Genomic DNA, 71,488 nt, shown 5'->3' on the forward strand with positions numbered 1-71,488 from the left:
ACCATTCCTCCTCCAACGGGCCCGAGACCGATCCGGGCCGACTTCTCTGCACCTCGCCGGGGAAACGCGAACAAGTGACACAGTATAGGAGTGGGAAAAAAAGAAGTCTGGAAATTGGTGTCACAACCTGCACCTGGCCCACTATTTGCTGGTGCCCACACTGGTCCGCGGCTCGCCATCTAACATCCCCGCATGAATATTCATGTGGGCGGATTTCTCTCTTTTGTTGCCTGCCTAGTCAGCAGTCACAGAACACATGGTGAGTGTTGGCAGAGCCAGGCCTAGGTAGAGGGGCCGCGGACGGAGGCAGTGGCAGGAACCAGGACCTGTGAGGCTGACTGACATTTCCATCTGTGGCGAGGCCTGGTAATTATCGGGGAGAGGAGCGCCCGCAGCAGCGCGCCATCTGCTAGGGGAGATGGCTCAATGAGGTATGAGCACGAGCGGCACTCCGTCGGGCCACTGCCTGCCTCTGACATGAGGGCTCGCATCTGCTACCGAGGAGCCGGGCCGCCCAACACAGCCTGCCTGCCTGGCCGAGAGAGGGGGCTGACAGGAGGGAGGAGAGCAGCCAAGAGCCCCCCCCCCTCCCCCCCCCCCTCCCCTTCTCCCTCCCCCTGCCCCCCCCCCCCTCCCCCTGACCCTCTCCACCCCCCACCACCCACCCACCACCATCACTACCACCACTGCCCTGCCAAAGGCACACTTGACAAACAGCAGAGCCCACTCACAAGTTTCCATGTGCAGATCTCATCAAGTCGCCGTGTGGTTGTAAAGGACGCTTCTCAGTTCCAGTCCTTGCCGAGGAATCCATCACTGTCATGTCGGCGTCAATGAATGTTGGAATAGTGAGGTGAGATCGGGCGGACAAATGTATTATACAATATGCATTTTGGCAGTGGATGGCTGGGCTCAGTGGAGATATTTTCCACTAGTGTTCTTGTTACAGGATTTGCTTCTGACTCATTTGTGAAGCACAGCTTTCTGAGACCCGGTCGGTTGTGGGAGCCCCGCACCATATCACACAGCCTCCTCAAACACCTGCCAGGTGTGTGTGTGTGTGTGTGCGTGTGTGTGCGTCTGTTCCCCTCGTCTCCTCATTTTGTGCTCAGCGTGGTTAGTCCAACTGTGGTTCTGTTATTACACTCTGCCCACAGACACAGGCACACATACTAACGTCCCATTAACAATGAGCACAGAGCGCAGGCCCACTGCTCACTGCGCAGTCAAGATGGCTGAAAGAGACAGCCGGGTGCTGTATTGTGTGCTTGTAAGGTGTGAATCCAAGAGAGTTTTTCGTTGGGTGTGTTATATTTGTTCTGCTTAAGAGTGGCCTTTATTTAAACTGATTTTGCAGATACAAATTGTTGTTTAAAAGGCAATCAAAATAGCAGTTTTAAAAGAGATTTTTGGAAATTGTTTAATTTCCAAGGAGTCACCGGGATTTTTTGGACTCTGAGTAAAATATTTGTGAGATGCTTTGGTATAACATTGGTAAAGAAATTTGTCTCAAGTGAAGAACAAATAGACCCACTTCCAGTCTGTGGCACTTTCTGTAACTTTCTGAGCTCTTGCTTTAGTTCTTTAACATCCGTCGAGTTATTGTGAAAGTTGTTCTTACGTCTGTGGATGGTTCCTCGTGCATCACTTATTACCACTTGAGATTTACTCTAAAGGAGAGACGGGGCGAAGGATTCATGAGCGCTGTGGAAGGAGCGAGCATGAGGGGGAGGAGACGGGAGGTGGGGTGGGGGGGTGGGGGGGGGGGGGGGGGGGGGGGGAGAGAGAAGCGCATCTCTTCATCGCAGGATTTTATCTCTGACTGTTTGACAGATTGCTAGAATTCAAAATGCAGCAGGGGCCTGTGATGTGGCAATAAAGCGCTTGCCTTTGATCCCGCCTCACTATTTTTTCTCCCCTGCACATGTGCACGTCAAAATCAATTAGATCAACTCTGAGGAGGCGAGGCAGCTGCGCATCCGCACAACAAACCTTTGCATCACCTTAGTTTACCAACAATCTGGTTTTATTCTCATTGTCAACTCACTGCAACCAACTCCAGCGCCGCCATCGCCTGCATACAACAAACTTCAAGGTGGGTAAAAGATGAAAAAGTACACAAATAGAATATCCATCTTAGCAGACCGAAAGGCGTGCTTACACCCTCGCCGCAGCTGTCAATTACCTACAAAAAAAACCCCTCTTTGATAAGAAAAATTTGAATTCCCCTCCCTCCCCACACTTGGAGTGGCTTTTTCAGATGTCGTAGCACTTATGAAAATTTTGTGACAGCATCAACAGCGTCTATTCCCCATTCAGCAGCATTAACTCTGTGCCATGTGTCTAACAAACGGAGGCCATTCTGGAGCCCTTAATGACAAGGCTGCTCCGCTCCTCTCCTCTCCCCCTCGCTCTTTTCAAATTGCTCTCTAAATGAAGTACAGCTGTGTGGACCAGGTGCTGCCATCCCCCTTTCAGAAAGAACAGGAAATTATGAAATCCCCAAATCCTTCACAAACGGCGGGGCAGGAGGGAAGGTTGGAGAACGTCAGAGCTCGGCTCGCCTGGTCTGTAGCTACATGTCTCTTGTCGGTGGATGATCTTTCACTTTGAGTTCTCTCCGTCCAACGCTCCGACCCACAACCCGCCACTGGTGGCTGTACCTTATCTACGCAGACCTTTTGGAGCAGCCCCATATGTGAGGTTGTTGGCAATTACTGAGTATTCCTTTTGTCCGAATTTTTGTCATCAAATGAACTGTGCTGACGGGTTTACGACTATAGTCTGATAAAGGGTTTTCAACAAAAACAAAACAAAAAACTGTCATCTTACCTCTTCCTTTTAATTTAAGGTTTTACTTTAAACACGTAATGAGAGAGAAGGCGGCTAACGCTCAGAGCTTTGTGTTTGTTCTCTGTGTTCTCCACAACAGAGAGCGCACAACTGCTGAAGTAGGCCTCCTTCTCAGGAGACTGTCAATGTGCAGCTGTCAATGTCTCCATAAAGCCCCATATCCATAATAGACAAAGCACTCATCAAGCCTCGGCTTCATCTGGCCTCCCAGATGCCCCATCACCAGGGGCAAATCCCATCCAGGACTGAGCGCGGCACCATGCAGCCAGATGTGAGCTGGCAACATGGCCGTGGGGTCAACACATGGCAAAGGTAGACCCAATAAATGAATTATACTCTGATTATCATAAATGTGGCATCTGAGCACGGCTCTTGTGTTGGAAGGGAAACGCTGGTACGTGCATCAGCTGTACTGCTGCCTCTCTAACAATCACGTGCACACATACACACACACACACACACACACGGTGTCATCATGCCGATGTGCAAATGAAAAGAAGGAACTCAAGAGTGTGTACGTTTTGTTGGTACCCATTTACATATTACTCAAACTTTGTGGAAGAAAAATGACATGGGGTAACATGATGAAGCCAAAACATATTTAGGATTCTCAGAATGATTCCATGCCATATGCCCTGTATTTGAACATAATTCCACAATGTTCTAGGTCGCTCCCCCAAAAATATTCTGTTTCGTCACATGCCAAAAAGACCTTTCCACCCCCGCCCCCCCCCCCCCCCCCCTCCCAACCCTCCCTTCCTCGGTTCGACACGTTTGCATGCGGTAGCCGGCTGCCCTGGCTCCCGGTCTTCCCCTTTAAAATGCCATGCCAACTTCAGAGGACCCAGGTGTATGGGTCCGTTATCAATTCCACTAACAAGCGTGCTTACTGGGATCACAGGACGCGTTGTGGCTTGCTTTTAAGTCCCCGTCTGTAGCCAAGGCTGACCTGAATTGGAGACATGCAGCCCCCTGCTGATAGCAGCCAACCTCTGATGGGCAGTCCCTCTCCCAGACTTGGCCAGCACTCCGCCTGGGAAGGAGGAGGGGAGAGAAGAAGAACTCTTTGAAATGCTGGAGTTCCATGAAGAATTGAGAAGCGGGACAGAATCAAAGGCTTCTGATATTGGAAAGGAAGAAAAAAATGAATCAAGACTTGGAGATGAGGAGAACGGGAAGATCGAACCCCCCCACCCCCACCCGAAACACGCCTGAATGCACAGGCTAGGTCACATGCACTGCGAACAAAAGAGGAAGGAATACTTATCCATCCCTTTTCTACAGAGGCCTTCACATGAAACCGCAGCTATACGGAGGACAGTTACGTCCAAACCAACAGTATTAACATCAATCGCCCTGGATTAACACTGTACCTTTTGAAAATGTCATCATTTTAAAAGCTTTAAAGCTTTTAAAGTATAATCATGTTCTCAGAAGGTAAAGTGTTGCGATTGTGTGTTTGCGTGCATTGTCTATATTGCTCTCGCCATATAACAGCTGTGTGAGAAATACTGTAGGTGTGTGTACTAAACGGGTGGATGTGGTAGAGAAGCGTCTCTAACTCAGCTGCCGCTTGTGTTGGTGGTGATGGTGGCAGCTGAAGGCCATTATGTCCAGGTGGCCTAGAGGATGCCGGGGCTTTACTGAGAGCCACACACACACACACACACACGCATCTAAACACGTGCATGCAGAGAAAGCTTCACAGCTGCTAGGGCCCACTACATGTCAATTAGGACAGCGGAGGATGCACGGGGACACGTGGACATTCACACAGCGCATGTATAATGGATGGTAGGTTGGATGGACTGTGTTCAGCTCTACCAGTAGACTGCATCCAGCAGTAGCGGTGTATAATAAAAAGATCACACACCCAGGGCTGGTGCTGGCAGGTGGATTTGACTTCATTTGATGTTTGAACACTATTTGTATGTATGTGTGCTCACAGGTACATTTTTACATGTGTATGATGTATATGTGGCTATTTCTGTTACGCTCACGCATACTCAAAACAAAGCAGGGAAAGGTGTGCATGGAAAGGTTGCCTGAGGAATAGAAGAAGTTAAATTGTTTTGGCAGCCAGTAATTCCCCAATTTCTACACTCATTTTCATACTTACCCGGCAAATACAAAAGCTAAATCACGCACCAATACAACAATTTCCAAGAGAAAAAAGTTCTTTGATGATGATAAGTTATGAAACCTTATGCGACTTTGGTATTTCTGAACATCCGAATTGTCCACCGTCATTTGTTGTTCTAATGCAACGTGAAGGTTCGTCCCCTCACAGAAACATTCCTTTTAAGGTCAAAGCAACTCAGAAGTTGCAAAAGCCAGCGCATTATGCTGAATACTCTCATGAAAATTACATGTAGTGGGGTGAGGGGTCACTCGAGCTTAATTCCGTTTTTCATGTTTTGTTTCACACTAGCCAAGCTGTGGGTGTTTGTGTGTGAGGCGATGTTTTCCATTGGCCTTGACAGCGCACGGTGTAATTGGCTCAGTAAGGTGATTCAGTAATCGCCTGAGTGACACCTTCCCCGCTACATTTTGACATTGGAGGTGGAGGAGGATGCCGTGGGCTTCAAGTGCCAAGAGAGCTAACCTTGTGGGAAAAAACCAAATTTAAAGAAGGGAGCTGGGGAGGAGACCTGCATCGATCAGTGTGTTTGCATCGTGTAATAATAAAGTTACAAAGGACGGGCTATCCGCTCTGACCTCAAAGGCTTGAATCGTGGGCTGCGTTTATAAGGTCATCTAATTTCATTATCTGTCCTCGTATTTTCTTTGTCGGCCTACTTTTTTCTCCTTCACGTCCCTCAGACTCTAAACTTTCACGCCTATGGATCATCAGTTCTCCTGTCCTTCTCTTCTTCACCCCTCCATCCTCATCATCCCCTCCCCTTCACTCATCCACTTAACTTCTCTTCTCCCCTTTCTTCCGCCTCCTCCGCTTCCTTCTCCTCCCTCTTGCTCCTGGCGTCGCTCATGGAGAGGAGGAGCAGCCAGCGCTGTTCTGTTCCTCAGGACTGTCCTCCTCCTGCAGAACACAGATGGTTATTATGGAGCTGCACATAAATTGATTATGTTGGAAATTAACTGTTGCTGTCAAAGGCAGCCGCCAACCTGTCCCAGTGTGTCCCTGTGCCCGCTGATGCATAGGATCCAGCTGATGGACCAGATGTTTGCACAGTGCGCCGCTCCTTTTAAGGTCAGCACAAAAGTGGTATGGGGGCTCTCTGATCTCCATCTCTTTGTACTTTCAGCCTGTGCCGTCTTTCCTCTTGACATTTTCAGCAAGTTAAAATGTGGGTTTTCAAACGGGGGACTGGACGGTTGTGAGGCTGCAGTGGTCGGTGCGCTTTTGCCACAATTGACAAAATTGTCTGAATTAATTGAAAATCACTTGCAAGGTGACAATCTTTATCTTTTCCTCACGAGAAGGTCTCGCGATTCTGTTTTGTTGACCGACTCTGTGTGTGCAGGAATGGTGTGACCTAAGGTCGGAGGCTCCCGCTACGAAACATTCAATCAAATGGGTGGTTGAAGTGGGCCTTATGCTTGCGCCAAAACGCCATGTAGTCTCTTCAAAAAAAAAGAAAGCAGCATGCCAAGAGTCTCTAAATGCCATCCCTAAGTAGGACTGTCTTCCAGCAGCAGCTGATTACAGGTTGGTCTAGATGAGCATGATGGGTGACTCCTGGCTGGGGCCTCGGGGGGACGGGCAGCACAATGCCCAACTCAGCACAACGTCAGGTCTTAGGAGTGTTCCTACATTGTTTTCCAGGCCTGACCTTGATTCCAGGCCCACTCCTGCATGTTTCCGTATGCATGGCAGAGTACGCGGGGCTGCCAAAATCTGAGCCAAACAGTGAAGAGACACACGCGCGCGCACACACACACACACACACAGACACAGACACATGAGTGAACACACACACAGACGTTGAGCCAAATCCCATCAGGAAGGTTAACTGAATAAGTTGTGTCATACGTATAATGGATTAGAAACACATTAGAAATTAATTATGTGGACAATTATCAAGATATTTAAATATGCCGTACAGCATATTATGCACATAATACCATTATTCTAGGATTTCTTTTTTCCTGCCTGTGTCACTACATTGCAAACACATCCCTATTTTTAAAAAGAAAAGTTTGGTTTTGTTTCATGTAGAGTTTTGGTTTGATTTTTTTTTTTCTCGACACCAAACTTCTTCTCTGATGCACCTCCACTTTGGCATCAGATGTGGTGAGACATCTCCAGTGAAAAAGGCTCTTTCAGCATTAAATTAGTGCCGCTCAGAAGACGAGATCACTTCGAGAACCTTTCTGGTAAAAGCTGTCGGATGCTGTCAACAGCTTTTAGGCAGAATAATCCTTGGTGGTCAGCTAACCAACAGAATCCCATAACAGGCCAGGCATAGTGACATGAATATGAATGTCAGCAGGTGATAAACAGAGTGGATTTCTGGGACGTGTGACTGTTTGCGACACATACCCCTCACACCCCAGATGCAGGCGAACTGGAGAGGCTGCCACTCAATCTGAGGACATCTGAGCAGCTAGCAGCAGCAGTCTGACTGATAGAAAAACGGACTCATGGGGAAACTTGCAGGACGTACGGGCAGAAAATGACTGTGACCCTAACCCTGCAAATGGAATGATGTTAACTGACTCAAAGCCACCCGAGCATCAGCACCACACAGCGCTGCGTGGTTCCTCTACATCGCCAGTCTGTGCTGTGTCTTTGAGTACTGTTCATTCTTGCTGATCAAGCAGAACAAGCGTAGCTGAGGCTGTGCTACATTTCTGCACGGCATATTAATTATGGTTTTTGGTATGGACATATTTGAAGAATTGTGTGTTCTTTTACAACATATTCGAGCATAATATCTTTCAACAACCAGAGTGAAAAAACATAACAAAGAAAAAAAGAACTCAGGATTTCAGAGCAATGTGCGTCCATTGTTACCCAACTTAGATTATAAGAAAGAGGAGACAGCAGTATTTCTGGTGATTTACAATCCTCTGTGTGAATAAAACGTAGGAATCTCCTTTTCTTCTCATCTCTATCAGACTGGAACACCTTGGGTTGATTGGAGCCCAGAGGTAGCCACAAGCTCAATCAAAATGTTCCACGTTAAAGTCTGTGTGTGTGTGTGTGTGTGTGTGCGCAGGCATGCGTGTGCATATTCTAGTGCACTGAGTGTGTGTGTGCGTACTGCGTATCTTCATGCATGTCTGTGTGGGTGCGTGTCCGGTAGTGGTGGGAGATATTTTCCAATCACCGCTCTGCCGGTTTCTCATTGTTCTGGGAAGCTGTTTGCCACTCTGCACAATTAACAGTATTATCTGTACCTAGCCCAGTCAGCCAGCCAGTCCTCGGGTCATTGTGTTCCCGTCAGGGGTGAGTGCTCCTGGCGCTGCGTGTGACGCCTGCTCTCCCCCCCGACCCCCCCCCCCCCCCCCCCCCCCCCGACAGTAAGGACAGGCTTGGCTAGGCCCAGGTGGGACGTGCTGGCATTTGGGCAATGTCCGCTGCGGGTGGGAAGGGGTTGACGGGGAGGGGAGGAAAGTGGCCTCGGCAGCAGAGACCTGGTGCCTTTGCCCATCCAGAACTCCAGGAAAGGGGTGAGGAGGGGTGAAAGGGTGAGGATCGGAGGCCCCTGGGGGCCACCTTTGTGTGCCCCGAGCATCAAACTCCATCTGGTCACTCAGCAGAGAGGACAGCGCCTGTGACAAGCATGCGTTTAGAAAACAGAGCCTCCTCAAAGCTTTTTGGTTTTCCCTGTTCCTCTCCCTTCAAATTCAGTTATATTTCTCCTCCTCTGACAAACATTTGAAAAATGTGAAGGAGAGAACGGACATTGATAAAAAATGTGTATTCATGTTCAATGTGGAGGTACTTGGAGTACCATTTTTTTCTCTACTACAAAACCTTATATCTGTCTTATCTATTGTATGTAGTCTTTATAGAAATTAAACACCCATACGTATGATGTAAGATATGAGCAATTTTCAGAGAAACACCAAATTCAAAAATGTACAGAAGAAGAGAGAAAATCTTAGTGAGCACAACAAATCAAGAACAGTAGACAGAAAGGGTAACATCTAACTGCTGTGGTTTTGTTTATTATCTGTTCACTACATTCAATTTGAAACAACCCTATTCATTTCCAGTACAGTGAAGGATAGTAAATCAAAAGGCAAACACTCACATTGAGCCTTTTAACCAAATTTGTGCGTTATTTGATTTGATGATGTAGTCTCCTCTCATGCAAATGTCATATTAGCATACCACTGGCAATCTAAAGGACTAAAGCCCTCTATCTCGGTCCCTCTTTCTCTTGCTTCCTCCCGGCCTCTCTCACCGCTGACCTCTCTGGCCTCCCCTTTGATGAACTCATGAATTCATTGCCCTGGTTCTCGGGCCCTCCTCTTCCCCTCCTGCTCTTTACCCCTCTTCCCTATGCTGTATAATTGACTCAGCTGCAGCCTTTGTGATATAATAGCTAGCTTACCTGGCAGAATGACATTTCACAGGCTCTAAGCCACCATAAAGCTAATTGTTCTACAGCGAGAGGGAGAGAGCAGTGTGTATGTGTGTGCAGCTGATGATAAGAGGAGAGCTGTCGCTCCATTTGTGCTGTATAGGCCAACGGAGGGTTAGAAGTGACATTTATCTCCACAGCGCGCCTCAGACAGAGCCGTGGCCTGATGCACTCTCTCCGTGTCCCCAGCCTGCCCTTCCTCACTCCTATTTGGTCTCTTTTACCGTTATAGCTTAGTTTCTGTTGCTTTATTCCTTTTTAATAATTGTTGCGCATGGGTGTGAATGTAAGTAGTTAAATACCAGCTCTAAACATATACGTCATCCTGTGGCTGGAGTTGGCGTTCAAAGCATTTAGCATAATGTAGAGGGAAAAGCATAAATATACATGTTTATGGATGGGGAAGGCAGGTGGTGCTGTTTGCCCTCTCCATCTGTGTTCTTTTAAATTAATATATGGTATTAGTCAATTTGTTCCAAACAAATATCACTTACCAAATAAGGCACTGCTGTTTTAGGGAAATAGAGAACACAGCACCGAGGAAATTGAGCCCTCAGTCATCTTTGATGTTAAATTTAAATGTCTTCCAGAGATTTTGTTGAGGGTAAATTGGACTGACTTGAATCATCAACATGAATTATCCTCCAATTTCGGTGTTTTCCAGACTCTGTGAAAGGAACAAGAAGTATTGCCGCACATTGGTGTTACGGTTTGCATTAGGTTGATAGTAGCTTTGTCATTTGCTTAGCGACTGGGCTTTGATCTTCTGGTTTCTAATTACCTGAGCATTTATTCATTCCATTATAAAACATTGCTGGCCGCTTAGATTTTTATAAATTTGAGTTGGCAATCTGGATTGGTCTTTAATATGAAGCTTTCTGGTAACAACTTAACAGGAGGTAAATATATATATATATATATTTTTTTTTTTTTGCAGGGATTTTACTTCTCACCTTGTTGCAATGATGTATACGTCTACTCCAACGTGTGTTAGTACACTGTGACATCAATGTTGGGTGTGAAATTGAGTGTTAATGAGACTCATTTTCAATACTGGGTAATGGCCAGAGGTTCCTTGTGCATGGCTCTGCACTAACGGGAGAAAGATGAGAATTAGTATATAAAATCCCATACAGGTTGTAGCTTTGGTTGTCATGGGATACCAGAAATCCAAAATCAAAATGTGTCCTTACCTTTTGATCAGTGCTTGGTTACAGTTTCGGTGGTTGACGTCCTTCCCTTGTGTTTTTGTGCATTCTAAAATGTGTTACTCGTACTCCTCTGTGGCTCTGACTTAGGTTAATGTCCTGATAATAAGAATAAGACATTCTCGTTCATTGTTACCCAGTGTATCTCGCTCATTGTTACCCAGTGTATCTCGCTCATTGTTACCCAGTGTATCTCGTTCATTGTTACCCAGTGTATCGCGTTCATTGTTACCCAGTGTATCTCGCTCATTGTTACCCAGTGTATCTCGCTCATTGTTACCCAGTGTATCTCGTTCATTGTTACCCAGTGTATCGCGTTCATTGTTACCCAGTGTATCTCGCTCATTGTTACCCAGTGTATCTCGTTCATTGTTACCCAGTGTATCGCGTTCATTGTTACCCAGTGTATCTCGCTCATTGTTACCCAGTGTATCTCGTTCATTGTTACCCAGTGTATCTCGTTCATTGTTACCCAGTGTATCTCGTTCATTGTTACCCAGTGTATCTCGTTCATTGTTACCCAGTGTATCTCGCTCATTGTTACCCAGTGTATCTCGTTCATTGTTACCCAGTGTATCTCGTTCATTGTTACCCAGTGTATCTCGCTCATTGTTACCCAGTGTATCTCCCTCATTGTTACCCAGTGTATCTCGTTCATTGTTACCCAGTGTATCTCGCTCATTGTTACCCAGTGTATCTCGCTCATTGTTACCCAGTGTATCTCGCTCATTGTTACCCAGTGTATCTCCCTCATTGTTACCCAGTGTATCTCGTTCATTGTTACCCAGTGTATCTCCCTCATTGTTACCCAGTGTATCTCGCTCATTGTTACCCAGTGTATCTCGCTCATTGTTACCCAGTGTATCTCCCTCATTGTTACCCAGTGTATCTCGTTCATTGTTACCCAGTGTATCTCGCTCATTGTTACCCAGTGTATCTCGCTCATTGTTACCCAGTGTATCTCGCTCATTGTTACCCAGTGTATCTCCCTCATTGTTACCCAGTGTATCTCGTTCATTGTTACCCAGTGTATCTCGCTCATTGTTACCCAGTGTATCTCGTTCATTGTTACCCAGTGTATCTCGCTCATTGTTACCCAGTGTATCTCGTTCATTGTTACCCAGTGTATCTCGCTCATTGTTACCCAGTGTATCTCGCTCATTGTTACCCAGTGTATCTCGCTCATTGTTACCCAGTGTATCTCGCTCATTGTTACCCAGTGTATCTCGTTCATTGTTACCCAGTGTATCTCGTTCACTGTTACCCAGTGTATCTCGTTCATTGTTACCCAGTGTATCTCGTTCATTGTTACCCAGTGTATCTCCCTCATTGTTACCCAGTGTATCTCGTTCATTGTTACCCAGTGTATCTCCCTCATTGTTACCCAGTGTATCTCGTTCATTGTTACCCAGTGTATCTCGTTCATTGTTACCCAGTGTATCTCGTTCATTGTTACCCAGTGTATCTCGTTCATTGTTACCCAGTGTATCTCCCTCATTGTTACCCAGTGTATCTCGTTCATTGTTACCCAGTGTATCTCGTTCATTGTTACCCAGTGTATCTCGTTCATTGTTACCCAGTGTATCTCGTTCATTCGTTACAGAGTCTGACAACACACTCAGAGAGCAGGGACCTGCCGCTGACACGTTTTGTATCGATTGGTCTCTCTGACGTACAGATAGCCCTGTCTAGAGTTTCATCGGGCCGAGCGAGCGACGGAACGAGATGGAGGGATGAATATAGAGAAGTGAGGGGGGAGCGCAGCTGCTCAGCAGTACAGGAAGATACATTTCCTAATGGGAACACATTGTTATTGATTCCAAGTTTGAATGAGAGCATTGATTTGATTGAACAGTCATTACATTGTGGCCCGTAACAACTCTAATATGATCAAGCTAAAAGCATGTCTAATGGTATCTTCCTAGAGAGGCACTTTTCAGAGTGCGTGTTTAAAAATATGCATGTTCACTTCTGGCCTAGAGTCAGATGACTTGAGCTTTAGTGCATTTTAGTGCATTTTTGCTTTACTTTTGACAGGCAGATGCTAAACTTTTCCATTTTTCTACAGTCTTTATGCTAAGCTATTTGAATTACCTTGCAGGACTAGCTTCAAACATGCTCTTCTCGTCTAAGTTTAACCAACCCTTGTAACCTTGTTAAATCACCTTTGCTTATTTAGGATCCATCACTGCATCTCTATTTACAAGAGTTCGCAAAACAAATGTGGAATGAAGTTTATAGACCGAAAAATGCTAAACAATTCTATAAAAAGACACTGCTAGCTTAGTCAGAAATCGAAATGTAATATATACGGCAATGCCACAAACTTTTAGTCAAGTTTTAAGTAAACATTGCCATGTGACTCCTCTCATTTTAAATATATGGCAACACGTCAGACCACTTTGGCATGTTTTGCTGATGCATGTACGCCTGCCTCTGTGTTGAACAGACTGTGGGATGTCACTGAAGCGTCACTGGGTTTCTTCTGCTCTGTTCCTGTTAAAAAACCCACCCAGGCCCACCCATCCAAGATGGCTTCTCCGCTTCCCACTTAGAGAAATAGATGGAGTGTTTAAGTGTTTTTGTCGAGTCAAATGGCACCAGGCAGATGACTGCATGACATTACCATAACTTACCCTGATCCAGGCTGTCAGGGTGGATCATCGGCAGGTCTGTTTTCCCGGGCCCAGCGGAGCACCCGCCAGCTCACAGGCAGGTGTGGCAGTCCGCCGTCACTCTTCTCGGGTTCCCGCGCACGTTCAGACTGCTGCCAAGTTCGGCCAAGTTTTGTTTGTTTGTCTGCCGCAGGCTCGTCGGTGGCGAAGTTAGCTCCGCTTCCTCCGCTCCGGTGACGGCTGAGGAGCGTTGAGTGGCACTCTTCCTTCAGTCAGTCTGTCAGTCGGTCTGTCCGTCCCCACCTGTCTCCCCCTGCCAAGGCTTTCAGAGGGCTGCCTGCACAAATCTGTCAAGCAGATGGGGTGGGCCGGCTTCTTACATGTCACTTGAGGGACGCCCAGGCAACACAATCTGCGGCCCACAATGCAGTGTGTTTTGAACCTTGCGTGGAGCGCAAATGGAAAATCGATGCAGTGCCACGAGCGGCCCAGATTCTCTGAAGAAGCCCTCTGTATCCCGCTTGTCTGTGCCTACCTTCTGCCGGGCTCTTTTAGAAGAACTCTGCATCTTTTATTTATCCCTTGAAATAAGGCTGGACCCTGACGAGAGCGTAGGCTGCACACACACACACACACACACACACACACACACACACACACACGTATACACAAACACAAATGGGCCTCCTTCTGTTGCGGAAAAGTCGGCAATTACGGAGAGAGAGGGGAGGGACAGTTGGGATTTGCATATGTCGTTGAGAGAAGAAACTACATCTCCCACAAGGCCCGGCAGTGGAAATGAACCAGCTGTCCATGGTTTGTAGATCAGATCCCATCCTCTTGATTACGAAATCACAGAATAATAAGGACCAAAAAGTTGCGGGCCACACTGTTTGTTCCTCCTTTGTTGTTCCCTAGAACAGAAGTTCTTTGGCTTCCGCTGCCTCCGAGCTGTTTGCCATGTGCCAATGTTTGGTGCACTGTGCTCCACTTGTTCTCCTTCTCACAAAGAAAAATCTGAAAGCTCCAGCCCTGCCCCTCAATAGCTGTCATGTGAACTCCCGCCTTTTGTTTAATTTACATTTTGAGGCACAGCCCATCCATTCCCCCCCTCATCGTGCGGCCCCCCGCCAACAGCACCACCACCACCACCACCCCACCACACCAACTGGCTTCATCAAAAATGCAGAGTTCAAACTAATTAGTGACATTTGGCCATTTGTGAGGGTTTTTTCCCCTCTTCAACCTCAGCTTCTGTCATGGCTCATGTAGGACGAGAATACTTTCCATCAGTATGAAAAATTATAAAAGTTCCATGTTAGCAACACAAATTTCATTTCTCCCGCTAGGTCTCTGCTGATCCGAGTGAAGAGCTAACGTCATGTTAACAAAAGTACACTCAAATTGGACTGAATAAGTCTTGTAAAAGTATTCATGAATTTGCTCCTAAAATATCTTTTTGAAAAAAACTACCCTAACTCAACAATACATTAAATACCAATTTAACATTCATAGACACAAACCACACAATTTCATTACGACTATTGTATTTGTATGTATTTGTTATGCAAATGAACAATATTGAAGGGCCTTTAAGTGAATTGTAAATTTAGCTTTTGTTGCGGGAGACATCTGTCCCACTAATTAAAAATAGCTCTCAGTATGAAGGCAAACATCTGTATGGACAACAATGAATGTATTATGTGATAAACAATGACATGGAAGCTAGTATTGATGTTTAAAAAGAAGCGTTTACAGAGGTGTGCAATCTCGGAATTGGAGGAAACTCTATACTTAGACACAAGGCTTCGCTGCTTGACTCGACCAGTGTATTGATAGTTTGAAGGTGCACATGATACTCAGACATTCTCTGTGCTGCCATAGTATTTCTACAGTGACGGAGAGAGAAGGGTTTTTGCATTTGAATAACCTTTTTCTACAGGGAGACTTATTAGCTCAACCACAATGCATTTTTGCATTGCACAAGTTGACTATCTCAGTTTATAAAAGGATACGTGCAACATGAAGTGACATTAAAGCGTTCACGATCAGTATTTTTTAAGCATTGGTTTTACATTGACGGATTGTATAGAAACTGGAAATACAAAAATAACTGCTAATACTGTTCAAACATACCTTGCACCTACATGACCTACATCGTAACTAGCAGATGTTTGAGTAAGGAACTTCTTTTCTATCTTGTGTGACACGTCAACCTTTAATTAATATGTCAGTGTTACGTTCAGTTTACTAGTCATCCGAGGTCTTACTCAGCTTGTGAAAATAATGGTGTGATCTTTCCTGCAGTCCAAGCGTGTCCTATCCGGACATCTTGTCCTCGGCGGCTGCAGTCTTTAACTTTCTTTTACATTCTGAGGAATCCAAGACTAAAGGAAATCCTCATCCTAATGCAATAGATCATTGATAGTTTTGGCATCCACTACTAAGATGGTGAGCATTTCACGCAGACTCAGCAAAGCATTCTTCTAATGTAGCAGCTGTATGGACCTGCTGTATACCTGCTACGATGATCAAGTTGCAGTCATGACTGTCGTATCCCCCCCCCCTCGAGATGCTCAACTCAAGCTGGGACTTCAGTGGTGTGTCTCTACAGTTGATTTAGCAGGAGTATTACGCAATGTGAGAGCACCCCCGTCGGCTGGCTGACTAGAAACGAGTCACATGGTGTCAAAAAGCGTCACTAACCTTCACCAACAGTGGAGTACTGGTGTGCATACTGCTGTCGGCTTCCATTCTACTCTAGATTGTTGCTGCTTTCATCCACAGATTTTATATCTGTGGAATTGAGAAATAAAAAAAACTTTGCCTCAAGGCGGAAAGTTTCTGCCAAACTTCCTTTGACTGCTGTGTTTCTTGCAGAGTTTGGGTGAGATGGGAGCACTTGAAAATGAGCGAACAGCAGAACACGGTGAGGAGTGGAGCCGTGCAGGTGAGGAGGGGGTTGGCTAAAAAAAAAAAGCTGACAACGTTAATATGGATCCAAAAAAAGGAGAGTGCAACCTGGCAGTCACTCAAATCCTGCACCTGCACCTTTATAAAACAAGCTCTCCGGTGTGCTTCCCTGGCTCCCTCTCTTTGTTTTTGGCCTGCCCCCCCCAGCCCCCCCTTTCTCTTTCCCTTCCATGTACTCCTTGCCTTGGGGCGTTGTCATTTTCATCACGTTTTCTTTACCCCGTTTGCTCTTTGTGTGTGCGCGTGCGTGCGTGCGTGTGTGTGTGTGTGTGTGTGTGTGTGTGTGTTAATTGCGGCCATCCTTGGGGAAGGAGAGAACGATGAGCAGGACCTGTATGAACGCAGCCGTGCCAGGTTCTGTGGTACGACTCAGCGTGGAGCTGCAGACACCTGGTCTGCCTGAAGGGCAAGTGGAAGGTAGACTCGCCTTTCCTGTTCGCCCTCCTTTTGCCCTGCCTAGGCTTTCTATTCGACCTCTCTCTCTCTCTCTCTCTCTCTTTCTTCTTTCTCTCCCTCACTTTTACACACACTTTCTCTCTGTCTCCTCTCTCCTCGAGCTCGGAGAAAACAGCTGCTGTACAGCCTGTGCACAGGCATCCCACCTTACCGGCCCGGCCTGTCCCATCAATCACGAAACACTCACCACTGTTTGTATGGACAGTGAGCTAGGGGGAAAAAAAGAGGAACATAGAACTTTGTGGGTCAATGTCTTTGAGAGAATTTATCCAGATATTTTGCTTTTTATGTATTGGCATTAATTACTATTAGGTGAATGCTGTGATCTGGCAATGCGGTTAAACCATATTACTTTCAGCTAAAGCCAAAATAAAGTAGACTATTCTTGAAATGCAATATCCCAATCAACACATAGACTAACTGTGTTGTTAAATCAGTCGATTTCATCTGGGGCCGCCAGCAGCTGGTTAGCTTGGGGTTACTTGGGGGGTATGTGGCGAACACATCTCGCCGTCCCAGGAAATGACTTTACCTCAAATGACAATGTGCTTTCTTTAGTTTCAGTAGCTAAGTTTAACATTACGTGAGCTATGACTTGTCGATTGAGGATCTTTAGCTGTTCTTTATTACATGGGAAAGGGCCAGGCTAGCTTTTGTCCCCTTTATAACAGACATGATTCTTTAAGCAAGGTGAGTCATGGAAATACTACAAAAGGACGACCTTTTTGCAATAAGCTCAATTTAACTGTATACTTTAGCACAGACTCACCCTTGGACAGAGCATTTCCCCAGAGTCATATCCGTTGGGATTTTGGTCAAATCACATCTGTAAAATCACCACATTTCACATATTACTGATAACTCAAAAACTGGTCTGTGATGTATGTCCGTCACAAGTGTGGCCTCGATTGATAGTCTGCGGTGCTTCTCGCTTTGTCACTGCTCCTTGGCCTTTCCTCTCAACTTTGACATTCACCATCAGCTTTGTGGCCATATGTGCACATGGTGGTTGAGTGATGAAAAGTTGCCCGTTTTCCTATTCAAGTCTGACATATTGAGGAATGGAAAGATGCTCGTGGAGTGCTTGTGGGCAACGACAGTGACATACGGATCTCTCTCTCTCTCTCTCTCTCTCTCTCTCTGTCTCTTACACACACAACTCTTGGTCAGCAGCACAGATGAGTTCTGGGAAAACAAGCAGCTGCAGAAGGAGGAAAGGACCATAAGGCCGGACCGCTTGCCAAATTTCATCATCTATTATGGATTGCCTAAGATGCACACGCAACTTCAACCGGGGGCATTTCTCAGATTCACCTGCCATCGCAAACCTGCGTGCACACACATGCATGCTCACGGGCACACCTGACGGTTCATAATCATCTTCTTAAAGTGTAGTTTGTAAAGAGCAAAACCTTATTTTTCTAGTAGCAAAATACAATATGAGCATTTGTGGTTTCTTTATTATGTGCTCATCATTTACTGCATGTACTATATATACGGATTGAATATTCCTCGCTTGCATTGCTGTTTACAGTGTCCTTTTCTACACGACCACTAGGGGTCGCCAACGTAAGGCATTTTACATTACGCACACGGGACCAGACCATACACATGTCCAGACACATAGCCACCATGTTTGTGAAGGGCAAGAGAACAACAGCTCAGTGGGCTACCTCACACAAGAAAAAAGTGCGATTTGTAGTGTATAAAATTTGATGAGCATTAAGCAGCCATGAATCTCAGCTGTCATAGGAAAAGAGTCTGTTACTCTCTAAGTGATAAAGCAAAATACAACTTGACTTCACTGTAAGCAATGGTCACTTTGGTGTTTATAATGAATCCAATGCGATTTGTCTGCATATGTTTGTAGTGAGCTCATCCTTTGGTCTCACACATTGATGAGATGTTCTCAGAAGGATTTTTGAAAAATGAAATCAGTTTGTCAACTACTACCTCAAACATACCTCAGATGCCTTCTGGGCCTCAATAACACAATCACTAGACCCCTAGTTAGATTCTTGGTCTCATCTTGGGTAAGGGAAATGGGATAAATTGTTGTTGTGCCTGTTTGTGTACCTTTTCAGAGGGAGCACTCTGGCAGGCACCGTTACCGCCCAGCAGTAAATGGCCTTGTAAATTACAGTGCAGGGGTAATAAAGCCAGATTTGTATATCACCGGGAGTGGAGACAGTGTCGGTCTTGTAAATTTAATCAAACAGCAGGTGCAAAATCAGGTCATATGGCTTTGATGTGCCCCATGTGAGAATGACAACCAAACAAAGATTCTAATACAAGCAGCATTTACATATTTCTGCATGCGGCGGGGCGCCTTGTACGGAGGTAGGGGAGCCTCGCCCATCACCTTGTAGTGTGTTAAATCCCCAAATTAAAAAGGATTCAAATTAGCTGTCACCTTCTATTTTAATAGATCCCCGGCAATATAAATGGTTAAGCGCTTCAAACAGAAACCTCGTTGCACGTCGAGGGTGTGCATTATCTCAGACATTATCAACACCTTGGGCTGCAGGAAACACTTTCCGACTAATTGGCTCTTATTGCCTGCCTACTGTACATTACACAACATCAGAACCAGCCCATTAGAATGCAATTAAAATACGTCTCAGGAACTCCAGTTAAACAAGACGCGACATCCAGCTAAAGCAAACGCCTGCAGTAGTATAGAGTTTTTTTTTTTTTTTTTTTGCCAACTAGATTTGTGTTTTTAATATAGATCTCCGTCTGGCTGATGTGCACTGAAGCCAAAAATCATCCTCTTATGGCTGTGCTTGACCTGTGACACTGTCAACGTAATGTCTGGGCTCCAGAAGGCCCGTTTCTGTGCGTTGCTTTCAGCTCACTGCCAGGGAGCTCACCAACGTGTCAATGGCATCAGTTGACCTGACGGCAACACCTTGGCTTGTTTCTTTTTCTTTTTTTTCTTTTTTTTCCCCGTGTGTTGGGAGGCAGTGGTTGATAATTACCACCTAGGATGTAGCCATCTGTGCTGCCCTTTCACGGCCTGTTAAGCTCGCTTTTCAGAAAAGTTTACTGTTGACAGAGGGCACGGGAAAAGGAGGGAACGCCGGAGAGCGTTAAAAAAAAAAAAAAGAATGCACGCTCGAGCAATATTAAAGGCAGCGCTAAGGAGCTGATTTACAAGCAGCAGGTGGAGGAGGACGAGGCAAAGGAGGAAGAGGAAATACGAAAGCTCGCACTTAAGTACAATTAGGGAGCATTGGCGCATTCACGCCAGGTGGAAGAGAGCCTTCTCGGTGTGGAGTCAGTCCCACAGTGACCTCACACAGGTTCCCGGTCCCAGAGTGAATACTTTCCACTTGTTCCAGCTCTGTAACTTCTCATCAAATCCGCCCATCACTCACAGCTGCCTCTTGTCGTAACCCGTGAGGGACACATGTGCTCCTGCCACGAGGCAGCGGTTATCACTCGAGCTGTCGGAGATCTGTCACCGTGGCACGATCTATGTGGAAACCTTTGCTGTCAGAAACCTGTCAAATTTCACAGAGGCTTTAATGAGAAAAAGCAGAGTTGAAAACCACAGGCGCAGGCGTGCGTGCGTGTGTGTGTGTGTGTGTGTGAGCGCAAGACATACAGAAAGATGAGGGAACAGGTGCATGGCTGGAAGCTGTGGTGGCGGTGGGAGGAGCAGTAGGGGCTCAGAACAGTACATCATCTCTGATGGCTGAAGGTTCCAGTCCCACTAATCACACACACATCAACAGCCAGTGACTAAAAGACACGGCACTGACGGTACGGAAGGAGCAGCAAAACCATTTTGAAAAACTCCTTTTTGAATTTCCAGACAAAAATACTTTATTTCATTTCATCTGTAGAATCATGTGTTTGAAAAAGAAAAAAAATCAATTTGCTGTGTTTGTGTTTCTTGCCAAACCAAACACCAATAGAACATGAAATCATTGTTTCTCTACTCCAAAAGCAAGTCCCTCAGGCCTCCTTCTTCTCACCAGGCTGTCCCGACGGGCCTGGCAAAGGCTGAGGAGGCTCAGGTGAACGACCCCAGGCAAATTCTCCCCGATAATATCGGAATCGTGGTGGGAGATTGGGGAGTGAGAAGGAAAAAAAAAAGGCAAGTGGAGGAGGAAAGCAAACACGGGTTGTTTAAGGTGTAGAGTATGGCAGGAGGGTAAGTGGAGCCAAGCTGAAGGCGAAAGGTCGAGGGAGTATGTGATGGACAGGAAGAGAGAAAGACCCTCTGACAGACCGTACACATCTTCAACACAATCTCAAACTGTCCCGATTCTGATCAAGAAACTCGGATAAAAGGAAAGAATTTAGAGTTTATTATCAACTGATGACATGCGCTTGGACTAGATTCGTGATTGAGGGCCCCGAACAACAGCGAGATGATTCCCTGTGCAGACCTGGTGGTGCTAATGAGGCTGATTGATTGATGAGTAGACGAGGCAGATGAATCTGAGAAGACCGGGCGAAGATATCATGATTGACATCCCCCAAACAATGAGGGCAAGGAACTAATGACATAGAATTTTAACGTTAATAAGTTGTAGTTTTTGAAGAATCATATTCTTTGATTAGTGACTTATCTACATCAACAACAACAACATTATTTCCTGGCAACCTCCCGAGAGGAAACTGAGTTTTAGAGGTGCCGTGTGGTGGATTTGTCTTTTGTACTTTTGGTCATGAGACAGTCCAGCTGTTTCTTTCTGACGTCAGTTCTTCTGCTCTACGTTTCCTCCCAACAAGATTAAATCGATGTTCTCCGAGTCAGTGCTATTTAGGTGAAGTACTTCCCGAACACCGTGCACTCTTTTTGTTGTTGATTCTGACCGGCCAGAGCCTTGTCTTGTCAAACCGCGGGGCGTTAATGGAAGCTAATATGTGCACGCAGGCCTGAGGGACACGACTACATGCTGGGATTAAATACAGATCAGAGGGGGCACCGTGCCATCTCGTGTCAGTCAATGGCTGACGCGCGGGCCGCTGGTCGCAATTAGGGGTCCTTAGTGCTGTGTGTGTGTGTGTGCGTGCGAGTATGAGCAAATGCAAATCTTCCTTTATTAACCCTTAACTCCGCATCTGGAACAGGCAGGGTGCTTTTAGATTAGAATGTCAATGTGTGTTTACTTGTATCTTGCCGTCCGCAGGGGCCAACATGTCAGAGACGCCGCTCGAATGGACAGCGATGCTCGGGTGGAACAGAAGACAGAAAGTTGCTGAGTACAGGGCTGAAGACGGCCCCTCAGTGACACACGAGCCAACCAATAGCATACAGAGCGAATCCCGACATTTGACCCTGGGCCTTCAAATGATGTCGCGCCGGGGACTTTGTGTCTCTCGGTTGTCCGTGTGGGCACTTGATGATTGACAAAAAGGCGGAGAGGTTTTAACAGCTCTCTAGTTCCCTCTTCTGGCAAACAAATGTACCATTAGCATCACGTTACTTGCAACTCAACTAATGAGTTCTGCTCATTACGCGACACAGTGCTCGTGAGAATTTACCTCCAGGATTCCTGCACGTGCTAAAAGGCCTCTGTCCCAGCTGTCAATGCTAACGAATCTGAGTACGATGAAGGCATCGGTCCAAAAAGACTTGCCTTAATATCTGCAACATGTTTTAGTATTACAGCTGATTTAAGAAGTGTTTTCAAAGGCCTCATCTCTTATCTTCTCATCCTTCTCCTCCTCACTTTTGTCCTGTCGGCAGCACACTCCTGCTGGCCTCTCTGTCCGTCTCTCCATTTCTGTTCCAGCCCCCTCCCACCCACCCTCCCCTCCTCTCTTCAGCCCTGATTCATGCTCAGTTTGGAGCAGATAACACATCAACTTCAACGCCGAAACCGCCAACTCTGTCACCATCATGCCCACAGATGGCAACTTCCTGTGGTCCTGCCCGGTGATTGGTGGAGAGACTTCCAAAGAGAGAACAGCTGGTGAGGGATGATGCATCACCGAGCGTTTGCACTTTCATTTTCAGGGTTGTCTTGTTAATCCTCCCGATCCAGCATCTGGCAGGAAGAGGACACAAAAAGCGAAAAAGAGGGGGAAGAGAACGACCTGTTCTTTGGCAGACCTTAACAAAGGGCCGACACGTGTCTGATGAACACACGGGGCTGCAATGGAACAGACGGGCCTCCATGAATATGAACAAAAGACGCCTGACGCACATACAACAGAGATGGGATGAAGTGAGCGTTTTCTGTGAAAGGTCATTGCTCAGGGAACCTAGAAGGGGAAAATGACATGCTGTACTATTTAACCCGCCACTGCCCTCGCCATGGCCCAGGTAGCCCTCCATATTCTCTGAAACCAGTCGATACACCTCGCTCGTCACCACCTAGCTTTTTGGAGCCCTGCTTTCAGGTCTGTTTGCTTACAGCTTGCCTCCCTCAAGGGTAATTCCCCGTCGGTACCCTGGCAGCTTGCTGTCCACTAGCATGTCACCCCTCTGCCAGGTGACCTGTGTCTCCGGTCTGTGGCCCAGCCGACAACTGTTCCCTCAGTTCGACACGTGGGGGACGGCAGGGGAGCTGCTCAGGAATATTTGAAAAAGTAATTTTCCACATACTAAGGGCTTTTTTAACACCTTTTAAAAAAAAAGAGATTATGACCATAACTTCCATGTAGCATACTATGTCTTGCATTGACAGAATATACAATAATATTTTTTGACAAACTAAATTGTAATAGCATAATATCATAATTTCCCTTTTAACATGCCATGGTTTACTTCTTTTTCTCCATGCTATACTGACTCATTTCATTAGAACTATACATTTTCAACACCAGATTCAGCATATCACATAGCTTAAGACTTTTGTTTTTCACATGAATATTTCAACAAACTGGAATAACTTGAATAAAGAGATCACAATGACAAAAAACTACAACCATTTTAATACCTGGTGTCACAGTGTTAGTAGAACTGTGGATATAGTGAGACGTCAGAACTGTACAGAACTGTTCCAAATGATGCCATTTTACAATGTTGAAATCCGTGTATCGCCAATTAACGTTCAACTAATACCCAAACTTGAGACACACATACATCTGGTGTAACGAGCACATTAGCTGACAAATGAGGCGTGAAGAAATCCGCTCTTAAAAAATGAAAATTTAAATACCAAAAAGTATGATATAAAACAGGTGTGTTAAAAAAAAAAGACAATAAGCCAACGCGATGAATAGAGTTTGTCCCCTCTTATAAAATTGCTAAACCACAAAATATGTTTTTTGAACCCAGACAGCTGACCAATTCCAAAACTTTAAAGGCTACAATATTGTAATTAACATGTATGTCAGAGTAAAATCATGCAGCTTCATCTCGACAGAACAAATTTTAAAACACAACCCGACGCTTGATGTTAAGGTTCGTTGCAAAGTAGATTTGGGGGACTTGCTTCTTCTCATAGAAGCGAACCTTTGAGTCGGTCCAACTGTCGCCTTCAAACACCGCGGCTGACGTTTCATGAGAAGTGGTTAAATTGTTAGGTATCCACAGTGAGCCCCGCCAAGCATCCAGGGTACCAGACAATATGCGGCGACACACTGCAGTGATCCTAATGTTTGCTGTTAGGCCCTTTTTATGTTTGTTGCATAATGAAGTATCCACCTGTTCAGTGTTGCCAGCAATCACAGGAAAAGGAAAAGGAAAAAAAAAAGAAAATGAACGGAAGTGGCCAAGACGTTATTTAGACTCCACATCATTTGCGCCTGCTCAGGAGCTTGTTGATGGTTTTGTGTTTGAATGAATGTTGTGGTGGTATCAGAGCCCTGGTGAGATTAACTAGTGAAGCTCTTTGAAACAGTGCAGTAGCAAACTTTCATTTGTGACGTTTCCATTGGGGAGACATTGAGTCCAGCTGCTAAAACTCCTCAGTTACACAAAGGAGGCACCGTACCACACGAATCACGGGACATATCAACAGGCCAAACAATGAAACCCAAAGACTTTGCAGCGTTTACACAAAGAAGCATTGAAATAGTTTTTCCACCCTGTAAAAACTGGTACTACATTACAAATACATGGTCAAAAAGCACATACAGTGGGGCAGCTTTTTTTCCTTATTCCTTCCAGAAAATCTGCTTGGCACTATTGTCATGAAAATTATCTTGAAGAAGTTAGCTTTTTATTTTATTTATTTTTTTGGAACAAAGCACCAAAATTCAAATATTGGAAATAGAAATATTGGGCTGCCGTTGATATCAAATGACCGTAATGAAAAACTAAATGGGGTCAGCGGTCTATTGGTAGGATCGCCAAAATGTCAAAAAGGCTCCTGATAATTAGGATTAGGGTACAGTTTTGCGGACTAGAGGGAGTTGCAGATTATCCAGGTTTATTTTAGATTAGCTACCATGAACATTTGGCGGCCACACTTGTGAGGCAATTGCTACAGAAACTCTTTTACACTAGAAGTAAGTAGTAACACATTGTTTATTCAAAAGGCTATGCATGTTAACAAAAAATGATATGACTGAACAAAGGTAAAACAGTTCCCTCTTTCTGTGAAGCTATCAATGAACAACAAATGTACTCACTCCGCGCCAGTTCTAAAGCTCACAGACTTTAGATGTAGCAAAAAAACATGAGGAAATCAAATGGATAGTTTCTGAATAACTCCATGATTAAATAAAAGCAACGATATGTGGTGACATTCTGCAGCTTACACTGGATACTTCTTATTCTTCTTCTTTAGGTATACAGTTAATCATGACCAATCAATAGCCTTCTCAGAATGCAAATGCACAAACTTGCATAGATAAAGTGATATTAAATAGAGCAACTCCATCAGTGACTTTAGACTTTTCTCATGCCACTTACAGACAATAGCTGCTGGTTATTAGGTCTGACTACCAACAGAAGAAAACATAACAGACACTATATCTAACATATGCAAGTTTGCCATTTGGGCGGGTATTTGTCAAGCCTCTAAGAAAAGGAGATATGGCATGAGTTAGGTTTCAGATTATTTGTGAAGAAGCAGCTCTCCTGCTCAAAAAGGCTTGGAAGTACAGGCCGGAGGTCACATGAAACACCAGTTTAGGGCATTTGTTTTTCTTAAAGTTTGGTGATTAACAGTTTAGCACATAGATGACATCATAGAATCATCTGAATATAAAGGGATTTACTGACAACATGCTTTCCCTGGGATTATTTTACTTGACCTCTTCTTAATGCACAGGGGGAATTGCCTGATGTTGGCTATTCTCAATATAAGGCTTTTCATATCCATTTGGTTAATCCACCACTTGGGGGAGTGAGACTTACAGAAGTGACATCTTTTGCTGTATTAAAATGTTTCCACAACATGTGGAGACAAAGATACCTTTAGACTATAAATTCATGTTGAATCTAAGGGGGAGCACCACTCAATTTGGAAAATCTCTGGACTTCTTTCGTAAACAATGATTCTCTAAACAACGATTCTCTCCTGTCTTTGAAGAGAAAAAGGTGTGACAAAGAAAGTGAATTTGGAGAAATGGAAAAACTAGTCTTCATATCCACCGATTATTAGGGTTTTTTAGGTTTGAGTGGCAATCCCCTTCTTAATAAGTGTACCTTACACTCAAAACACAACACGGACACTACTCTGAGCACAGTTCTAGTGAAAGCAACAGATTAGAAAACATTGACATCATCAAGAGGACGTGCTATACATTGAGCTGTGAGACAACAAGCCTCCCGTCTCCACCTCACTTGTGTGCAAGTCGAGTGAACACCCCGACATTCGCGGTGTGACTCTGTTGCTACGGGCTGACTCTGTAGAGCTACATAGTGCGGTGGCGAGGGAAAAGAAGCTTCTGTTGCCTACGACGAACAAACTAAAACGGACAAAACGGAGCGATAGAGTAAAATGTTCTTTCTGAAGCGGCTCCTGCATTATATTGTCCATACAGGAAGAAGAGCCTTTCTTATCTAGGACTCTTGGCGCTTTTCCTTTTTGTGGTAACCACGGTCACCCGCAACCACGGACCCCTCGGAGCAGGCCCGGACTGCCTCCGCGTCCCCCAAGCGGCCCCAAGCGACGCGGCCGGGCCCTCGCGCAAGTCCGACCTCCTGTGACCCAGCCCCTCTGCTCGGGTGCAGGTGCAGCATTGCTTTTCTACCATGCCTCTCTCTCATGCAGAGCGACGGATGCCGAAGCAGGGGCACAGCGGGGCGGGAGGCCAGGGGGTTGTTGCGGGATCAGCCCTCCCCACCCCCTTGAAGAATAAAAAATAAAATAAAGCACTCAAAGCTGGTGGCAGAAGAAGAACGTGAAAAGGTGTGAAAAGGATAACGAAACATGGCCCATCTATGAAGCGGCTCTTCGTTGCAGCTTTGATGGCGACCTTAGGTCGGCAATGGGTCGTCGTCCCCTTTGCTGCACTTGCACTTGCAGCAGAGGACGATGGGCGTGGCCAGAAGGAGGAAGGGGGAGGCCACCAGCAAGAGCAGGCCGAAGCCGGCAAAGATCCCCACAACCTGCAGAAAAGCATCGGGACAAATCAGTACGTAAATGCAACACTGAAACATACAGTAGCATGTGCATGTAGGATTCGGGTACACTTGATCAGCATCATCTTGCTAGAACACAAATCATTTGAAATGCTAAAGCTTTTGCCTTGAAGCCCGCCAATGAAATGCAATACTGTGACTTGGCCAACAGATGGCGCTCAATACCCTCGTAAAAATGTTTTCAGCACATTTTTCTTTTCAATCCACAATTCAAGGTGTTTTTAACAATCAGCAGGATATACATTACGTTTTGTACTTTGATTCTACACACTCATACTACACACCCTTGTAATTGAATAAACAGTAATGGACAAAGCCTCTTGTTCTACTGCTTTAGAGCATTTTGAACAGCTTAAAAGGAACTGGAGAGAAAATGTTGTGGTGCACGGTGAAAAGGGAGTTTTCCCTTCCTGGACTTGATAGGAGGACGAGATGGGCGTTTTAAATAATGGGGAAATTCTCTTGCTTACAGCCATGTTCATGAAGATGTAAGAGATGTTTACAGGTTTTTAGGTACTTTATATTGTGTGTTTACTTGCTGTTTGCTATTGATATTTGTGGTGGATGCTGTTACACAGTGTTTCTAAGGATCTTCCACATATTGTGACCTAATTGTTAAGCCTTTACTGGTTATCTGTCCCAGCATCAACACTTTGGAATGCTGCATTGCACAATCTGGGAAGTGGACACACAGTGCTTTGCACAAATATTAACACAATAACAAATCATGTAAGAATGCAAACATTATCTTGGGTTTTCTTTTTTTTTTTACCGTTAGGAGCACGGCAAGGTAGTAGATTGACCACATGGGGGAGCCAGACACCGTTGAGTCAAAGTAATGATACGTAACATGCAGTCACATGCCACAGTGACTTATAATAGCTCCATGTTTTTCCTCCCATCATCAGAGAAGGAAGACGCCTTTTTTCGGGTTATCTTTTTGCAAGCAGGTTCCTGCCAGTTCTATAAGAACACACCAACTATGCTTCTGACCCTCGGTAAACAGGTTGTGCTGCAGATTCGGAGCACAACGGGCTCGGATTGAGAGCCTCACATGATGTTTGCATGTTCAAGACATGTTGTTTTTAAGAGATATGTCTGCCTTGGAATGTTTGGTATTCAGAAGGGAGGCTTTTCAGATGTTAAGAAGACGAAGAGTGAAAGGAGGAGGGCAGGAGAGAGAAAAATACACACACACACACACACACACACAGAGCAGTAAAGCTATAGTTGACTACCAGCTGAACTGTAATTATATGATTCAGTCTGCCCCACTGGGCAACAGATGCCAGTGTGTTTGCTAATGTTGACAAAATAACAAGTATGTTGGACAGGGGACGGACCGCCCCATGAATAGGTTATTGGGTTTGGGAGAGATAATACATTTGGAAAATGGAAAAATCGGAGTCGGCTAATGTCAAAGACTTCAAACACGTGTCAGATTTAATCCTGATCATGTGTAATCCACCGTTCGCCATGTGGGAAACTATATGTCCTACCAAATCCTCTGTGTGTAATTTGTCATTTAATACGGTAACCTATTGCTACAGAAGGGATTCTTTGCTTATGGAAAGCTTTTTTCTTTTAAGTGAAAGGTGTACATAATCGGCTTAGTTGAAAACAGCAGGACGGTGACCACGAGGCACTTTGAACACTGCATGCGGATCAAGCTCTCCCTTTCCTGTTGTGCTGCAAGGATATTCCTAGTGCATCACTGAATGCCAGTGTGTCAGCCAGAGAGAGAGAGAGAGAGAGAGAGAGAGAGGCAGAACCAGGAAGCACGTTTATGGCCACATGCCGCAGAGTTCTTTAAGGGAGGGAGCCCCGAGTGAGTGAGTGAGAAAGAGGGGAGGAAGATGGGTTTTTCACCTGTGTTCTGTGCCAGATAACAGACGCCCTGGAGTGGCCCAGTTTGTTCCGACAGGGCCCTTTGTCATAGTGGATCAGGAGGAAGTCGTCCTGTCACACACACACACACACACACACACACACACACACGCACGCACACACAGTTCAGTTAAAGAATGATGATTAACGGTCTGAAACACACACAGGAAATTGGTTTTAAATATCTGTTTTTCGTCCAGTTGCCTGTGCTCACTCAATTATGATTGCATAACACAATATGGCTGATAGGTCACGCCTGTCCAAGTTTTTATAAAAAACAAAAAACATCTCATTTACTTCTCTACGGGTTCCTGATAATAAAAGCAATTTCTGGCACATGGACACCAATGATGTCATTCACATTGTGCACACTCAAGCACTGCAACATTAACACATTGCGATTTGTGCTATTGCATTGAACATCAAGAAATAAGGAAATGATAAAGAACCAACTCACATCCAGGGACTCCAGACAGTACCAGCAGAAGGCGTGTTTGCAGTTCTTGCACATCATCTGTGCGCAGCCCTCGTCCCTCTCGATGTAGACTTTACATTTAGGACAGCGCTTGATGGGCGCTTCATCCTCCTCGTTCTTATAGAAGGAGCTAGGAAGAAACGAGGCACGGGTGACTTTCTATACTCCAAAACAAATCCCAAATTACAAAAAGCACTGCAGATAGGATTGGTTTAATGCAGCGATTAGTCTTTACAATCTTTTGCGTGACATGATTCTGTGAAACCACGGGCATCTTTTGTTTAGGAGTCCGCCACTTTGAGCAGCATTGAACGGCCTCCACACACTCGTATTCTTCCCTCCGATCGGTGGCAGCGTGTCTCTATCTATTCCTCCTGGGTCAGTGCCAGATGCCAGAAGTCCGGAGGCGAGCAGGTGCAGCTCGCATTCTGCGGGCTATTCTAGGACGACTAACAAGGCTATTAATTACCGGTTACTGAAAGGAAAGTCATACTGCAAACAAGACTCAGAATGCAGCTTTTAAAAACAGCCTTTAGGTGAACAGGTGTAGTTCAAGCGCAGAGGCTCCTTAAAGCTAAGAGTAGACCTGTTAATCCTCTCTCCCTCCACCGTGGCCTCTGAGCTTGGCCCTGAACCTGTGCAGATAGAGGAAAGCTGTGAGGAGCTAATGACATTTCCAGAGTAAGAGGATATCACTAAGAAAAAAAGCTAGCCGCAAATGTCTCCAGGCAGCCCTCTTCTAAGCCGACAGGTAGATCCCGTATCCCTTAAAAAGGAGCAATAAGCTCACCCCAGACGGCTTTGCAGCAGTTTAGTTTCAGCCTATTGTTCAATGTCTGCCTATTCATTGGTGCTAGAGCCCTGGCTGATGCTCAATGGAGCAGTTGCTGCAAAACAGCCAGCCAGGAAAGCTGTCAGTCTACATTAAGGAATAAAGTGGAAATGAATTGTGCCGTATATTAAGAGCACTGGTTCAGTCCTGCAGTCAGGGGAGCTGAACAGGATGTGTGGATTTGGAGCAGGTAAACATCATTTTGAGGGATTACATCTGCAGAGACTTTGTAGCCATGTCACCACACGGCAAAACGAGACGATGTGCTATTTACTCATTTATTAAGGTTTGAAGGTAGTAAGAACATTGAGACAAACCAGAACTGGAATGGATGTCGTTGGTGTGTGACACTTTTAAACATAACGGGCAGTACCTGTTTTCTCCTGGCAGGAAGGAGGCGATGGGCAGGTTGTTCTCCTGGCAGGCCTGTCCGGGGTGCCAGTTGGATTTGCAGGCCGAGCAGAACTCGAGGGCACATACGGCGCACTGGACCAGCTGGGGCAGCGCAGGAGAATCCACCTCCTTTAGTTGGCACACGGCCTGGCAGGTCGAGGAAGGGCACCACGTCCGGCACGGGTCCAGCAGCACCTCTGGTGGGACAGAACAAAGTACCAGCGTCACGGACAGAAGCCGTCCTAAAAGGGCCACAGTCACTAAGAAATGGTTCTATCTGCTTATGTACACACACCTTCGTGATCTTAATAATCTACCTGCTTATGTTGGAAAATTGCTTTATACAAACTTGACTTGGCTGGCTGCATCCATGATGGACTTTAACAAACTCTTTTGTATACGTGTGAAAGAGATGTGCGTTTGCGCTTCTCCCGTTTTAATTTCGTGGTGTGATGCTCTTGTCGCCTCTCCCTCCTCCCCCTTCCTTCTCTGCCAGGGACTCCCGAGCACAAATTCCTCATGCACTCGTGGCCCAGTCGGTGAAATATGGAATGGTTACAGCAACGGTTCTGCCTGACTGGACTGGGACATTGATGAGACGGCTGACTGCTCTTATCCAGGCAGGCAGCATCACCAACTATTTCTAAAGGTTTGTGTTCATTCACAGGACCCCTGCTCCGTGTCCATGCATTTATTTTGCAGGGAGAGATCCGCTTGTGCATGTGTGGAGAACCTGCAGAGCGACAATCATCAAATAGTGATAGCTCGGCTTGGTTACTGCTTTCTCTCCGGTAGAGAGAATACTACTTATATTACTGATTAGTGTGTCTTCGTTGACAGCATGGAGCAACGTGGACGGAATATCTTTCCAGCAGGGACATGGAAGCCTTTTCCCATTTGGGTTTAAAATGTAACTCTACAAACAGTGTGAACGGGAGGCGTTGCATACATAAATAAAACGGATATCTTGCTATGCAAACAGAGCTGAACCAATACAATTAGAATCTGTCCCTTTTGTGGATCTTTGAGGGAAGCAAAAGTGACCTTTTAATGAGAATGTCAGGGTCAGAAAACTAAAGTAGAAATCAGACTAAAGGCCTGAGAACTCAAGCCTGTATGAGAACTTGTGGTTTTTGAACCATCATTTTTGCTGTCAGATGGGAAAATTGAGAATCACTTCTAAAGCTGCGGCCTGCTGATCAGTGCTAAAATTGGCAAAACTGGAAGTCTACTGAGAAAACAAGCGTCGATAGATCTTTTCTTTTCCCACAGAAACCCTGTCGCATAATTCCACAGCAAAAAAGGGGAGAAAAAGATTGATTCCAGAGAGAGGGAGCAGCGGTTCGGCCTCACTCACATGACGGGATTGTCGCCAGCCCTTTTATGTGTCACAATCAAAGTCAGTATCCTCGGAGAAGCACAGAGTCCACGTGAGTGTGCAATTGAAAGTCATTGCCTACGCACCACCCACTGAGACACGCTGGACACGGCACCGACGGGCTGCTCTCTCATTGACTCACCCCTTTCAAACTGAAGCTTCTTGTATTTCTGCATGACCTCCGTGGCCACCATGGACTCAATCTACAGGGAGAGAGGAGACCAGAATTGGGGAAGTGAATCAGCGAGTCATCGCGCATATTTATAGAACGAAGCAATCATAGAGTCAGTATGCAAACGTGATTTCCAGAACAATGTAATAATCACATTTCTATCAAATCAGAACTTACTACTTGCTTACAATTTTTTTTTTTTATTAAATTTTTTTTTAAAGTCAGATGGAAAAGGAGGATAAAGATGCCAGAAGGTATGTCGGCTCCTCTCAAGGTCAAACGCCAACATTTATCAGGCAATGAAATGATCATTCACGCTTTGTCAAGGAGCAGCATACGGCATTCTTTGCCTGAGTGGCAGGAGGAGCCGGGCTTCCATTAAGGGCCGGTGACACTGATTGATTAGCAGCATAAGGCTGTGGCGCGCTGTGCCTGTGGGCCCCCGAGACCCGGTGAGAGAGCCGGAGAGTGCATCCACCGCCTCTCAGATCGACCTCAGCTCATCATTACGATGGAATGAGGACAATGGCAGGTGGAGGATTGAGCAGGTGTGCGTGTTATAAATACCACACGGCGTCAACCTGCACGTGACGTTATGTGCGGGAGGGAGAGGAGCTACTACTAAACACGTGCTACATTCGTACATAATGTCACGCAAAATGATGTACATTGCTGGGTGAAAATGAAAAGCGACTTGGAAGTGATAAAATGGCATGAGTATATTGCTGCAGCGATGACGTCCAGTCTATTGGAGAATTATCATCAGTCATCACCCAGAGAGCAGGTTAAACTAAAGGTTACCAATACCTCATTTTCCTGCAAGTGTCCTCTTTTGGGACAGGCAGAGTCAGGACAGCTGATCGCGGTTTCAAGGCCTTCTTTAATCAGGAGTTCCACATACTGCTTCAGGCACTGAGGGAAAAAACAGACAAACAGGAATTAAGCACTGGACATGTTCAATGTCCAATCTGATTGACTAAGGACCCCCCCCCCCAAAAAAAGACTGTGCGCTCATGATTGTGATCTCTGTCTGTCGCCTCATGGAAAAGGCTAACTAAGGGAAATGGAGCACTCAAGAGCTAAAGAGCAAGGTATTTCCCTCAGGAGTTGGTGGAACAGAGCGTTCACAGGAGTGAATATCACAACATTGCAACATGTCAAGAAACAACACGGTGTGAATGCTTAAGTTGGTTGCTGTGTGTCTGCGATGTATCAAGGTAATCAAATTATATTAAATAACTGTAGCTTTTCAAACTTTTGAAGCATTGAACTATTAGCTTTTAATGATCCTTTTTGAAACAAAAATGTCACTTCAGTATTCAGTAACTATTTTCACATCAAGGGTTTTTTGTTTTGTATTATTTTAATCACGTTAGGAATTTCAGTATCACATATCACGAAAAAAAGCAGCTCATGCGAGACGAAGGCAGTCTTTGTAGTTATATTGTTGCTGACATCGGTGGAACAAACTGTGCTTAATAAACTTTGAAAAAGATGGCCACCGCCCAGACTCTGTTCTGGGAAGTGTTTTCTATTTGTAGTGGACATTCTCAGACAATATTTACTCATTTATGGAGTGGATTGGTTAAGCTCTGACAGGTGGTGGGTGTTACTATTGCTCTGCAGCGGCCTTTTCATACAGCATCACTGTTTCTCTCTATGGCTTATTACGATTACTCCTGAAAATACTTGCAAAACATACATTTTGCCACTTCTGCTTTTTAAAGAATATTGAGCTCATTCCTCAGTTAAAAAAAAGTCAAATCTAAGACATTGCATAACCCACTTACGTCATCATTCTGCTTAAAAATATCGTAAGGGAACTGCTCACCAGTGTACAGAAGACACATTGGCAATGTGTGATTGTGGTCATCTGCTCCAATGGGAACTCTCCAAGGCACAGCTTACATGAGACCAGGGGGTCCACGGCCAGCTCCCAGGTGGGACGGTACCGCGCCGTGGTCATCTTCACCGCCTCACAGCTGAAAAAAAAATGGTGGGGGGGGGGAAGAGACAGAGCGCCACGGTTAATGAAGCCAAATGCATCCTGGGATTTAGTGAACAAAGTGGTTGGTTGGTTAATTCTCGAAATTCTGGCGACGACAAAGAAAATCTTTAAAGTGCAAACTCACGTGGCTCAGTTTTGTCTGCGTCGGTCTAGATAATGAATCCACAGTCCAAGCTGTGCTTTATTTCTTGTGACACGACGAGCATGACGGCAGGAGCATAGGCTAAAAATCCATGGCGAGTTGTGTTCTGTGTGGGTGCACACACACACACACACACACCGGGTATTTGCAGAGTGGCACCAGCTCTGCGTCGCACATTGCTCTGGCAAAGAAAAAAAACCTCAAACTTGTGGAGCTATCAACCATCTCAGCTACTTGTGAAATTTTCACTTGGATGAAATAACACCTTTTTTTTCCCTTCCCCGTGCGTCATCCCGTCTCTTTTGTGATAGTCGGAGAGGGTTATTTTAGGACGTCTCGTCTCACTCTCCTTCCCTCTGCAGCTGAGAGCGAAGAGCACCCACTCGGCTGCTTACAGGAAGTGGTACCGAGCACACAACGTCAACACAGTCCGCCCCAGCCCCCCCCCCCCCTCCACGCTGCTTAGCAACCGGCCGAGGGAGGATTTTGGGAGACGGGAAGGGGGCAACAGACCGGAGGGAGAGGAGCGTGGCATTGGAGCGGTGACAGGGAGGGATCGGCTTACTTTCCCTGGCCCCGGCGCGCTCGGCTGTTCACAGGCGAGATACGGAGAGGTTGTTTTTATTTGTGTTCACCCTGAGAGGCGGAGTGGAGAGAACAAAAAGAGAGACAGTGTGTTCTGGTGCGGCAGACACACGACATCTGCTTCATACTGCCCTGAACGACACATTTAGCCTTTCAAAGAGGAGTAAATAGCCGATCACTCTCTCGAGCGGCGGGAATTTCCACGCACAGATGCCTCGGCTGCACCCTTTGGTGCGAGGTGGTGTAACAACGGCACACGTCTCCATCTCGTTTCTCCGAGCATTCATGTCAATGCCCTTTTTTAAAGTAGGCCATTAGTAGGATGGTAACTAGGTAAGTTAATTCTCCTTTTGATGCCTCCTGGCGAGAGAAACGTGGAGAACGTGGTACCGATGGACGGAGGCTGGGGCAGGTAACGCCTCCCGCCACAGGTGGTGTTTGACACGAAGACAGAGACAAAGCTGCAGCAAGTCCATTTCTCAGCGGCTCCCACCGTGCACCCCCCCCTCTCCAGTAGGTGATTCACTCAGAGGGAAAACGTGTGCCGTTCGATGAGATCTGTTCCCTCAAATTCCTCCTCCTTCGCATCCTTTCATAGCGTCGAGCAGGTGGACGGAGGAGAGAGTACAACAAGTGGGAAAGAAATTCAATGCGGCTCATGTCTGACTCATTTAAATCGACTGGCATTCTTCCATCTATTCAGCAACCATCATGTCGAGCAGAAAGCACAGGGTGGCGAGGAAGCTCTGTCGTGAAAAAGGTGCTGGTCTCGTACACAAAAGCATAAATGGCAATTTGTTTTCACAAAGGAAGCCGGGGACTTAAAAACATGGCCCCCTGGGGAGTGTGGAGCACGGTATCCCGTGGAAGAGGTAACTCAAGCAATGAAACAGTGACATGAAGCGCGAGTGAAGGGATACAAGTGAAAGGTCACAGACGCAACAGCCAATCGAATGTCATCATGAGTCAAAGCTTTTTTTATCAACACGGACACGAAAAGGAGACGCAGGACGAATACCAAAAGGGAGGGCTTAGAAACCTCATCAACACCTCAGATATAGAGCCGAGGACTTGCCCACAACAGCTGTTCCATGAGGACTGAAATGAGTGTTTCTTTATATGTCTCCATGTGGGAGTTGAGAGCGCAACGAAAGGGAAGATGAGTTTTCATGAGAAAAGGTGGTGCAGTGCCATCCCTGTGCTGCATTATTAACAAGTTGTTCCATTATCGCTCAGAAACACACACACACAAACACATTATATTCCGAAGCAATGGCACAACGTGTGCAGCCCTCTCTCGTGTGGAAATGTAGCCCTCCAGGATACTATGCTCCTGAAACTGGTACGATCAGAGAACGTCAGAGAGAGAGGGAGTCAAGAGTCAAACATCCACCCTGAGCCGTGGTCACCACGTCTGAAGGGGCTCCACTCTCCGCTGCTGCAGCTATAGCAGCACTTATGCAGTAATGGCTCCATCACCAAGAGACAAAGGGGTGCGCGCACACACACACACACACACACACACACCAACTCACTTGCATAACTGGGCACAAATGGTCATGAAGGAGAACTTCTCTGGAGAGGCAAAAGAGAGGTTTGTTATGGATCATGCATGAGAGGTCAAACTGCCACGAGCCGTTCTAAAACTGTTCAAACACTTCTCGTCAACACGAGTAGTGATGGCTAGAGTGCAGATAATGCATTTTTTAATCATTGAAAATGTAAGACTTTTTTCCACACCGTTCTAAATCAAAGGCTACCACTTGAAAACGTCCGAAGAAGTCAGGTTCCAGTCGCTAAAACGTTGAAAAAATCTAGTTTTCCAGACAGATTGATATTCCTTTCTAACTAGGAAGCATTTTTTAACATCCTAACCAGTAGTGTTTTGCCGTTGCCATAGACAGAGACACCAGATGAAGCCTCACGCTGCAGAGCCACGCGGGCTTCATTCAAGAGGAACTAAACTCAACTAAGTGCTCTCGATGCGCCGGTGTGTTCGCTCTACATTGCAATGCTCCTGCAGAGCAGGGAGATCAGTGAGAAGAAGAAAAAAAATGGAGGAATATAAGGGGCTAACAATATTTCAGCACTCCATTTTCGCCTGATCTGTAATTATATAATGTCCCAATGCATTGCGTAAGCCTCTATTTATATACCTCACCTATGGCTGGTGTGGAGTAAAGCTGCTAACAGCTGTCACGTTTCTCTCACCCATTCTTTGCCACTGGCAGACGATCGGTCCATCGGCACGCACACAAAGCCGCCAAACGCCGCGCTGCCGACCAATCAGACGCGCCAAAGAGGAGACCGAGGACCGGGCTGGAGAAGAAGGCAGAGCCGCCTCTGGAAAGAGGCCTGAGATTATGCGGATGATCTTAAATCTGGTGACTAGCCAAAACGGTAGACGGTTTGATCGCGTCCTCGTTTGCTGCAGCGGAATAATTGCAGTGAAAAGATGGCACACGAGACCCGCTGATTCCACCGATCTCTGTTTCCGACGGGCTTCATGAGTGACAGCTAATCTAATCTCAAGTTTAGACTCCTGTCAACATGTCTGTCTGGCACACAGCCGCAATCTTGCTCCCTGGATATGCAGCTGTGACATCATTCAGCACAATATATATATATAGTATATAGTATAAGTATAGGAGTGAGCTCAGAATCTGGAACAGGCACTTAGGGATCCTGCCGTCTGCTTCTCCCCTCCCTGTTCGTTCCTGACATTACTCCCTGCTCTCAATGGCCAAGTAGAAGGTCCTTTAACTCTCACTTATGTCACTGCTGCAGGGAAAGGGAGGAACACCAAGTGAAGAGCAAGAGAAAGACAGAGATAGAGAGAGAGCGAGAGAGAGAGAGAGAGAATGGACAGCAGCAATGTGTCACTTTTGTCCATTTTCCCAGAATCCCTGGTCCCTGGTTTACCGCCTGCGGTCACTTCTCGTCACCTGGATGTGGAAGCTGTCCCAAAGAGAGCAGATGGACAGAAGCGTACCGCAGACTGACGCAAATGATCCCATTCCCTCAGTAGGAGTGGGGGGGAAATAAGGAATCATCGCCTGCCACGTGACGAAGAAGAGAAAATAACAGATTTTCCTCTATGAGAAAATAGATGTCTGTGATAATGACATTACTACACTACAGGTTCAGCTCCCACCCAATAATAACATTTAAAAAAACAATCAGAATCAGCTTATTTAAACTGCTTTCCGGATGACAAGAATAAGTTCAAACGTTAAAGTTTATTGTCTTTGAGTCAAATTTGAAGCAAAACATTACAGTGCTTTACTGGGTCATAAATGTGATCCTTTTATTCTTTTCATTGTGTCAGTGAGTATTATTATGTTCACCCAGTATTAACATGATTGCATAGCGTCTGCGTTGCATTCCTGGTGACAACATGAAAGCATGTTTGGTAAATACACAATAGGACCGACGTGGAGTACAAATTACACCCACGTTAGACAGCAACTTAATCACACCACTGTTATCCTTAAATCCTCTACATCGTGCAGGAAGCACTGCAGTAAAACTTTGAGTAAGGCCCTGCTGATGCGCCTCCTCACTAGGAGACAAACACAAAAAGGACTGCCATCATGCCACCTTGCCAAGGGTAACTATAGAAAGAGGTCAATGAGTGGAAACCGATCTGTGGGAATGTACATCCCATACAGTAATAAGTAAGTCCATTGATGGAATCAATCAAGTCAAAGTAATTAATTCAATGAATCACCTACCGATAAATATACAAACACAAAACCACATAGTGCATGTCCTTCGGAAATGTAACTGCTGCACCATCAACATAAAATGAATGTGAGACATGGAAAAATCGCATTGCTAAATGACGACAGTGTCTATTTCTAGCATGAGTTCAGGCAGAATGTGGGTCACGGTGTATGTGGGACCATACAACACGAAGCCATGGCCCACGTACGCCGTCCACCAACCCACACCCACAACCCCGCAGCACACGCTGAAGGGCCGTGCATTTGGAGACGACTCGATGACAGAATGTGAAAGGTGACAGGGGGGCTGCATTTGGGGACGGTCTCCGTCTGTCCTTGAAATGGAGGGGGGGGGGGGTGGTAAGAGACTAGCCTGGAGTGGTGAAAGGCCTCGTTTTCTCTCATGCCCCGAGGAGTTACACAGTGGACTCAATGTATTTGGGTTTTGCCAGTGGGCGTGGAGAAGCTCTCTGTGTGTGTGTGTGTTTGTGTGTTTGTCGAGGTCCGTTTCGCAGTGTGGGACAGACAGGTGCTGATAGTGTTCCTGCATGTAGAACAAAAAAACCTCTCTGATGCCTACTTGGTCTCCTGCCATTTCTGTGCTGCACTGGGAGCTGACTGTCCCCTCTCTAGGCAGCGTATACGGTTACTGCAGCGGCAGTGATTGCTCTGCAGCTGGTTTGTATTTTCTTAAAGCTGGGCTTGCTGATTGCGAGGACGTCAGTAAACAGCCCGGAGAAGAGCTAAATCAACTTCTTTTTTCATTTCCTCAGTCATGCCAAATGTGTTTCTTGTGATCCAGCGCACCAGGCGTCATCTTTTGCACATCTGTTGCTTAACAGGATTAAAGATGATCATATCGGACTTACTACGCCGTATAACAGAGGGAGATGTGAACATGCATGGTGTGTCCTCGAGGACCAGTTTACGCTCTTGATGGCACATCCAAATTCCAGGAAATGGCAAATCTGCAGTGAATTTGCAGGTTGAACAGGTTTAAAAGTCGTAGTGACTCCGACTGACTCAACAGGCAGAGTAAACCGAGACCGCTCCAACGCGTTTAGCACTATAAAGTCAGACGAGATAAAAGGTCTCTCGGCGTTAATGCCGCTGAGCGGTGGAAACTGGAAAGATGAAAGAGAAGTATCGAAGACAAAAAACAGAAGTTGGGACATAAAATCAAAAAGGAGAAGGAAACATCGAAGAGATGATGCAAAATCGAGTGAAATGAGGCAAAAAAAGGAAAAGAGCCAGCGAACGCAAGCCACGTGATGTTAACTTCTAATAAACACCAATGTTTTCTTCTCTTCTTTTCCACAGCTCCGGATGAGGCCTCAGCACCCGGAGGAGGCCGCTGCCGCTCCGATTACACGAGAAAGATGGCCGACTCGGTGACGGAGCAAGACACTGGTGACTGAGGCGAGAGGCGTCTTTTTCCGACAAAGTCTTATTGTTCAGGGCTTCGTGCGCCGAAACGAGGGGTGACAACATACAGTTGAGTCAGAGTCTAGCAAAGAATATACAAAACAAGAAAAAGACACAAGAACGGCCCGACACACCACCTGCAGGCTAAGTGAAGGCGACAGGCATCGAGGCTTTTCCTATTATTGGGTTCACGTGCACACTATAACCAGATTGAAGAGAACCGTCCCATTAAGCACACAAACTATTTATCTCCACAAGTTACACATAGTGTATTAGTAGATGCAAAATCTCTGGAACACGCGCACAAGCCATTCATTTTCCAACACCATGAGACGGCAATAAAGCATTGTTTGGCTTTAACTGCTCTCGTTGTGCGTCATCGTGGGAAATATATTCAGTTTCTCATTGGAAGAAGTTTACTGCAAGCGGCATTCCCTCGCTGCTTCCATCCCAAACACAATCAAACTGCCAAACCCAGACGTTTTCCAAAACTCTAAACTTTTTGTCAGAACGGATGATAAATGAGACATTTCGCTGATTTTGAACTAATGCAATCTCTACTTTCAGTTAATTAGCAACACATTAATTAAAATGCGGTCAAGCTTGAGAAATTCTCATCTGAATTTGAATGATTGAACGGGATTGAAATGTTTTGAATCAAAGTATTGCTTCGGCAGCAGACTTCTTTTACATGACATGAGGGGGTGGAACATCCACCGCCTGATGCCATGTCTCCACTTTTTATGTTCATCAGCTTTACCACATACGATACGCACGAATGGGGAGAATTCAACTACTTTACCCATAGGCGGGATCAAAGGAAATGTAAGAACGTTGCGTGCAGTTGTTACCTCACTTTAAAAGCGATTGCATAGCACTGGTGGAGAGACACTTACGTGATGCAATCTTACACCCGACAGTTTTTTGTCGCTCCACTGGAAGGTGACGGCGACGTATGAGCAGCGAGCCGGGGCCGTCCACTCCGCTGGACAATAGAGTGTTCATGGTCCCGCCAGGCGAGAGCCGCTCCAACAGAGAGGCCCTCAGAGTGCTGACCCCAGGGCTCGGTCACGCTCTCACCGGGCGGCGGGGAAAACAATTCACAAGCAATTTGAGTAAATGGCCGAGTTTGGGGTCAGCTGCAGACACAACAAATGCTCAACAATGTGCCTCGTGCCCTCGTCACAGGACCTCGGGTTCCTTCGGTCTCCGTGGAGACTCCCGACACGCCGTCTTCCAAAGAGGGTTCTCTAAAGTCGTGTGTGTTTATATATATATATATATATATATAGAAATAAATATTGCCACAGCAGCACATTGTGGCTCTCGCTTTATTGTTCTGCCCTCCGCCCACATCTCTGCTGTTTGGTGAGCTGCTGCCTTGTAGAACAAACCCCGTCCCCGAGCCCCGTGGCAGGAGAATGGGACGCAGGAAGCCAAAAAAAACTGTCAAAGGAAATGCGCTGGCGTCCTGTTGTTGGGCCCGTCGTAGCTATGTGCGAAAGGGTGTCGACCCACTAAAAGTGCGGAGAGGAAACCCTCCGAAGAGAGAGATCTCGCCCCGTTTCGTCATTCCACATCAACGGGCTGTAGAAAAGTCAACATCCATCTCATCATCTTTTCAGATTCATTTGATTACTTGATTGATACGTCGTGTACAATTCCCTGGTTGCTTGGCCTTCTTAGAGAATCCACACCCCAGTTATAGACAACAGGAGTTAACACTGGTCAGCTTTTAGTTTGAAAATGTAAAACCGCCATTTTCAGTCACCTAATATTATTATTATATGTCAGCTTAATAATGAACATGTGTTTCACGTGCTCTGCAGTGTAATCGTCTGCAGGGAGATTCCCAGATTTCCTCTTGGTTTCTTGTTGACATTCATCTGGTTCTTTGTCACAGGTTTAGTCAAAACTTTTCACCACACAGTCGAGAACAGATGCCCGTGTGCACAAGTGTAAACACACCAGCGATTTTTGCCACGTGCAGTGTGCTGAATGTAACAGCGACGTTAAAATATCGCGACAAATCTAAAAAATGCATTCACTTTCGGGGGCCAGTAGGGCTTTTCACCATGTTATATTCTTTTAAACTCTGAGCAAGTATAGGCCAAGAATGGGCAGCCAATGGCAACCTGTATCGGCAAGCCTTGGCCATCACATACAATAATCTCCATTCATACAGTGCAGTCTGGTGCTCACTTTCATTTTTGGGACATAAGGCCGAGGGACCACAGGGATGACGCGGGCCGTGACACTGCACGCCAAAAACTCAAAGAGCGAACGGTGATGAAGGCAAAGTGAGCCGTGGGTTTACAACTGGAGTTTTAGTGCATGATGACACATCACACAAGGGTTCACCGTGTTACCAGCAGGGAACCCCCTTTTTCACCTACAGTCGTCCCGAGAGCGATCTTTAATGCTGTAGCTCCTCGCACCACCCGGCGAGGGGACCAGCTCCCCTGCGCTCAGGATGCCGCGTGGGGAAAATCCACGCAGCTGTAACCAGATCCTCGTCGTCTCGGACTGCCTTATTTATAAAAGACAGAGTTTGTTTGGCTGCTTGCTAAGCAGAAGTTGCTCAACACACACATGACAAAGTGGCAGATAGAGCAGTATTTGATCTCATGTTAAACCCCCACTTGCCGTTACCGTAACAACCGGCGTTGGCACAAAAAAAATCAACCAGGATGGAAGTCTCAATGATTACAACTCGTTTTGTTAATGGAGGATTCTTGATATAAGGCATCTCGGGTATCGGTACCGTGTTCCAAGCATCGGTCAGTACTTCTCATCCTCACCACGCGCCAGGTTCCACCAGCTTTTGGCTCAGAAAAGGAGCGCCTCCCAGATCCCCGGCCTGACTCCTGACTCATCTTCTTCGACTCCAGTTGGAGATTTCCACAGAATAACTTTCAGCAGCTGACGGTGTTCATGACGGTGTTTATTCTGCTGCTCTTTATGTGTAGGCGGGAGCGTCAGCGATAGAGACAGACACAGTGAGAACAGAGGGTCGGCGCATTCCCAGTTGAGCCGGAGAGAGAGTTTTACCCCGGTGATGAAGTTGAAGCATCATTTGTTATCGGTCTATTGCACATTGAGGCTACTGTGGGTGGAAAAACTGCTCACTCCAACAGCAGATTCCTTCCTTAAATAAGTCTCATTACATAGAACCCCTTGCAGTGTGAATGTGTGGGACGGATGCCAAAATGGGAACTGAAAATGTAGGCATTATAGCCGTACCGGAAATCGCGCGCCGTAACGATATGTGGCATCATGTGTTTTCGGGCCGTTTTCTGCAGGAGTCCGTAAAATCTGCCACCAAATAAAATGTATACAGAGTTGCATTGGCATCTGTTTGTAATCTGTGTGCCGTGGCCCTCATTAGGCCGCCGGGTGGATGGTGCTTGAGACTATGAATCATTCAAAGTATGTGTTTACTCAATCGGTGGAAAATAAAATGAAAAAAAAATTCCCCAAGGCCTGAGGAAAGTGAACATTTAATCATGAGCACAAAAGAGGGCCAAACTGGATTGTCGCGATGACGCTCACTCCCTTCGCTCTTTGTCTAAAATGACACTCTCGCATGCTGCAATTTACACAATCCTGAAATCCTAAATCTTGGAGAATCTGTGGAGCGCTTATTGCATAACAGCGTCTCTCTTTACCAACCCTCGCAGTCCTGATAAAGCGGAGCCAACGAGAGCAGTTCAAGGAGCACGGGGGGGGGCCTTACCGGCTAGATTGCGGGCCGCAACGCAGCGCTGCAGCAGCGGAGCGGTTCAGCAGCTGTTCAAACCATCAAATGATCTCATTGGTCGACTGAGTGTCTGCCACGTACTCCGGCCTCCCCTCAACCGCACTCGCACACACACGGGTTTACCTGGGAAGCGACCCCGCCCTCGAAGACTGAAAAAAACCCTGCTGAAACAGCGTTTGTACATGTCGCACAACCCTTGGCAGGCGTGCTGCACAACGACAGACCCCCCCCCCCCAGGAGTCAGATTACGCCAAGATGTCAGATATTAAAAGGGAGCGGTTCAACAAAGCCTGCAGTCAATGTCCTGCATGACGGAGACAGATTGGTGTCTTTGGGAATGGACCGGTTCAAATTCCGCATTGCGCCGGCCTCCTCACTTCGGAGAAACCCGGTCCGAGAACGAGGCGCTGACGCCGATCCGAGTCGTGATTACTGGTTGAGTGCGTTTAAACCAAACTCGGGTGGGGGGGGGTGTCGCATTTCTAGGTCAACCGTGTCTCAGCTTGACTCGTCTCCTGACCATTGGGGTGCAGGTGTGCAATATGTACAGGAAAGTTAGAGCTCCTGTAGGCCGGAAAAACCCTCAAAAAGGCCGTTTTCTCCAGACACACCGGTGGGATCGCGACAGGATGCGAAATGAGATACCCCGGATCAAGCTCCGGAATGTATTCCCAGACTTGCGTTGTGTTTCCAATAGGGGCCTTATCATCACAACAACGTAATCAGCGGGCATGCTCGTTGGTATCCACTGTACTTCTTCACATCGCAGTGGCGTGTTTCAGTGCGCGGCGACGCCAAGGTCAGGCAGCCCCCATGAAAGGACTCGAGCTAGACACGAGGCGCGCTTTGTGAGGCTTTCACAGCGCAGCAGAATACCGTCCCGTCCCCTCCTAGTCGGGGTAAAGTGCACTTCCCATGCCCCGAGAAACGTACAGTATATATCTGTATATATATATATAGATATATACGCGTTTCTACATATACGTTCATGCGCGTGTGTATTTTTGACCGGTACTCCCTCTGTACAGGAATAGTACACAGAGTTCAGGGCATCATTACTTCATTCCCTCTCGCTCTTAAGTAAACTCATCTCCGATAAACTCATCCGCCCCCCCCCCCCCCCCAGAGAGCGGAGCACGGTCACATGTGTTACTGCTTCGTTACGAGGCCGCCGTCCTCTTGTTTTGAACAAATCTGCAGCAGCAGCAGCACAGCAGTGGCTTGATGGGGCGAGAGTAAAATAAATAATAAAAAGCACATCACTGACATCGCCGGCATGCCACTCCAATTCCTGGAGGATCGTACAACATTCCCTAAATGTGTGAGGGAATGAAAGTTATTCTAAGTGGCTCCTGTGATATGGCTAGAAGTATGAAATAAAAGAGGGATCACGATGACAGGTATCTCAAAAGCCAAGGTTTTGAACTTTTTTTTCTCCAAATATTGACATGTGGAAGGATGGACTTTACAGGATGGAGGTGATAATGTAGCGTTCTTAACTGAAAATGATAGTGAAAATACAAACATGTCAGCTTGCTTAGAGGGGGGAAAGGGAAAGAGAGGAGAACCCTGTGTACATGTAGGACACACACACACACACACAGGAAACAACTGCACGGAGGAGAGCTCCGTTTAGTAGCCTGGTCCTAATCGCCTATAATCTGACTGTAGCCCAAGGAGAGGACCCGCTTCTTTTTAAAAAAATGGAAAAAGCAGAACACTGTGTGACCTTTTCAAAGTTGGAGTCGGAGCCATCCGTTCTGAGAATGTTGTGCGTGGAGTTCAGAAGCAACACTGTGCAGCTTTTGTGCAACTGTGGCACCATGTCTGACTGTGGGAAACAACGATTACACAAACTCTCTTCATTGTGGGAAACAATCACAGCCAGTAGTGGCAAACACACACACACACACACACACACACACACACTTCCTGTCATTCTGAAGCAGCTACCTGCAGCCAGTGTCATGTCATCTAATCACTCCCTGTTTACGGTCATTACGGTTTGCACAATAATATTGTTATTAATAATAATAATAATAGCTGGTTTGTCTCCGAGTCAAAATGCAGGTGTAGAAAAAATGGCAAAAATGGGGAAAAAATAAATGAATGCGGCAGCAGAATAAATGTGACAGAGCGCCCCCCCCCCCCCCCCGTGATGAGGTTAACAGCGAGAGCCTTACCTGGCTTTGTGGGATAACGTCGTCTGGATGGTGAAACCTCGGGAATAGTCAAAATAATAATACAATTTAAAAAAAAATAACGTTGGGGAGATGATCTTCTGAATTGGAATCAGCGAGGAAGCGACCGAGCAGTCAGGCGGAGGAAGAGGAGGAGGAGGACGTCGTCTCCGTGGGGGTGATGCTCCTGTTCATTACGTGTCCCTCCATCGTCGGCGTGGAAACATTTGACCCGCTACCGTCGCCCACAGCGCGCGCGAGACCAGGGGCACGCGCCGCCGCTCTCCGAAAGCGGGGTTATTTTGCACACCGCAGGAGGAGGGGGGGGGCGGCGGTTCGGGAGATGTCGATTAGCGGATGAGTGCGCCAACGTCCGCTGTCCGCTGCCGTTACACGAGTTGCTGCGTAACGCAAAAGGTGGGTTGTGGTGGTGGTGGGGGTGGTGGGGGGTGGGTGGGGGCTATCTCATTGCAAAAAAAAAAAAGAGAAGAAAGAAATCCGGGGGGCGGCGTGTTTACCTCTCCGGCGCTCGCGCTCGCTCAGGGATCAGCTGCTCCGTGCTGGAGGGACGCCATTTGTTCGCGAGAGGTTTCCCGTCTGCTGCAGCTTTAACGCCGTCCGCCTTTTCATTAACGAGGGCGCCTCCTGCTGGAGGGATACCGCAGGTGTCTTTTTTTATTATTATTTTTTATTTCAGGGGGTTTCCCTCTGGTGGTACAAAGCCACACAGCAATTTCAGTTTGCACACTTTACTTACAGGGTCAGATATTATTCCGGACGTCAAGAACCTGGAAATAAAATACATCCCTGATGCAATACAGGTGATTGGATTTCACTATTTTTTGTGGGATTTTTTAAATTCTCAACTCATTGGTATCCACTATATTTGATTTTTTGTTAAACTGCTCTTTAAAATCAGCTGATGAAACAGTGAAGGTCATAAATGGAAATATATACTAATTTCCATGAGCGGATCAGTTAAAAATCCCTTGAATTTGCCAGACATGACACCTGTCCGACTTGTTTTGCATATATCAGTCTATATATATATATGTGTGTGTGTGTATTGCTACACCTCAGTAGGTTTAAATGTTGTGAAGAAAATAGTTCTCGAGCCAAGTTATACATTCAGAATTTTAACAAAAATGTATAAACTACCACCGACCAGATAAAATGAAATCCTTTTCATAATGTTTTGAATTTTAAATATGTTTATTAAGTCATATTTTCTGACAAGTGTACACAGTGTGAATATTAAATACTATGCATATATATACACAACAATATATTTTCTTACACAACTTTTGGACTTTTAATGCCAACTGTGAGCAGCGAAGTGAGATTTATAAGTAACACATATATACACTATAAAAATGATCTGTGTAATCACAGCAAACACAATTTTCACCACTCCATCTTCATGTCGGCTTTGCTCCACACATATTTCCCTCCTCTTTTCAGAAACATTTTTTCATCAAAGCCACTAAAGCAAATGGCTTCCTTCACGCCAACATCAAGGATGGACTTGGACGGGTCCTTCCGTCCCTCTCGACAGTCCAGGAAACGCATCTGAAAAATGAAGAAAGAGTTAATCAGCTACACATTGAAAATGTGCATTGAATGTGGTATGTTATTAAACCGTTAAAAGCCACAACAATCAAATTTTGCCAATGTAAAGAAAATGGGATTCTTCCATAAACTACATAACGTGTACTTACATATTCATCCAGGATCAGGTAGGAATTCCTCATCTGTGAAAACAAGGAGTTTTTTTTCCCATTGAATAGCAGAGTCAGAGTGATGGATCAGGGCAGGAAGTCCTACATATTCTTACTATATATTTACATATATATATATACAGTATATATATATATATATAATTTCATAAAATCATAGCAGTATTTTGATATCAAGTGACCCAATCAAACTCAAGCTTCATTTTGATGAGATTTGACTTGCAGTTCTTCTTTTAGAGAGGTTCTCCATTTTCAATAATAAAATTGTGATAACAATCTCATCCCGAACCTTCTCGTTGGACTCAGGAACGAGGCAGGGGACGCCGCTGTGTCTTTCCAGGAACTCCTGGAACAGCTGCTCGCTGATGACGAACCTCTCCGCCTCTCTCAGGGCTTTCTCCCCGGCGTTCTCCCCATCGATCAGCAGACACTGGAACACCTGAGCACAGGCCGCACGGATACAGGGAGGCTGAGTACGTGCGTCGAGGTGTCATCACGCGCAAACACACACACACACACACACACACACTCTGTTCTGCATAGTCACCTTCCAGCGGACCGGGTTGAGCTGGAGGATGTTCTCCGTCATGTCCTCGTCCGCGTTGAAGGTGTTAATGACCGAGTTGAGTTTGAACGCCACTCTGTACTGCTGGCACCAGCTGCGAATCTTGTGGAGGTTGTCCACGTGGCTCTTCCTCCCCTGAGCCCTGCCAATCAGCTGGTTGGTCGCTTCATCAAAACTGTCACAGGAGACGGCCAGGATGTCCAAGTCGTCACCTGATGAGAGCAAGAGAGCAGAATATTCAGCCAAACACGTTGTGTCTTCTCAGAACATTCTTCCAACAAGTGTGCAATATGATAAAAAGTTCATTTGTCCAAAGAAGTCATTTTGGAGTCTTACCATAGTTCTGGAACCATTTTTCTTTAATCATGCTCCCATTACTGACAATGCTGACACTTGGGAGCTGAAGGTCCTGTTTGCAGTACTGAACCAACTTCCCTAGAAAGTCTCCTTTGTCGTGCAGGAACGGCTCCCCTCCAGAGAAGTTGATCTTCTCCATGCCTAACAAACACAGCAGTGAGTTTTATCGCATGGTCATTCCAGAGGTTTGGCACAAAGGACATAATATACACTATATACTATATGTGCACACTAATGGGTCCGAGTTACCTGATTCCTTCAGGAGTTTGAGGCCCCTCTTGGCTTCATCCAGAGGCAGCACGAACGACGTCTTTGCAGTGTGGAAGCAAAACCCACACTTGTAATTACACTGGCGCGTAAAATGATAGTTGACGCTCGTCGGAGTCATCTCATGTTGCGTTCTCCCTTCGTCCACTTTTCTCTCAACAGACGGTGTGACGGGTGACTTTGCCCCCGCACCCACATCGGTCGTCTCGTGAAAGAGCACGCGCAGGATGTAGGCGAAGAGCTGCACCAGCAGCCTCATCGGAGACGCGATCGCAGCGGAGAGGAGCATCTTCGGGGCGGCTGTGGGTGCCTCGGGGAGGCGGACGATCTCTTAAATACGGGACCGCAGCGCGAGCCTTGGATGAACAGAGAAGGAAACTCAGATCAGCTGAGTTTCTGTTTACAAAAAAAAAGGTAAACGAAACCAATGGGCGGAGGGGTGTGGGGTGAGTGGCATGCAGAGCGAAACATGTGACGATATAGATAAGTGTTTATTTAGTGCGGCACAACAAGTATCAGGACCTTGTTATCGTATGGGGTATTTGATATTAAGCTATACAGTATGCATGTCAAAAGTTTGGACACATTGGCTCCTCTCAATTCATTGAGAAAGTATGTCCAAACTTTTGACAGGTGCTGCAAGGGACATGACGTGTCGGGCAATGCAATGGTGCAGTAATGCTTTTGAACTGGGAGCAAAGCGAGGTTCGAATATCTCACCCCCAGGTCTGCGTCGTCTGCTTCATTCAGCACGTCTTTGATAACATATCAGACCATTTTGATTTCCCAACATCAATAATAACACACGAAATGGATCAGCCCCCAGGGCCCGTCCCTTAAAGCCAACGCCCGAGTGAGCACCTGACGGCCTGAGTCACTCCACCTGAAACCATCGTGTCTCACGCTTTCGTGGAAACACGAGCTATATAAGAGCCAATAGAGCTCGCGCCACCCAGTCAGTATTTTGAGTTTTGTTTTCCGCACGTGAAGCGCGGTAACTTTCGTTTTCCCCACGTCGGGGTGACGTAACGCCCCCTCGCGCTCGGGTCGGGTCGGGTCGGTTGTCAGAACGGATTCGCAACCGGCCAGCAGCGTCTCGACAGAAATGGCCCGACGCACCGCGTCCCTCGTGCCTCGCTGGACCTCCCGGGTGTCCTCCGTGGAGCTGGACGGCGCGCCTTTCTACTTTGCGTCCCGAGAGAAGCACCGGGGCGAAGAGGCGCCGCGGCTCTTCGGAGAGGCGCGCGGCGGCCACGCGAGGCTCTACTCTCTCATCGTCTGCAGCGGCGACAGAATCACGCGGGCCAAGTTCCACGGAGAGCTGAGAGACAGGCTGTTGCGGGAGTTGCCCCCTGGGTGCCATTTGTCTCCCATGTCCTCGTTTGTGCCAGATGTCAGGGATTCCCTCTTGAAGGGGTACTTTTTGAGAGACAGCTCGCGGGGCTCATCCCCGACGGAGAGACTTTTGAGGGACATGTCACAACGGGATCCGGTGTCAGTGTGTTCGTACTTGAAGTGTGAGGAGGGTCAACTGTGGACTCAGCGTCTGTGGTCTCCTCCTGGCAGCCCGGAAATGTCCGAGGACTACTACGTGGTCCCCTCAGAGGCGCCAGAATGTCACCCGTCGACGCTCAACATCATCAACTCCGACGTCTTCTACGGTTTCGAGGAGGCCCGTGACGTCATAAAACAGGTCATTGCAGTCTGAATAAAATGTGGCCTGCCTCTCCTTCAGAGATATAAAAAAAACAAAACAAGTAGAGATATTGTATCGGTTGTAAGACATGGCAAAGTGGCGCCCTCTCGCGTTGGAAGAAGGTATACCAGTGTGGCCTAAAGAGGCTCATAATGCTTTCATTTATCTAGCGGTGCCAGGCGTGTGTGTGTGTGCGTGTGTGTGTGTGTGTGTGTGTTTGATCATGCGCACAACAATCTATGACTCCCTCCTGCCTCATCTCACAGCAGCGAACGGATTTTTCTCTGTTCTGCAGTGCGGTGACATCATCCCGGAGGCCGCGTCTGTGCTGGAGCTGCTGCACAGCAGAGCGGAGGCCAGAAGTAAACCAGACTTCCCTGTTATTGTCGTAGAGGGCCTGGATGCCACAGGTTAATGCCATTACCTCATGAATAAATATTGCATCAGTGTGATGTATAGATGTCTCGCTATGACTGCCAGTTGTTCTCTGCTAAAGCCATTATCTACCAGTGAGCTTCGCCTAATGGAATATCATGTATCATGACCTCAGTACTGTGAAAATGGTTTATTGAAGAGCTGGCTCATCTAATACCCTTTGCAAACCTCATGAAACCTCAACCATGTACTGTAGGTAGGATGGGAGTTCCAACTTAACTAAAGAGACACTTGACTTGTTTTCGCTAAAAAAAAAACTCAAATAATTTGTGTTCGTTCTCTGTACGCTGTTGATTCCCACCCCCCCCCCCCTCCATCACAGGGAAGACCACTCTGACTGAGTCTCTGAGGGATGCTCTTGGGGCGACTCTGTTACGCTCCCCTCCCCAGTGCCTGTCCCCCACGAGGGCCCGCTTTGACGGGGAGCCGCCGCTCATCCGCAGGGCCTTCTATGCTCTGGGGAACTACATCACAGCCGAGCAGATAGGCCAGGAGGGCACGAAGAAACCCGTCATCGTTGACAGGTAAAGACAGCCGGGACCTCGCAGGGGTTGTGACGTCTGCGCGCCCCGCGTGACCTGTTCCGGAGACCCGAGGGGACAATAGATGCCGTCTAGAATTCAATGTTAAAACACCTCCGACGCTCGCCTGCCGAGTCACCTGATCATCCACCAATTCATCGTCCCCCCTTTTCAATCCGCCGCCTTATTATCTGTCCCCAGATTCTGGCACAGCACAGCAGCGTACGCCATCGCCACAGCGGTGAGCGGCCAAGTGTGCAACCTTCCAGCAGAGGGCTCGGAGATTTACCGTTGGCCCGGTGACCTGCTCCAGCCGAGCCTCGTGGTCCTGCTCACCCTGGACCCCGAGGAGAGGAAGACGAGACTGAGGAACAGAGGTCAAGGAAAGACGGAAGAGGAGGAAGAGCTGGACCAAAATCAGCTCTTTAGAATCAAGTGAGAATGGCATGCACATAACACACGTGTAGGGTATATACGCGTTCAGGCCTTTAAAAATATGGGGTGGGGCTAATTAATTACGGTAACAATTAATCCAAAAATTCCTTTTTTTGATGATTCAATTTATGGGATTTTTTGGACAAAATGTCAATCAAAATGTATCAAACATTTCTGGGGATATTTGTTCAAACAAAAGTGCACAACCTCGATATATTCAATTTACAGTCATACAAAACAGAGAAAACAAAAGCTCAATTTTTAAAACGAAGACCACATTTTTGTTTGATGTCATATTATCAAAATATCCTTTAATTTGAGCGAGCCCCGAATCCTTTGATACAATCGCACATTTTCAGAAGTCATTCAATAAAAACACTATTGTCGCTGTCTTTGAGATTGCATTTCACACACTCACTATAAATGTGACCCCAAAAAACGGAAATACACAGTGGACACACTTAGCGCTGTGTGGACAGCGTGGACAAATGCTCTGCAGTCTGGGAGGAAAAAAAAAAAACAAGTTCTCTGTGGGGTGTTAAAACATGAAACCACAGATGGGCTACAAATTGTACTGCACGTTCCACCGAGTCAGGTCAGCTCAGTCTTAGCCTGATCCATCAAACACTTAACAATCAATTGCCGTCCCGCGGGGGAAGCGGCTGATGAGAAAGAACAGGTGATTAGTTGCTGAGCTGTTGTGCTCCATTAAGCTGGTCAAAACTCGCGAGGCACTGCCTGCCCAGATAGTCGCTTTGGCAGACAGGTCGATGGTCTACTTTCATCCATCCTCTCTCCTGACATAATGGCCTTTCCACACGGGACAGCCAGATGTTGGGCCAGCAGAATTAGAAAATGGTGGGAGTTGACTGCCCGCCGCTGAGAGAGTGAGAGATTCTGCCGACTCGGTCAATCATTATCGCGACACTATTAGTCATTTGTCTGAGGAAATGGCTGCGCTCTGAGCCATCTGTGTTGTTTCTCATGCCCCAAACCCCTCAGACGTTGCGAGTGTCACCGCTCTCCTCGCTCTTCGCGATGACTGAGCGCAGTCAAAATACACATTATTCAGTGTAATGTAAAGTGTCGTTCGCTGTGTTTGTATCCTTGTTCTCTTCACTTGTTGACCGAGGTGTTTGTGTGTGTGCGTCTGCAGAGTGGAGACGGCTTACCAGAGGATCACTGGCCCGGCGTTTGTCACTGTGGATGCTAGTCCTTCTGCAGACCAAGTGCTTCAGCAAGTGCTGCGTTTAATTAGGGCCAAATGCCACTTGTAAACAGTTTTCCATCTCTCCTGCTGTCAGCCAAGCATCAAGTGGGTGCAGTACCTCCTTCCACCGCTGGGTGCCAGTAAGGTGTCGCGAATGCACTGGCAGGAGGCGTTGTGGCCAGACTGGAGTGTGGAGAAGAGATTTATTTTCAGAATGAGTAAAGGTTGAATGGCTAGGGGCCAGGACTGCATGCTACAATCAGAAATACATATTCATACACACATGCATGCACTGATATTGACACACACACACACACATATTGTAAAGACGTGTGCACATGCAGTCTCTGCTGTTGTGACCTCTCAGAAATGAGTGTTGCCACACTTATTGACTAACACTTGTATTTGGACCAACATGGAGGAGATGGATAGCAATATTTTTATAAACGCCAGTGTGTTAGATGTCATCAAAGCCCACAAACCAACCAAAATGTATATGTAGGCATGTATGTAATGTAAAGTATTTTAAAAATATGTTTCAAATAAAAAAATGGAACTATTTATTTATTTTTTGTTTACTTAGCATGACTTAATAAGATAGATACAAAATAAGATAAATGAAATGTGTGAACCTTCTGTGCGCACATTGCTTTTCAATTCTTACAAGATACGTCCCCGTTTGCAGTGTGCTGCAGATGGAAATTCTCTGCAGTTCAACAGTGTGATATTGACACATCTGATGCCACCCTGCATTGATAACCTGTGTGGCTCGCAATGGAGCTCCAGAGTAGATTGAGAATAAACATCGCTTTTTTTGATTTCATGTCCTGCATGGTCGCAGGCACTCGCTCAACCGTGCACACGTAAATGTACATTCGCTTTTACTACTTGAGTCAACCGACACACACAAACCTGCACATTTACTAAGAGCATGTACTGTAACTCATAAATATATAGGGAGGAAGTGTATGCTGGCCTATGTGATGGGAAGATTAATTGGAGGTTTTAGTAATTATGAGCTTGGCAAAGCTTCGGGCAGGAGAAGACAGAGTGACCCATCTCTTTTACCGTGATGCATCAGCAGAGCGCCAACCACTGCAGACCCTATTCATATGGCAATTAATGGAGCGCTGTATATCAATGTCATTCCAGCGCTTCCCCCCACATAAGTGCATGGATTACTCCTACTACCAATTACGGCAATCCAATGTTTTACTGAGTTAAGGGGTGCTACGGATGCAAATCAAAGCATTACATGTAATCACATATACCAAAATAAGGTGTCATTATGTTTATGGTGTATAGATTCCAACATGCGGTAAGTCTCTCAGATAAGGGGTCCACTGAATTCATCGGCCCTCAGCTTGTGGACCATGTGGATGTGCTGCGTGACACGAAAGTGAATGTAGCGCAGAGCTGTGTGGAATTGTTATTGCGATTAACACAGTAGTCCCTCTCGCTCGAAAAGTCATGTATGAAGTAGTAGAGTAACGCAATTATGCACAGGGACGTACATCACACCTGAATGCAAAGCCGTGTGTGCGCTGGTGTCGGCCCTATTTCCGCGTCAGATGTTATGCTTCCCCATTCATGTTCACGCATAGTGAAAGGTGACGTCGTGTCATGGCCGCCCTACTGTAATATCACGTTAATGGCCCATAATCACAACACATCACACTGGAATAGTTCCCTTTACGTTTGTTAAACAGTGCTTTTCCATGTCGAAAGCATTAAGGAGCTGTTTTTGTCAGACAGCCAGGATGAACTCAGGGGTCTTAACAATAACAACAACTCCAACGTTGAACATTCGTGTTTCGAACTTGAACCCGTGGTTTCAGGAAATAAAGCGAATAACAAATGCAATCTGCTTCCAATCTGTGACGTCACAACTGACGTTTGCGAGATTAAAGTTTCAACCATATTTCGCTCAGCCGTACACACAAATATACAGTATTCTTACGTACACTATATAGAAAACACACGCACGCACACATACATACACACCTTGACCTGCATGGGGCCACTTTGCACCACACTTCTTAACTTCAATATTTCATCTGCACAACGGAGAAGGAGCAGCAGAGAGGAGGAAAGCCCTCCATGAAATAATTAAAGATCCAGCAGGGATGCAGCAGCACAGCATCCGCCGTCCCATTCTAAGTAATAGATCAAATGAAAGCTGTCCCTCAGATCATTAATAATGAGTGTGGAGACGGGGGAGGGGGGCGAACAGGGGGAGGGCATAGGGCTGGTACAGGTTGGGGGAGGGACAGAGGGCATCGGGTGAGGCACAAGGTGTGTTTATGCATGCGTGCTGGGAGTGTGGTAGTGGGGCTGGGGGCGGTCAAACCGTAGTCCAGGACCCTTGGCGACGACCCCGGGGGGGGGGGGCTCACTTGGCAGCCACATGAAGCGGCATGGCAAGGGGAGTCACGCATATGATCTGGCACCAAGTGTCTGCCAAACTTTAAAGACCCTATCCGGCAATATCTGAATACATCCCTTGTCAAATAAAAGCAGGTTTTACACAGCGAACAAGCCGGTGAGCAGCGGCTAACAGCGCTCCCTTCCATCAGTGGGGCCTTTGGAGCAGTAGCTGGATGGCAGCGTGGATTTTGGGAGAGCCGGGGTTAGATAGACAGGCGGGGATGGGCTGTCTGCGTTGGGGGAGGGGGGATAAAAGAGGGAAGAGAAGCCGAGGGGAAGGGTGAAAAATGAGGAAAGGGAGGTGGGCGTGGGAGGGGGGGGGAGTTGGAGAGATGCTGTGGATGCTCATCTGTGTGAGCTCAAGTCCCTCCAGGTTCCTTCCAGCTGGCAGGTACAACGTATTTCCAAAACACCACCCTCACACCCAAGCACACCACGTGGCATTCCCGAAGCCGCTTCAAATGCCATCCCAGGCCTTTCCTAAAGATTCATCCATCCCCTCAGCATCATCAACAACTGCCAGGGATGGTGTGTAAAGGCATTACACCAATTTGGATTAGAAGAATCTGATTAAAACAGGAAGAATGTTTTAAGAACCCCATTTAGAAACCCTATTTTAGATTAAAATAGCAAACTAAACACACATTTTGGAGGTATATAACGTTCTAACGAGATTGAGAGGAAATAATCCGATTTTCTTGAGTTTTGATTCATCCAATGGACCACATTAAAGTCTACAATCTTTTTTTCCACCACCTCCTCCGCCTCACACACTTGCATAGGTGCACGCACGCACACACACGCACACGCACACACACACACACACACTACCACCTCCTCCCGAACGCGGCGGGTGGTAGGAGACACCCCCGGCCCCATCCTCTGTGAATGACGGGTGGTGGGATGTAAAAGCGCCGAGGGTGCCGGAGTTGAACCGATCTGCGGTGAAATGTTTTCTCAAAAAAAAAAAAAAGAAAGCACACAGCGAAGCTCAAAATGTGGAGGAAAGAGCGTAAAGCGGAGCAGAGGCGAGGGTGGGTGGGTGGGGGGGGTTACTTTGTTTGCAGAAAAATAAAATAAAGTTTTCTAATAATTTGATGTATAATTCAACAGCTTTTCATCACCATGCTCACCCGGTGTCACGGCGTCTGAATACTTATTTGCCGAGGCAGGGTACCGCGTGCTCGCGGTGCCATTATGTATTCGATGTATTCGCGGGAAAAGGTATTGCACGGACTGTGATGATTGCGCGAGACCTTTACCAGTTTTGCCCGGCGGGGCTGTTGGGGAGGCTTCACCGGGAACGGTTAAATATTTAAACAGCGCTGTGAGATCTCATTAAAAACGGCGCATCAGCCCCCCGTAAGGGCCCTACAGCACCCCCCCACCCCCCGAAAAACCCAGTTAGAACTCGGCGGAGTGTGACAAAACAGTTATTGTCTATTTACCGCGGAGAAACCTGTGATAAATCATCATATCCTGTCAAATGAGGCAGCTGGCAGCAGCGGTGACAAGTGGTAAGTCCTCATATGAGCGAAGGCATGATTGAGGATTCAGTTCTGTTGTGACAGCTGCAAACACGAAGAAATACGCCAAAAAACAAAACAACATGACAGCTAGACCACACTAATATTTCCATAACACACATATGAAACAAGACAGGGAACAAACTTTGGCTCTCTGGAGTCCTCGTGCCTTTTCACAAAAATGTGGCCAATTAAATCAAACTCTATTGTTTTGGGGCTTCCCTATTTTTAGCCCGGCTGCCCTCTCCAATAAATTGATTTCCTGTGGCGAACTTGGAATTTTCCTTGTGTGCCATGTTCCCCCCCCCCCCCCCCCCCCAAACACACAAATACCGTTCTTCCCCCAGAGGGATAAATCAAAGGCAACACTGCCAACTTCTATGCAACTCAGTGTGTGCGTGTGTGTGTGTGTGTGTGTGCGTGCGCATCTCTTTTTGCACTTGAAGATGGTTTTATTTTCGTTTCGGTTCCATTAATGCTTCGGCACGTCTCCTTCTTCGTCTGGCATCAGCAGACAGCTGAGATACTAAGACAGCCAAGTGGCCGACTGACTCTCCAAATACCTCAACCGGCCTGGCTCCCCACGGCTCCCGATTCTCTGTCTCCGGGTCGAACTCTTCGGTTCGATCCCTGAGACGGAGAGAGGTCTTGTTTTTCCGGGTTCCCCCACCACCCTGACTGACGGCGCGGGGTCAAAACAGACCAAGCTCTCAGATTGCAGGCAGATATTCGAGCACACGGCGCTACGCGCAAATAAAAGTAGAGCAACTTGATCCTGGATTCTGGTAATGTGTCGGGGGGTGGGGGGGGGGGAGAGCCGGTCTTTGATGAGCACTACTAAAGACAGATGCAGGGGGCGGAGGGGGGGGGGGGGGGGGGATGCTGTGCTTGCAGGGAAAGGAGAAATCACAATGCACACTGACAAAGGAAGTGAGAAATATGAATCATTGAGGAGAGCAAATGTTTGCTCAACTTGAGTGGAACGCCTCTGTAAATGTGCACCACGTTTCTGTCATGCGGCGAATCACTTTTGAATTTGAATGCCGTCGACGCGTCGTTCGCGCCGAGCGCTCGCTGAAGTTGAGGGTTTATTGTGAATTCATGAGAACATTTTCCTTCCACCGGACGACCTGGAATTCGTCGCGGCTTACATTTCAATCTCGGGTTGTCAGAGACCGGCGTGTCGGAGGTAAAGGATTGTAAATAAGGCCTTTGGGGTGTGAAAACAGATAGTGATAGAGAAAGAAGAGGAGGGAGGGAAGCCCAGACGCAGATGAGAGAAACATACCCCCAGTTCCCAAATTCCTTATCCTGACTAAGCCATCTGAATCCCTCCACACCCTGTTAGCTTGCTCACGCTATGGCTCTCCTGCATTTGCCTGCTTTGCAGGCTCCTCGCTGCACCTCACGACATTTTTTAAGTTCATAGCCGCTCATCTCCATAATCAACACCCTGCACCAGCAGCCTGCAGGAGTTAACAGGGGAAAAGGCCCTTTAGCTCCCCCACAAGTCACTCTTCCCGCTGTCGAGCGAGCCGTCCTCATTACGTCACGTTACGTGTCATTTAGCTGACGCTTTTTTTTATCCAAAGCGACTTACGATAAGTGCATTTCAACCATACGGATACAAACCGAGAAGAACAAGAAACAAGAAAGTGCAGTTTCATCAAATCAGCTGATTTATAACTTGCTATAAATACGATTTTTTTTTTGTGGTTTTAAGTCAAGGTATAGTGTGAGGAGGTGTGTCTTGAGTCTGCGGTGGAAGATTCTCAGAGAGCTCATTCCACCATTTAGGAGCAAGGACAGCAAAGAGTCCTTAAGGACTCCTCGGGGCCCGGTATAAATGTTTCCCCGAGTCTCAACCTCACTCACTTTGAAGCACTACCATATCGTCCATATCGTATTCCACCAACGTGGAATAGAATGGCTGTCGTGACTAAAGCTTACAGCGTTTAAGTGTTTCTTTTACACCTTTTGTCTGAGGGCCTCAAGACCCATAGAGTCCCATACAATGTACAATCGCACAACAGAAAAATCTGAAAAAACAGTCCCTTCCTCGCGGGGAATCCCTCTCGTAACGAGATGAACTACGACTGCACCCTGCGACACAACAAAAAAAAAAAAAAAAAAAGAAGAAAAGAGAAAAAAAACATTGTGCCTTCCGAGCACTCTCCACAGAGCCAAGTGATGATGTCGCTGGCTGGAGCTCGGCTGGAGCAGTTATCCATCTCACCCCGCGCTGCCAGCTGTCAGAGTACACAGCTCCAGCCAGCCGCCAGTGGCAGGTGTAATCAATATGGACTCCGCGGAGAGTTGCACTAGCAGAGGCCAGTCCACACTCTCTTACCCATCTCCGTCTCTCCGGGGGAAACAGTAGGCAGGCCGGCAGGGAGAGTACGTTTGATGTCTCCTCCAAGGGCCCGAGATGGAGCAGGCTGCTATGGCTCCGGAGCAGGGAGATGATTAATGCTGCCCATCAGATGCACCGTCATGTTTGAGTCAGGCTGAGGTGGCTTGTGCTTCTCCAAAAAAGTTGCCTTGTTAGAAATACTGTAGGAAACGACTGTCACTTTGGGCCCACAAGGAGCAGCTGGAGCATGGGTTGATTTAGTAAAAGAAGTTGATTTATTTTCAACACTCGCGGGGGGGAGGGAGGGACATTTTAAGTGAGGGTTGTGGGTGGAAATGTCGTTATTTATGAAAATGAAAACTAAGACACTAGAGTATTAAATATTTATTTCCTGTGGATGAACTTCTAATTAAGGTGCTTCACGTTGTGACAAAGTGAGTCATGGTTCCACATTTAATCTCATAAAATCCCAAATTAACACTCTACCAAAAATGGACCAATATTCCACAAAATTACAACTTGGTAATGGTTTTAAGGCTTGCAGTTATTTTTGTATTAAAGCTATTCTTCTGATACGCTGTATAGTGTGAACAGTAGTAATATATGGTGACAACAGAATACACACTATACACTGGAGTCGGTATACAAAATGAATGATGCTGTCAAGTCGTGTAGGAGTTTTGAATGATGTATCATTAACACTAATCTGAGAGAGGGACAGAATGTCTTATGAACAGAGGCACACACACACACACCCACACATACACACTTACACACACACACTCACACTCACACAGTTGCGCCCCTTAAGGTATTCACTTCTCCACCTAAATTGATATGCTCTCAAAGTAGAGCAATGGAGAATAATAAACAGTGCATTTAAAATGATCTTTGATTTTAATGACTTGTTGTTGTCTTTAAAAAAAAATATTTTCTAAAATGTGTTCAGGGGATCGGTGGAGGAGCCCGCTACTTAAAAAAGAAAAATCTATTTTTAAACACATTGCACTCATATGCACATATATAAACTCTTACAGCAAGAGCAGCGAGTGGAGCTGTTGTGTTTTACTCCAGCAATCGAAAATAGCATTATACAAAAGTATAGTCGCTCTAAAGCGATCGAGTCATCTCTCACGAAGGGGCCAGTGGTGAGTGGAACTGGTAAATCTCAAAAACACATGGCCGAGGCTGACCTCCGGGTTACCCTGAAGGAAGTCCAGGAACAAAAGGCAGGAGATGCTATTACAAGGTAAGGCCTTTCTTGCCGATGCACACACACCAACATGAACTCATGCACTCATCCATCCGCTGACAGCCATTCCAACCGGAAGTGGTAGAAGTGGAAAACAGTAAAACATAAAGGCCTAATAATCTATTGTAAGACTGTTGATCATCAAACTGTTTTTAACATGTAATCAAAACCAATTCTAGATCAACACTCCCACGCTGAGGCAGCTCATGGATTCTCGCCGATAGGCAAATAACTGAAACACCCCGAGGGTGTTAAAGTCCTGGTGTGATTAATATGCGCACTGCAGTGTTTTTAATTTGAAAAGTTACTGTTCCATCGGATTTCTCCGTAACAGCAACGTCAGCCCGGCGCTGCTCTCCAGGAAAAATCTGACACCGTTGTTGTTGAGCCAAAAAAAGCCTTCTTGTCCATCCCTCTGTCTCTTCACATGTTTGTCTTTAATCTCTGGTCGCATCCAAACACGTTCTCTGTCTCTCTTTCCCACGTTTCATCTCATCTTTCTCTATTTCCTGACTTGTTGCACATGACCCTGTGAAAGTATCAGCAGGGAGAAGCAGCCAAGAAGCAATGGATTTACTGCCTGCTTTGGCTCCATCAGAGAGAGAGAGAGAGAGAGAGAGAGATGAAGAGAGGTGAGATCAAGTGGTGGAAAATTAGATGGAAAATGATCCATTTTACACAAAAGAAAAACTTCCTTTAAAGTCTGAAGCTGAAGACGGGGACGTGTGAGCTCGGGAGCATAATGTTGGGGAACAATATTTTGCGTAGATTTTGTCCTTAAATCCAAGAACCCTCACCTGAAAAATGAAATCGTCGGCTCCTCTGATGTATCAAAATCCTGAAAGCGATATATCTGAGTGCTATAGGTACATTTCTTTCTTTATCACTTTCCTTCCTCTCCTCCCACACTCCCTCTCCTCTTTCCATCTGACCTCAATTTTCTGCCCCCCCCCCTCCCCTCCCCTCCTAAACGACCGATCCTTTCCCCCTGACCCCAAACTAGTCCGACCGCTCCGAGAGTGATGGATTGGTGCAACACGGTGGCCCATTTAAAGTTAAGTCTTCTACTTTACAGCGTGCCTGATGCAATGAAGCTCTGCGCCTCGCAGCGTGCGAGTGTGTCAGCTCCGTGCGAAACAACACAACTCAAAGCCGCTGAAGCTTATTTCAAATTCAGACAGTATTTATAGGATGGTAGTCTCAAGCTGTTATTATACAGCATTAAAAAGACCTTCAGTTGGATATACTTCAAGGAGAATGTGTTGTTGCGGCCTGTAGCAGAATCCCAAACTTGATGTCTCTTATTACTTCCAACAATTGTTTGAAAGCAGAGAGGCAGAGTTCACACCTGTTCACATGGCATAAAAACGGCTTACTGGAGGGCTGTTCCTGACTCTAATGTTTATACCATCCTCCTCGTTGTCCCCACAGGCCACTGAAAGCACCGTGGATTATTTAATAGTGCTGTATACTGACGGCGGGCTACAGTTTCACTGCCACTTTATGATCCAAAGCTGGGAAAGCTATCTTTCAGCTGAAAAAAAAAGGGGGGGGGGGGGGGGATGCGTGAGCACGGGGGGGGCGGGCATCTTCGAATGCCGCACGCTGCCGCCCCGACCGGCTCCTTGTTCCATTCTGAGGTGCACCAGGGCAGAGACAACCTTCCCCCGTGTACATTAAATCTACGCCTGCAGATAAACTGGTCAGAGCCCGGCCCGGAGATTGCTTTGATTTATGGCGTAATTACAAAGGTTTGGCTGCGGCATTGATATGGCCGTCCGTCTGTGCCCAGGTTCCTGTGCATGGTTAATAACAATGAGGCTGTCACGTCTCAGAGGCAAGCAGACAGGTCTGATGTTACCGGTGGTATGATGTGCGTGGTGGCATATCTCATGTAGCAACCACAAGTCATATAGGCATGTTATATTACACTGCAGTCTCCAGTATGTCTGAGCATCCCGGCCGAGAGAGAGTAATCAGATAAGATAATGTAGTCAGGAAAGAGAGGGAGAGAGACAGAGAGCAATGACTATAACACTCATTGTCAGGATTGGTAGTGCATCCCTGGGAGGGACGATCTATCACTCTCAACACTCAGACTCACAAACGCAACCTGCACACACTCTCGCACACAGCGTCGAGAGCAGAGGGGGCCATGCCGGGAGTTTCAATCGCAGACAGGGAGGGTTTTTACAAAGCTATGCGACTCATGAGGCTCGGTGCATCTTTCAGGATGCATTATGGGTGGCGGGGGGGGGGGGGGGGGAGGCAAAGGTGGACCTCATTGGAGATTCAGAGAGGTCCCAGCAGCTCCTATTTCACTGCGCTCAGAGTTCTAAGAGCGTCGTTGTTTCACTATTTGACACAAACACGCAAACGTTTGTGCGTTCTGCGCCCACCTGCGTGCATAGGTGTCTAAATACCGGCACACCTGCATATTCCCATGTCCAACCTTACTATGGTTTTGAAGGGACACTAAAGTCACATTATCACATGAATCCCACTCCTCTGCTCTACTAGACTTTGACATGGCTAAGACACACACACATTTATAAATTCCTTCCATTGCACTTCACAGATTTAATGTAATGTGTTTATCTTCATCAATATGATATTTATTAATTGTGTTACTCGGGTTTAAGTTCTCAGAGGTACTCTGGACCCTGCTGATACATTTACTGTGAACATGGTTCTGGGCAAGAAGAAGACAGTGAAGAAGTTCACTGTCAAGACACAACACAGCCCTTATTGTGAGATGAATAGCATGGCTAGCTGGCTGCAAAACACTTATAATTATGATTACATTTTGTAACATTTTTTTCTATGGTCTGCATAAATTAAATGGGGGGCTTTGATTGTGGGTGATCAAGGGACTGCTGGACTGGTAGAATGTGTCACGTGAACACAACACTCTCTCAGGCTTGTTAACTGATTCAACACACACAAATATATTAAAGGTGTGCTGGGGACAATAAAGACCAGTTGTTTGTGTTGCTATTACTTCATGTGTAGACGTCTTCTTCTCCAACAGGTTATACGCCTGCATTTGAGAATACAAATGGATCCACTTTTATGTGAGCTTTGGAAAAACTCCAGGTTTTTTATGGGCAGGAAGTACGAGTAGAGGCCCAGATGAGAGGAATAAGATGTGGCCGGCGCACATATATTACAATAATAGAGCTGTCTCTGTCTCCCTTAATATCTATCTTTTTCCAGACAGATTCTTTGACCGTCAACTTCCCCTGGACACGGATGATTTTCTTCTTTTTTTTTTGTGCATCAAATATCCCCTGCCCTCTCCAGCTCCCCCTTTCCTTTCCCTCCACCAGCCAGAACTCTGCTGTAGTGCGAAGTGGCCATCTCTGTCTGATCGCTGGGCTGAGCAGCAGATCCCACTGCGAGGGGACTTGAGGGGCTCCGCTGTGTGATTAAGCAAGCCTTGGTTCCACGATGAGGGCCACCGGAGCAGATGTTCTCATTAAAAATGCAGGCTCTGAGAGCGAAAGGAGATTGCCTTGTTCCAGGCAGAACCTGGCTGGAGGTTTAAAGCGCTCATTCTCTCACTTGTGAGGCCAGCCAAGTTTTCAGTGCCTGCACACCCTTTAAGCAATGTGGCAGCGAGGAAAAATGAATTATTCCAACGGCATCGCTCAATCTGTGGTTATTCCCTTTGGTTTGCTGTTTAAAGGAAAAGAGGGGATCGGTGGTAAAATGTTTATGTAAACTGCAAAGCTCGTGGTTTGTGAGAGTCGACAGTGTTTCTGGCATCGCTGTTGTACACATCTCAGTCGGGTGTCCTTGTAGAACATCTCATTTGGTGAAGGAAGAAATGGGGGGGGAAACATTTCAGCATTTTCAGTGGTAAAGTGCAGGCTGACTGATCACGATCACTCTGGGTTTCGGGGGCTTAATACCGACCTGATGATGACACCTTTTGGATATTGTGTCTACCCCAACAGGCACCTTGAAGGAGCCTGGTACAATTCACGTGACACTACAAAGCACTGAAGAGTGATGCAGCTCTCCACAAGGTACAGCCACAGCACACAGGTGGTTAAGAGATTCCGAGGGGTATCCATCAAAAGCTTGTGTAAACCAGCAGTGACACAGCAGCGGTCTAAATTCTTTGTTGAACTCTGAGGATAAACCCTGTGCATTAAATATTGTCAACACAGACATAGTTTGGCTTACAAAGTTGTTGGAAAGTTAAAGGGGGGGTTTCTGTGATCTGGCGGGGGTCATTCTGGTTTTCATCAAACAACAGAAGCCGTGAGTGTGTGCGTTTGTGTTGAGTATGTTGATCCGCACATGTCTGTATCTCGGAGAAAAAGGTTACTGATGGATTACCAGCCCTCAGATTTGAGGTTAAGCCCATCACTGCCTTTCACCCTCCCTTCACCTTGTCTAACGTCCTCTCTCCTGTCCTACAACCCCCAACACACACACACTGGGAAAACGCGCCCTGACGGTAATCGCCTTGCCATACGAGCGCGCACACACACACACACACACACACGTGTGAGCCATTGGGTTGTGTCTGGAGGCACAGCACATACGTATTTTACTTGACATTCATGCCAATCGAAGGTCCTGCCTTTGAACCAGAAAGGCCTTCTAGCTCACTGTATGTCCCAACATTATTTCCAAAAGGTCACTCAGCCATTTCGGCTCTGAAGTTTTGGCTCCCTGCCATGGACATTTCACTCACACGTTAGGACGTGTTGGTATAAGACCTGCAGATATTATAGCGATGAAAGACACAGCGGCCAAAGAAAATGTCCTCAGCCTCTGTGAAACGCTTCAATCGAAGCTTACGAGATGAAATTTTAATGCATCTCTTGCAAGATGCTAAAAATGTCCCAGAAAAGAGCCTATGAATGAATTCTAAACACTGTTGTTAGTAGAATTATATGTAACTGCTCCCAAATTGGCAGACAGTGACCCCAAATGGGAAGACACGTCAGCATCATTAAGAAGAGGTTTTGCTGAGATGACAGTTTGGTTTAATGATACAAGCACACGCACACACACACACACACACAGAATGGCATCATACACACAGACATTCACACAATTACAGAAACAAAGATCTATGAAACATTTGTGTTTGCAGCAACATTCTGGATGAGGATCTCTAATGATTTACCACAGCAATATGAGGTGGAAAAAACTGTCAGACATTTTGCATAATTCACTTTTTCCTCCCTTAAATATGGTGCTGATGTCACTTTGTAGATTATTGGGGAGGGAGGCAGTTCATTATGCCCTGCTATATTTCTCTCGCTGTCTGTCTCTTGCTCGTGAGTGTAACTCGGGAAACTTATATAGTCCATAAAACAAATGGCGGTTGTGTACAACAGATTGTGTTGTTAAAGCAAACACTGTTTGTAACAATCGAAAGGCAGGCCGAATTCCAACATAAAAAGAGCAATAACCTGTATGTTACTGAGATTTATGCATCCCTGGATGGCGTACTTCCTCCACACTGAGGATTGCCAGGCAGTAAATTAGGAAATGCCTTTTGGCAAAGAGTGTACCATCTACTCATACGCATAAACAAACACACACACACACACACACACACGGTGCATTGCATGCCTACCATTATGTTTGGTCACAGAATTACGCAGCTCTATTGCAAGTATGCACTACACACACACACACACACACACACACACACACACACACACACACACACACACACACACACACACACACACACACACACACACACACACACACGTCCCAACAAATGACAAAGAAACTCCAAATCTGTTTTCAGTCTCCCACACAAGGTTTTGCTCTTTTTAAGTGCCCATTACGTCACTATAAAGCAATGGTGTTAGAATCAGATTTTGGAAAAACCCTCATTCCTCCCACTCAGCCCTGGGAAAAAAAGCCCTTATTATAGGGGGGGAGAGAAGTTAGTGACAGGTGTGATGGGGTTAAATTAAACTGAAAATGGTTGTTTGTCACATCATTCTTAACAAACACATAGAAACACAACCACACACACACACACACACAATAATAGCCTGTATGACTCTGCCTTACTGATGGAGGGACAGGGCTTCATATCTAATGCCGTTAGCGAGTAAGAGTGAAGAGCCTGCTGCCTATGATGCATTTATACGCATGCTAATAACAGAGCACCATGAGCGCGGGACGAGTCGGACGATCTCCCTTAAATCGACCATCCATCATTAGGATGCGACTCTCCGCTCAGACACATTGCCGCATCATTGCTCTGCGCACACAAACCCACACATGAACACGAGCACACACATAACATTCTATCTGCAGTTGTTCATTTTCTCTCCGCGTATTGTTTATTTTTGTGTAAATCAGTGAGAATCAGCCGCACTGAGCCAGTGAAAGTCAGAGCACTTTAACGATGGCACAGCTCCCTTCAAAAGGGGCCTTTGTAAGCCAGGCTTCTCTCTCGGTAATGATGCATGTGTCAAAAGCCTGCTCCCCTGTGTAAAAACAGTGACCTGAAACTACAAACACACACACACATTTGTCCGCACACGTATGAGAGCTTGTGAGATCACTGGGGGAGCAGTGAATCCTGCGGCACAATAAATGTCGTCTTGGTGTTCCAAGCGCCGGGCGGCCTCAGGAGCCCTGCAGGAGCCCTGCGGTGGTTTAGGGGTCAGGGTTGAGGTTTGGGTATAGCTGGTCTCCGGTGGCTGTGTCAATCCTCAGCTCTCACAGCTTCTTGCTTCTCTTGGAGGAGGAGCTGAGCGTCAGGACTTGCCTCAGAATGCTGCTTTTAGCCGCTCTGTACACCGCTAACTACCGGGACAGAGAATAAAATAACTGCGCTGCTTTGAAAGAGCGTAGTTTGAGCTTGACGTCAGACTTTTTTTTTTCATATCACAGCTGGTACCCATGACTGGCCTCCTTGTTGCCTTTTATACTGCAAAAGGGGCACTTCAGCAAAACCATGTCAAATCGTATTTCAAGATTATCGATAATAAACAAACTTTCCAAGCATCGTTTTAATAAGCTAACTGTGAACTATTTATATATTCTTCAATTAACTGCTATGCTGAAAGTGAGACATTTCACAACAAGGTATATCTTTAATTTCTGAAGTTTTGTTTTATTTATTACTCTTTTGGTTATTCTTAGGTGACACAGTGTTTTGATCAGACCCATCAAGTTTCTATGTCTTTTTTTCTTTTTATGTTTGAATGGTTGAATACATTGCACCCCCCTTGCTAATTTCTATAGGTTTTGCGTTACAAAACCCCAGGCTGGGAGGAAATCCAGTTACTTTGTGTCCACATTCACATGACTACATACACACTCGTAAATGCACCATCAAAACATGCACGCAAGCACGCGACTCACCCAGACATACATATGGCAAACTGTGAGCAGGCTAGTCGGGCAGCTGGCCCGTGTTAAATTGGATCCCCGGGTTCCCCACTGTTCAAGGGGACTTAAAGCCGTATTAAAAGCATCTCCTACAGTCCTGCACCAGTGGGAGAGCATGGACAGTGGCCAAAGAAAGCACACCCGGTGCCAGCCACTCCCTGGAGAACTGCATCTGCTCTCACTCCATACTGAAGGCCCCTGTATATTCAGCATGACAAGTGGTCCCATATGACCATGTGCTAACGCTACCAGACTAAAAACAAGATCAAGGAGCTCCATGTTGTTAATTCAATAACACAAACACAATCTGACAATGTGCTTCAGGATGGGGCTTTGTGCATATGGGGAATTGGGACCCCATTTCGTAATTAATGGGTCGGCACAATGTCCGCTGAGAGTCCAAATTCGGTGATCCCCTCCCTTCTTTTGGAATTAATGTTGGGAGCATCTAATCTGTTGAAGCGCGAGTAGGAGACGGGAGTGTGTTTGTGCTTCCAGTGGCGGCGGAGGAACGGCTACTCGGTGTGGTGCAGATTGCGTGGGCAGATGCTGCTTTATGCACCGAGCTCATTTTCTATCACAGGCTTGTACTGTACACCAGTGACATAAAGCCATCGGTGCGTTCATGCCTGAAGAAAGTTAGAAGAGGTGCTTGGGGAATTATTTCCCTTTGTATGTCCCACATAATTGAATGGGCCTAATTTCCTGCCAAAACAAATACAGAGGCTACATTTCCAGAGTGATTCAAGGTGTTTTCTTGAAAGAACAAGACGGCAACAATGAGTGATGAGGCAGTCATCGAGTCTGCGTTCATAAGCGTTTCTGCATGCTCCCGTGTGTCCGAACAAGAATCGCCGTGCAGAGGTGGAAATCTACGATAGCGGCCGGAGGTAGGAACTGTCCCTCAACCTGCCACACTGGCGGAAGCCCTGGGAGAGCAGGGATGATAATGGGAGTAGTCCAATAAGTTTGTTTGGCTTGTTAGTTTGATTGTTTTCTCACAAAGCTAATTAACTGTCTTGCCGTAAGGGAGCCTCCTCCGTCCTATATCCCACTATCGCCACCCTTCCACACATGCACACACTCATCTATGCAGCCCCCACATTGTCGCCGCCACCCCCTCCTCCCCCTCCCCTTAACGGCCCCCCGCTCTCTGTCTTTGGTTCCTGTCATGTTTAAATTGATGGAGGTTCTAGTGATTGTCTGTATGGTCCCAAGGTGCCTTTCCCCACTACGCAGGCATCCTCTGGATCCTTCCTGTTCCACAGTTGATTACGATGAATCAATCTGAGGGGTCAAACACTTGGACTAGGGCCCTATCATCTCCAGTGGCTGTGGGGGTAAGCCGGCCCGGGATAAAAAAGGGAGTTTCCAGAAACCCCTGTGACCCTCTCGACCACTTTTGTTTCCATGGTGAGACCTTCAATAGGGGACAAATCCGTTGCCTTGGTTAAAGAAGATGAAAAAAGTGTGGGGTGCTCTTGTTTGTCATCTCATCCCTCTCTCCCTTTACCTCCGGTGGCATTTTACCTGTCTGATGGGGCTGGAAACTCAGAGGTAACAGCAGAGCAGAGCAATAACGCCGCACCACTGCCCGGTACAGCAAATAATTACGGAGATTTAATCAATGGCCGAGAGGAAAAGCAAGGCTGAATCAATAGAAGTCTGGCGGTTTGCTCCCCTGCTTTGAAGGTGAATCCCGGCCCTTGCTACATAAATTGGACTAATTGAAGAGCATGCTCGGAAACAAGTCCTTCACAAAGCATGTCTGTGTCAGCGTGATACTTCCATGTGATATTCATCAACCCAGAAGAGCAGGGGCTCAGATAATACGCTGGCAAAAGCCTGCAAAGAAAAGTAAGTAGCTGGGATAAACAAAATATTAGCTTGCATTCACGCTGATAACACCCGCCCTCATTTAAGTGATAAGCGTGGGTGTGCCGCGGCATCAACATCAATATCACTTGGTTCCAAGTTACAGCTCACATTTCATCTTCTAAGCACTAGAGAGGACGTGATTCATGGCAATATGTATCACGCGCGTTCCTTTTCATTTTTCTATCACGGAGTAGCATCAATGATGTATGTTTTCATACTGTACAAAGAGTGCGAGCGTTAAAAGTGCCCCTTGCAAGTCGTGCTGACGAATAAATCCAGTGACAGTGATACATCTCATCAGCGAGGACAACAAATGAAAAACAGTCTCCCACGAGACACTGCTGTTCAATAAATTGGCCTTATTTTCAGGGGGGGATGGGACAGTCTCAACACAAAACAATCAATCAAAGCAAATGACCACGCAATTCACAAGTCTGTCACGGCAGAGCGATGCTGTGTGAAGCCGTCGGCCGCGTCGGGCCCGGTGGAGTTGAGATATTCCCCGACACCTCATTCCATCTCAGCTCATGGAGGGGTCGGGCTCGCAGAACTTTGACCTAGGTTTGTCCTCAATTAATACGTCTTGTCGTTATGGTCGTGAACAACAGGAGGTGTTAACCCTGTTAGTGGAGTGGCATGTTACAGCATTAGGCTCCTCTGAAGTGGGGGGGGGGGGGGGGGGGGGGGTTGTGGGGTCGAATTGAAAGATCCGGGGCGGTGCATCGGCTCACGGTGCACAGGAAGAAGATTTGAGTCCAAATGAAACGATTGTATCAGATAGAAATCGATGGCAATCCATGCCTTCCTTAATCCTGCACGAGCTCCCAGATCACTCCCCGGTGCAGGCAATCTCTCAGGCATCATTACGACGCGCAGATCGATAGCCGGGCGGCGAAGGTCTCTGGTTGGGTTTCTGGCCACACTGCAGGAGTAAAGGAGGAGAGAGAGAGAGAGAGAGCGAGAGAGAGAGAGCGAGCGAAGGAGAAGGCAGACGAGACAAGATGATGAGAGAGGCCACGGGGTGTTAGAATGGCTTTGGGTTGTCTGACAAAGTACAAGCTTGCTGCTGTTAGAGGTAATTAACAAGAGACGACAGCAGAAAACAGGTAATCTACTTCGGCGAGAAAAAGAAAAAAAAACCCTCTTAAATCCTGCCAAAGCTCCAAAGCTCAAAATGTTTTGTTGTGTTGTGTTTTTATCTCACAATAGGGGATTTGAGGTAAGCGCCAAGCATATTCTGCTTGAAGAGATGGATGATGAAGCCCGGAGACGGTTTTTTATGGTTGCAATCAGAACAGGTGTAAATCATCTATCCAGGC

At 46.5% G+C, this 71,488-nt stretch overlaps 3 protein-coding genes across 4 annotated transcripts; 1 reads left to right on the top strand and 2 right to left on the bottom strand.

Annotated features, from left to right (window-relative positions):
• Nucleotides 1-23,536: 23,536 nt before the first annotated feature.
• rnf144aa (ring finger protein 144aa) lies at nucleotides 23,537-46,551 on the bottom strand. 2 transcript variants are annotated; one of them, XM_037486066.2, is made up of 8 exons: nucleotides 46,129-46,551; nucleotides 34,132-34,282; nucleotides 33,108-33,212; nucleotides 32,271-32,331; nucleotides 30,731-30,947; nucleotides 29,508-29,655; nucleotides 29,033-29,122; nucleotides 23,537-27,130 (listed from the first exon to the last, which is right to left on the bottom strand). In XM_037486066.2, exons 2-8 carry the CDS (start codon nucleotides 34,264-34,266, stop codon nucleotides 26,999-27,001), a joined length of 888 nt encoding a protein of 295 aa, XP_037341963.1. In that variant the 5' UTR covers nucleotides 34,267-34,282; nucleotides 46,129-46,551; the 3' UTR covers nucleotides 23,537-26,998. The 2 variants fall into 2 exon arrangements, with proteins under 2 accessions (XP_037341963.1, XP_037341965.1); XM_037486068.2 differs by lacking the exon at nucleotides 46,129-46,551 and adding an exon at nucleotides 34,433-34,684.
• Nucleotides 46,552-47,323: 772 nt separating this feature from the next.
• Nucleotides 47,324-49,460, bottom strand: rsad2 (radical S-adenosyl methionine domain containing 2). Its single transcript, XM_037486065.2, has 6 exons — nucleotides 49,033-49,460; nucleotides 48,763-48,924; nucleotides 48,409-48,638; nucleotides 48,151-48,300; nucleotides 47,844-47,876; nucleotides 47,324-47,694 (listed from the first exon to the last, which is right to left on the bottom strand). The coding sequence occupies exons 1-6, from the start codon at nucleotides 49,337-49,339 to the stop codon at nucleotides 47,530-47,532; spliced, it is 1,047 nt and encodes a 348-aa protein (XP_037341962.2). The 5' UTR covers nucleotides 49,340-49,460; the 3' UTR covers nucleotides 47,324-47,529.
• Nucleotides 49,461-49,927: 467 nt separating this feature from the next.
• On the top strand, nucleotides 49,928-53,908 carry cmpk2 (cytidine monophosphate (UMP-CMP) kinase 2, mitochondrial). The gene is made up of 5 exons (XM_037486064.2): nucleotides 49,928-50,743; nucleotides 51,042-51,156; nucleotides 51,504-51,705; nucleotides 51,904-52,137; nucleotides 53,294-53,908. The coding sequence occupies exons 1-5, from the start codon at nucleotides 50,156-50,158 to the stop codon at nucleotides 53,412-53,414; spliced, it is 1,260 nt and encodes a 419-aa protein (XP_037341961.2). The 5' UTR covers nucleotides 49,928-50,155; the 3' UTR covers nucleotides 53,415-53,908.
• Nucleotides 53,909-71,488: the final 17,580 nt, after the last annotated feature.

Source organism: Pungitius pungitius, chromosome 14, assembly GCF_949316345.1.
Source record: "Pungitius pungitius chromosome 14, fPunPun2.1, whole genome shotgun sequence".
NCBI lineage: Eukaryota > Metazoa > Chordata > Actinopteri > Perciformes > Gasterosteidae > Pungitius > Pungitius pungitius.

Coding starts and splice junctions, on each gene's coding strand:
- rnf144aa (XM_037486066.2), bottom strand. CDS start 34,266: ATGACCACGGCGCGGTACCGTCCCACCTGGGAGCTGGCCGTGGACCCC. Junction 33,213..34,131: donor AATGTGTCTTCTGTACACTG/GTGAGCAGTTCC, acceptor TTTTTCCCTCAG/TGCCTGAAGCAGTATGTGGA. Junction 32,332..33,107: donor GACACTTGCAGGAAAATGAG/GTATTGGTAACC, acceptor CTCTCCCTGTAG/ATTGAGTCCATGGTGGCCAC.
- rsad2 (XM_037486065.2), bottom strand. CDS start 49,339: ATGCTCCTCTCCGCTGCGATCGCGTCTCCGATGAGGCTGCTGGTGCAG. Junction 48,301..48,408: donor TCAACCCGGTCCGCTGGAAG/GTGACTATGCAG, acceptor GCCTGTGCTCAG/GTGTTCCAGTGTCTGCTGAT. Junction 47,695..47,843: donor ACCTGATCCTGGATGAATAT/GTAAGTACACGT, acceptor TTCATTTTTCAG/ATGCGTTTCCTGGACTGTCG.
- cmpk2 (XM_037486064.2), top strand. CDS start 50,156: ATGGCCCGACGCACCGCGTCCCTCGTGCCTCGCTGGACCTCCCGGGTG. Junction 50,744..51,041: donor CCCGTGACGTCATAAAACAG/GTCATTGCAGTC, acceptor TCTGTTCTGCAG/TGCGGTGACATCATCCCGGA. Junction 51,706..51,903: donor AAACCCGTCATCGTTGACAG/GTAAAGACAGCC, acceptor ATCTGTCCCCAG/ATTCTGGCACAGCACAGCAG.